We start from the raw sequence: 72,089 nt of genomic DNA, 5'->3' as shown, positions 1-72,089 counted from the left end.
AAAGAACAGAAAACAATAATACACACCAGTGGGGCCTGAACGTGCGCGGCTCAACCCCAAATGTTTTATAAAGCGCCCCAGATATAAAAATAAGGGTAGGCCTAAGGGAGTGTTCTTTATTTATCAGAGGAGAGGGGTGGCTGTTTTCTTTTTTTGTTTGTTTTTTGTTGTTGTTTTTTTTAACTTTCCAAAAGCAACAAATATTTTTCCTTGAGCCTCCCTGAGTGACTTGGGGAAAATGCAATAAACATCCGTCCCTCATGATCTGTACAAGGACAGTGGGATATTTGAAAATCAAATTATAATTTTGACATGTTAAATTCTTACAGTTTCTTTTAATCTTTTTCTTTTAATTACCATTTTTTAAAAAACAAAATCCAACCAACAAAAATGTTTAAAGAAAAAAAATTCTACAAGAATAAAAAAAGTTCAAAACAAATTACCAGAATTTTAAAGAAAAAGAAATTGCCAATATTTTTTTAAAAGTCACCAAAAAACGTAAAAGAATTAAAGATTCACCAAAAATGTTCACAGAAAAAAAAATCGCCAAAGTTTTAAAGAAAAAAAGTTGCACTTTAAAACAAATCACCATTTTAAAAGAGAGGAAAAATCGCTTCAAATTTTAAAGAAAACATTGTCATGTTTTCCTTAAATAAATACAAAACTATGTAAAGCTGGCTGGCCCTCACCACTGCTTAAAGAGTTATGTGACATGCTTTCCACTTTTTGCACCAGCCATTCCCCTTACATTAATTTAAAAAAAAAGTCCCTTATAATGATAGAAAAAACTTTGATTTGGCAACTTAAAACAAAAACATACTATTTTTTCAACTGTAGTCATTAATTTTTAATAATAGTAGTAGTTTTAACAGTTGGTAAGTATTCAGTTTCTACTCAGTACTTATTAGTAACAACAACAATTATTTTTAACATCACAATACATAATTTAAAAAAAAAAGGTCGTTCAGGATAAATAAGGTGCCAAAGTGCATAAAAAAGCATGAAAATAGAGCTTGTTTGTCAAAAAGGAAAATCTCCCCTCGGACTCCCCTACAGAGCTCCCAATTACCTTAAATCCAACAAACACCCCAATAAACATTTTCCAAGTGAAGATTTTTGTTCTGTCGTTGAGTCATTTTATGGTTCTGTGTTTTTTGGTTTTTTTTTAAACTCGTCTCTATCAAGAGTGCCAATGATTTGAGGGCACTTCAGCAAGTCAAGGCAATCAGAGCAGACGAATAACATTACAGCTGTTGGATGAAATTTCACTGGTGAAAAGTATCTGTGGTGCATAAACCCCTGGCTATTCTTCCCAGAGTGTACACCATCCGAGCATATGAATAACAGTTTTTGCTGTTTTTTTTAATGGACGCAGACCTGATAAAATATGCTGTATGTTTGCATTTTCGAGTTGAATCGGGATGAAGGGAGCTCAGCTGTATTGTCCTCCATTACCAGCATCAAAGGACTGCAGGCCTATGGGGAATCATGAACAGATAAAAAGAATAGAGGAAATACATGTGCTGGAAGATGAAGTGTCACTTTCGTTTCTCTCCCGGTTTATTGGGCAGATGAAACATCAGTATTCAGCGGGCAGAGAGAAACATACTTTGAATGTCTCAAGAACAGTTAAGACTGTGCGACAGAGAGAACAAAATGAGCAGGAATATACGGGATGGTTTTTCAGCACGAAAATGGCTGTTTCTGCACTGTATGTTATTCTGCACGTGGAGCTGCTACTTCACTGCAGGTCTCGAGGTCAACTGGATGTTTTTAACTAGATGTTCGACGTGATGCAGCTATGGGCTATACAATGTTAGGATGTCTTCGAAAGCCATTACGGGCCGAAACACACTCACAAAAACTCACTTTACTGGCAGGAAAAAAGGAGACAGAGAGCCCACAGCAGGTTTGTAGATAATAAATAGAAAATCACATATTGTTTTGGCTCTGGGAAGAAGAGACTCAGGACTGAGTGTATCAGAAACGATGACAAAGAGTATAAAGTTTCACTAAAATATAAATGACACCACACACACTGTTCTTGTTGGGCAAAGTAAATTTTTTATCAACATGCGCTGATAATTCCCAGTATATAAAGAGGATGATTTACATTTCTAAGTCGAAGAAAAACAGCTATAATATGAAGGCCATTACTTTTTTCTCTTTTTTTGTTTTTGGTTTTTATGTCTTTCTTTAACTTTCCATTCAGGCTATTCTCGTTAACTGTTAATATATTTTTCTATGAAAGATAATGCACCAAAATTCCTACTTATCCCATGTAATAATTAGCCAGTATTTAGTGCATAACCCAAGTTTTTCGAAGGAGAGAAAGTGGTCCGGTAGGGGGTTTGATGGGTCTCACAAGACTTTCCCAAACTCATTTTGTGGGTCACATTTCTTTTCCTAAATTACAGTAACTTTACTATAACTTAACGGTTAGGAAGTAACTAGATTCGTGGGACGCTTTTTTGATGGATATCAGACAAACTTCGGTGTGTTCATTTTCGTAGGACATCATACGACCCATTACATGACTGGAACAACATGTCCTCACAGTTTAATTTATTTTAGATAATTAAATTATTTAGTTACCTCTTTTAAATAAATAAATAAATAAATGAATAAAAGCATGAGGATATGTTGTTCCAGTTGTGTTTCTGATGTATTCAGCTTTGTAAATCTAATAATCATTGGGCGAAGTGTTATATGTTTTAGCCTCAAATTGCAATTTTCCTAAAAACTTAAACCCATGTGTCCTGGTGTAGGTTCCTGCTTGATGTCATTGCTACATTTAAACCCATTTAAGGCTGTGAACGCCACATTAGTTCGGTTTCGAAAGTCACAAAATAACAAAAAAAATTATTAATGGAGTCGGCAGTGGAAAAGCAACTTTCTCCCTGTGTGCTGTGAGGTGAAATTACTGTTTCTGTCAGTGGAGTCTGGTGGCTTTGAAGAGGGCACAGATTTCACGCTGTAATGGTTGATGGGAGTTTTCTTTTGAAAGGAATGCAGATGGACCTGCCACTTTAAGTATTTTTGTCTCAGAGATGTGTCTTTGTCCATGGGCAGTGCATGCATGGACTGCACGTGTTTTCTTCCACCCCAGTCGCTGCAGTGTTTGTTCTTTTAACATTCGATTGTGTTGTTAATGTGCTAACTGGCTTATTAGTGTCAACGCAGTCTTCCAGTTTCCTTTTCTCATAAAGAATACAGACTACTTTCGGCTGCCGGTACAGAGTTTTTTGCAACAGTCTGCTTCATTGCTGCTAGTTGATCCTTTAGATCCCTTAAATCACACACTCAAATCATGTGACATGAGGTTAGATTTTCCCAAGGTCCATCTCAAACCATGCACACACAAGTAAGAAATCTAAAATTTAAATTTCATTAAATGATACCATGTTTATGTTAGCATCCCTAGGCTTCCATACACCATTAATATTAATAGCAAACATATCTCGAAACATTTAGATTTCTGCTGCAGGGGACAAGAAGCAGTAAACAGCTTTAAAATGAAACTGTTTTCATGATAGTTTTTATTGCAGCCTTAAACAGCAACATTTGAATAACTGCTGTTTCTCAAATGACAGGCTATACCCTCTTTACTTGGATGCAGTCTGGCGATGTAAATTCTTATGCTGATGGCTTGTCAGCTACAGGGCTTGAAGATGGGACTATTTTATTTATGTAAAAGAGTGTGGGCGTACAGTCCACTCTTCTGCAGTAATACTGCTGATTTGAAGGCCAAGGAAGAATAGGCACGAAGAAGATGTGACAGCCAACGAGCCAGCAAGGAAGTGCCTGTTTGACAAGTGTGTGATTTAAATGTTTCACAGTCGACAAGACGCACGATTTGTCAATGATGCAAAAAAAAATTAAAGTTTCCTGTTAGACGACTGTAAAAGATTGAAGCAATTATTTTATGGTCCCCACCTTTGCTGACACAGGCACATGGAAAAATACATCCTTATAAAATCATCTCTGCGTTGACTCGGCTGAATCAGCAAAGAAAATCAGTCATTTTTCCTCAGATGTGGAAATGTCTCATATCTATGTGTCTCCTATAGACTGATTTACTTCAGATTATTCCGGCTGTATCCTGTGGAAATGGAGGAGGACTTTCAGCTGGAAACGACATAATTTAGGTGAGTTTTTTTTGTTAAAGCACAGATAGATTTAATACTCCAGTGTCCCCTGGTGCTTATTAAATCAGGTCAGTTTGAGATAATGGATCTTTAAAATTCTACAAGCAGCTCTAGTAATCTCTTCCTGCTCTCCTCCCGCTGGACTCTGTTCCCTCACACCATATTTATTACAGGATGATACAAGTTTGGGGAGAGGGGGAATGAGAGAAAGAGCGTGTGAAAGAGATTTCCAATAGATAACGTGTTCATAATATTAACTAAGAGCCCTAAGAAAAGGAGCCGCAGGTGCCAAAAGTGCTGATGATTTTAAAAAGCAGCAGAGAGCAAAGATTAGGGAAAGAATTGCGATTGCAGTTCACACCGAGTCGACGCAGTCAATAGCTCCTTACCGGGGTGAGGCACGAAACGGGAAAGTAAGGTAACTACATTGGAGTCAACTTTCTTCTTTGAGATCCGTGCAAAGTTGTTAAATCTATAGCTGTCACATCTGATGTCAGTATTGATTTATGAGGATGGCACAAAACGACTGGCAGCTTCAAGGGATCTCACTGTTTAGCTATGCAAAGCTTGCTTTTAATCCCACAGCAGGTTTAGGCGCTTCCTGCTTTGTGTGCAGTCCTGGCTCGGCACGGCAGAGTAGCATAATGTGTAATGATTGGAGTATTGAACTACACATGACTAGAAATAACAAGAAAGAAAGTTTCTGTCTCTAAAGGAGCTTCTCCAGGGTTGCATTTTCCCACTCGGAGGCGGGAATGAAATATGTTTTAGCAAGCAGCAAATCAGGAGCATATTTGTTGTTCAAATTAGGTGCTTTTGAGGGAGCATATTTGTGCTGAAGCTAAATGGAAAATAAATAAAAGGAGGTAGCTGCGAGCCACAATTGGACAGGACAGAGATAATATGTACTTCAGGGGAAAATGTTTTGCAGCGTGGCATAATGAGACCCATGGATGGATTACTGAACGGGCCTGCAGGGGCCCGAAGTATCAGGGACCCCCTTTCACCTGCAAAATGTCACTCAAATCAACATCTGACCAGAGACAGACTCAAAATGACCACAAAGAGACACAAAGGACCAAAAATACAAAAACACACCTTGCAGAGACAAAATTACTACAACGAGACACAGAGAGACCACAAAGAGTCACAAAAAGACCTAAAAGTACATAAAATATACTCAGTGTTTCTTTGAGGACATTTTGTGTACTATTTGGTCCTTTTGTGTTTCTCTAAAATATCCAAAAATGACCTCAAAGGAATACAAAGAGATCCAAAAATACACAGAATTGCATCGAAGAGACACAAAATTAGCTCAAAGAGGCACAAAAGGACAAAAATAATATACACATTATGTCAGAGGCACAGAAGGACTGCAAAAAGACCAAAAACACACAAAATTACCACAAAGAGACTTAAAACAGCTACAAAGAAACACAGAGACCACAAAGAGACACACAATTACATGAAAGAGACACAAAACAACTACAGAGATAAACATAAAGAACACAAAAAGACGTTCAATAACTAAAAGGAGACACAACAAAGACCAAAAAATAAGTTTACTGCAGACACACACGCACACAAACAAAAAACTAAAAGAGACACAAACTGACCAAAGGTTACACAAAATGACCACAAACAGACATAAAATTACCTCAAAGAGACTTGAACAAACTACAGAGAAGCACAGAAAAACTACAGAGACATAAAATTACATCAAAGAAACACAAAACAACTACAAAGAGACGCACAAAAAGACCAAAAAATAGACAGAATTACCTCAAAGAGACACAAAACAACTTAAAATAGACTCAGAGACACAAAATGACCAAGAGAAACAGAAAGACCATAAAATGCACAAACTTATTCCAAAGAGACACAAAAAACTACGAAGAGACACACAATAACTAAACAGAGACAAAAAAATACACAAAATTACTTAAGACACAAAAAGACCAAAAAAATATATACATTTGCATTTACTACAAAGAGACAGAAAAAAATAAGAGGCAAAGAGACACGTAAAGGCCAAAAGATGCTCAAAATTATCTCAAATAGACACAAAAAAGTACGAAGAGACACAATAACTAAACAGAGACAAAAAAATACACAAAATTACTTAAGACACAAAAAGACCAAAAAAATATATACATTTGCATTTACTACAAAGAGACAGGAAAAAAATAAGAGGCAAAGAGACACGTAAAGGCCAAAAGATGCTCAAAATTATCTCAAATAGACAAAAAACGACTGCAAAGAGACACAAAAGACCAAAAAAATACAAAATATCTCTTTAGAGAGACACAAATTTTGCCAAAAAATACTCAAACTTTCCGAAAAGATACTGCTACTAAATCACACAAATACAAGTCAAGTTGCAAATTTGACTCTTTGAAGGTCATTTCTCCCCGTGCTGTCACACGTCGTCCTGAACTCTATCATCTCTCAAATGGCCACAAGCTATTTTTTTCTCGACACGCTTCCCTTAATGCATCTGCCCTGCCCATGATGGTCTTATCACAGCTTTAGCATCTGCCTTCTACGTCGGTTTCTCTCCGTCTGTCATTCGAAACTTCAGGCCTGGGAGTGAAAAAAGCTCAGTCATTGGAGAGATGGGCCTACAGGCCAACATTATGTGCAGCAGTGTGTGATGTAAACACCCACTTCTACCCGGCAGCATAATTTTACCTTCAAGAAAGAAAGCGCTCGGCTCTTGTTATGAAAGTCGGCAGATGAGGCCTTCACATATTAACACTCGCCGCTACGAACAGTGTTTTTTTTCTCGCTCTTTTGTTCCCTGACAGCCTTGTGTGCTCAGATGGACATGGTGATGGCTACCCTGCTGGGTTGATTATGACTCTGTGCACTTTCTGTATATTCTTCATATTTCAGAAACACTTTAATCTCTTCGAGCAACCTCAAATCTTGTCACATCTTTTCTTTTTTTTTTTCTTTTTTCGGTGAATTCAGTTCAGCTCTGTGTGGGAGTCTGAAGTCAGTGAAAGTTTGTTACTTGAGTTTCACATTAATATCCGTGAAACTCACTGCACCATTACACAGAGATGATAAGTGAATTTTAGAGCAGTTTGTGGTGCTGTTTAGTTGTACTGTGTTATACGAACAGGTGTTTCTATTATTTTGTCTATCCCTGGTAGATAAATCATTAGAAACAAAAAAACTATCATTTCAGCAAAGGGGCTTTTTGGCGCATTTTTGGCACTTTTCATTCTTCATTTTTTGATAATTTTGGCTATGTTCCTGCATATGGCATACATTTTGGCAAGATTGTGTATTTTTGTTTAATCGTAGAATTTCCAGCTCAGCTCGTACATTAACACAAATCTGTCAAAACAGTCTTTGTGCCGTCAGTCCCCCTACTCTACTGTGATTGGACAGCTGGTGACAGTGACAAACAGCATTTTACCCGAAGTTAAATGTCATTCAACTCTCATTTTTGATCTGAAAAAGCATTCATATTAACCGAAGACATTCAGTGTCGGATTTATTTTTATGGATTTATTTTACTCAGTCTCCATTAAGAAAGTGCAGTTCAAGGTTAGGTCACGTTATGTTGTTTACGGCATTGTTCCCAGACGTAAGTCCTATAGTGTCCAGTTCATCAGATTTTTCTCATCAGTCCTGCTCAACACTGAGTGGCAGCATGGTTTGGCATACTCAGGTCAGCTGAGTTACAGTGTGCAGTTTATTTGCAGTTAATATTACAGTAAACATCACATTTATTTTTCACTCTGCATTTCACTTACCTGAACACAGAGTTTTACTTGCCCTGGGAAAGTGTTAAAAAATTGCACTCAGTGGATTTAGTTAATCTGGAGATAATATTCAGATTTTTTTTCCCCATCAACTAATCAGTAGGTTGAAAAGTAGGTTGAAATTGCCCCACGAGCCAACAAAACTCTGCCTTATGACATAAATTATCTCCTAGATGAGATAGGATACTACAGTTCATCTGCTCATACTGCCTACATTATTTTGATACAAAGCTGGCTGAAAATCAGAAAGCTATCCCTTTAAAGCAATAATTTTCTAAGAGCTTAATAAATCCATTGTTGTTACTCCATATTTTGTAGATTTGATGGTGTAAAAGTTGTTTTGTGTGTGTTAGGAGACGCTCCAAATATGTTGGAGCCCCATTTCTATGTAAAATTTGCTTGTTCCATAGCTTGTGTAGCGGTAACGCTCCTCATACGTTTCGCTGTGAAGACAGATAGGCGGCCTGTGTTCAGTACAAACGGCCTCCTCATTCATCGTCTGTGTGACTTCTGTAACCCCGCCCTCCTCTTAGCTCCTCTCCGCACACCTGTAAGTCATTGGTGTCAAGCCTCGCGCTGCTGAAGTGCCTGTTTGTATTTTACCTCAACAACCCGATGAAAGCTTCCGGCTGAAAATTTAATATATTCAGGAGTCTGAGTGCCTCGTATTTTTTCCTCTTTGCCATTGCTGTAGACCTTGACTCTCAAAGAGCATTTTTGTTCATTGAGTGCAATTTTTAAAAAGAAAACACTTTCACTTGTTGGTTATGAATGTTTTTGTTTGTTTTGTTTTTTTTTTATCTTTCATATTTTTTCATCCACAAATGCATCCATTCATTTCTTTACAATTTGGAAATCAACTCGCAGAGATGTTGAGATGTATAATCAATCAGTGAAATTAATATACGCCCTCATCCGGTAACGTTATTATTGTGCGGTCACGCACTTAGGAGTGAAAATTGATTTGAAAATCTGTGCTGTGTCACAACAACAACAGTACCTTGTAAAAACATTATAGCAGGCAGGATTTCCACTACAATGGATTACCTGTTATTGAAGAAAGAAAGATTCAAGGCTCTGCATCTGATTTTCACACCGTACAGAAATGCAAAGCCAACCACTGCGGGGGGAAAAAATCACAAATCCATACACCATGGATTGTTGTGGAAAGTGCTCAGCAGTAATGCAAAGTACATCTGACTAGTGCTGAATTGGCTAAATAATACAAAAACAACCGGTCTGACTCCCAGCTTTTCAAGTACTGACGTTTGGTCCGAGGCCTTCAGCGTCAAATACCGACAAACAGAGGTGCCCTTCAGTGGCGGTATGAGACACAACAGGCATTTCTATTTTTTGAAGCTCTGTGCAATTGTACAGAGAGCGAGGGAGTCCGCCGAGGGTGGACGAGTCAAACAAACTCAGGCCTTTCACCCTGAAAAGCCCTGTTTGTCTCCTGTGTGAAACCAAAAGTCTGTTGACTTATTTTAACAATTATGCAGCATGTGCACACAATGTGTAGCAGGCTTCACTTGTTACGCATGTCACGCAACTAGTAATCTAACCACCTAAACCGAAAGAATCAGTTTTTATTTATTTATTTTACCAGTGTTCTAAGTTTATTTTGAAAGCCACCGTATGCCTTTAACAAGAAGAAACATTTCCTGTCAATGCGAAAAGTAATATTGATAAGGCACAAAGCATGTGTGAGAAGGGCTGGGTACCATTTGTCATTTTTCTTCGATACTGGTGCCGAAACTATACTTTTAAAATGGTGCCTTAATGGTGTCTGAAGCAATACTTTTTTTTTCAAAATAATACACAAAGTGTGAGTCAACAACATAAAACAACATTTTTTTATTGAAAAGGGAAGTATTTTCTCCCGCCATGATTCTCCCCCTCCTCTTATACAGACTTTCTTCGGCAGACATAAACGCCACGATAGAGAGGGCTTGATTCATGTTTGTTTACATTTTTCTCTTAGCACTACAGAGGTGTGGATGCACGCTGATGGCGTTTTGTTCTTGATGCCGATGGACGTAGGTCGGAGTCTGTGTTTCAGTTGTTGTCATTGTGCAGTCTGCGTACATCAAACTTGATGTCATACCCAAGTTTATTAAGACCCATGTTGCACTGTGTAGCTGCACTAAATTTATAAGTTTGCTAAAATCTCACAGTCTTCAGGAGGCTCCAAGTAAGACTCGTCAGGTTCAAAGGGAAGGCTAACTTTGCCTGTTAAGTTCGGGACTGACGTGATTCACTTTAATCAGCAGGTGACAGCTAAAACACATAATCTTGTCTTGAGTCTTGAAGAGTTGTAGCATTTATTCAGTGACAGTTAACCTAAAATGTTCACTGCACTGCTGTGTTTAACTTTACGCTCTCTCCTCTCGTCTCTGCAGCCTCACTGTCACTTGTCACCATCACACACATTTCGGCTGCACACTTGCTACACACACAATCTGGCACTGTAATGAGGCACAGAAATCAGCGTGATTCGGTCCAGTAGGGACTAGTCGTATAGGAAATCTCAGTTCCCGGTCCCAGTGATGAGCATAAAATGACACGCTGTCCCTGACTGTCCGAAACTGATGTCGCAGGGGTTCCTGGAGCCTCATAATTTGGCGTGTGGGGCCACTGACCATGAATTGGTATACGGTGAGTTTAAAGTGAGAAACACTGATGTGGTCCTTCACATTAACAAAGTCAGATTTTACTTTACAGAGACAGTAACCCACACATGCTCAAAAGGCCGCAAGATAAAATAACATAAAATGTACAGTAAAGTGCCTGTAGGATTAATATTTACATACCTCACAGGGGACAAAGGACCAGTGTATTTTAAAAAGCCGTAAACCTCAGCTCAAGAGAAAGAAAACAGTAAAATTCATACCACGCCCTGCAATGATTAAGTAAGTGATTCCTTTGATTCACTCTGTTTTTGCAGCGCAGCCACAGTGCTTTAAAATAGATACATTATTAATAGACCATAACAATAAAAGGCAAAATACAACAACTCATAAGTACCGGAGAGCCACTCTCAGAACAGTAAAGCACAGCGAAACGAGCAGATCATTTAAAGTCAGAAACATGGTGGGAATAACAGCAGGCTGGCAAGAGATAAAAAAAACAAAGACAGGAATACAATCATGAATAATCAATATGATAAACTTAGAAAGAAAAGAGAAATAGGACATTACCTTTGAGGATGTAGCATTAACACCATCACCGCTGCTTTCACTACCTGCACGGACTTTAGGCTGACACAGCGATATCTGAAAACTAACTTAAACACAAAATCTTTACTTCATTTTCATCTGTTGTCTTGGTGGACAGCTTTTTCACAGCGTGAGCCCCTTCACTCTCAAACAGGACTGTGCCGAGTACCCCGCAGTGCCGGATGAGATTCGCACTGCTCAGTAACAAATTGATGAATGAAGGTATAAAGGTGTGATCACTTTGCTACCTGTCTTGTATCCACAAAGCTGCAGCATGAAGTCCAACAGACCTGGCTCCTGAAATTTCATGAAATGAGCACAGTGTTGTAAAATTCAAATACATGCCCCGTACATGAAAAGTGAGAAGAATACAGTTTCCCATCACCAAAGGATTATGTGAGGACAGGAAGAGGAAAATCAGTGGCTTGAAACTGAAGTGATGGACAGAAGAGGAACATTGTGTCGATGGAATAGAGGCAGAAGTCAAACTAAAAAGTTCTCGACTTACTGTGAGTAAAACTGGCAAAAAAAGTTGTCTTAAAGGAGCGGTGAGAATTGAAGCTCGCAACCAGCCCCCAACTCCCAGTTAGGATTCGTTCAGTCTTTTACTGTTAAGGAGGATTTTTTATTGGGTGCTGAATTAACAGCAGAGGTCTCTTCTTTCAAAAACAAATGCACCAGATGATTAAAATCACTTAAAACACTGAAAAAAGCAGCTTTACGTTACAAATCAGCAAGGGCGTAGGTTTTAATACAACACGGGGGGGACATATGTGAAATGGAGGGTTTGGAGTCCTCCAACAGGAAATTTTGAGTCCCAAATAGTTGGTTTCCGGCATTCTGGAGAATTTTTATGCATCATTTTTTGTACTGAGTGAGGCTGTCTTAACCTCTGCACCGCTTTCTTCTCCTCCTCTGTTGAGCAGGGCGGAGAAACACCATGCGTTATATTTGAAGGCAAAACGTGAGGCACTCACTCTGAGCTGCGTACACAGAATATAGTTCAAAAAAATAAATAGACAGGCGTTTTCGTTTATGGTGTGTGGTGTTTTGCAGTGGGCGGGGCTCAGTTGTTGATCTTACACATGCACACTCACGCACACGCACACGCACACACACGGGAGCAGCAGATGTGGAGGAGAGTTGACAAAAGTTGCATCCCCCATTGCTATGCATAAAAGAAAAACACCTGTGTGACAGTTGACATGAAACAAAGGATTTGATCTTAGAAGGGGACATAATACTCCATAAGCTAGCTGATCCCAATCAGTCGAAAAATGCCTTGATCGGCCCTGTGTATAACGTTTGAGATTGGACTGGGACCTTCCTGATTTGTTTCTAAATACTGCAAGATGTTCTCCATTCAGTCAGGGCAGATAGCGTACAGTGGCTTTATCTGAACTCTTTGTTTTCTGGCGTGTTGGGCAGACAGTGTTCAAATCTACACAATTTGCAACATCCAGTTAAGATCCAAAAGTCTCCAAAAATACCAGTTATGATCATTTTAGAAATACGCGTACAAACTGCGCCAAAGTGTTCATTCGATGAGACAATGCAGCCATAAAAACAAGAAGTGGTGGGTTTAAATACCTTGCTTCAAAATATATCAATGATTTTTTTTTTTTTTTAAACTTAAATCTACTGTTGGGGAAATACAAGGAGAAAACTGGATGCTTAATGTCACACAGTCAGATGTTAATGTTTCCTTGTGTTGTGATATTTTTGTCTCTTAACATACTGTACACACTCATGTCACCACTGTGACCTGTTAGTTTCTGCCCTCTGAGAAAGATGCATTCTCCTCTTTGTTCGCCTCAGTCGAGCAGAGAAGACAACATCTCCTGTGCACATTTTGCACGCCAGCGTGAAGAAACACAGGCTTTCCATCTTAAATCTATATCGAGCTCTTTGTGTGCTTTGCTAACCCGGCCGCTGGTACACTGCTGTCAACACAGAGCCTGCTCCTGCTGGATTGTGCACGCTTTCTCTGATATCCAAGACTCTGTATTTCCATAGCAACCAGAGCATCAAATTTGGTTTGCAGAGATCAACATGAAAACAACGTAAGAAAAAGAAACAAACACAACATATGTACTGTGTGTCAGCTGGGCTTACGGGAAGAGAAGACTTAAGAAATGTGCCTCCAGAAGACTGTTCGTCATTGTGGGGTTTATTTTAAATCAGCTAGAGGAATCTGTAGTCAGTGTGCAGAGCTTTATGTTGTGTTTTTATACTTTTAAAGTCACAATTACACAACGACCATGTCTGTTTAACACTCTCAGCTTATTTTACATAAATTAGCCATCTACGGTATTGAAACCTCATTAATATAATTGCGACTCTAATAAAAACTAAATGTAATTTAAAAATACGGGCCTGTTCATTGGCTTTGTTTGCAAACATTATTGGGCCTTTAAGTGCATCAGAAAGCATTATTAAGTTAAAAGTCAAAGTTGCCTGGTGTTTGTCCTATATAAAGTACTCTCGTAATAAACAAAGTTACCTTAAAGGAATACTTTGAATACTTTCTTTTCATCAAAATATTTGTATCCTTAAAGCTTGACAGACTTTTTCATGAAACATTAACAAATTGTTTTTATCTATGTTAAACACATTTTCATTCCCAACTAATCGAGGTTGGGTCAGTGGCCCTATAGCACAGAGATGTCAAACTCAAGGCCCGCGGGCCAAACCCAGCCCGCAGTGTAATTATATTTGGCCCACGAGATAATATCAAATGTCTATTAGAGCTGGCCCGACAGTACACAGCGCACGCACCTCTAATAGTACAAATCCCTGAATGCCCTCCTCCTCTGTTGACATTCATTAGCAACCTCATGCTGTCAGTCACCTTGGGCAAATTTAAGCTATCCCTCCCAAAAAATGGCCAAACAAAAGGTGGACTTTGAAAACAGGAGCTTTCTAGACAGGTGGGAGGCAGAGTATCTGTTCACGAATATGAAGGACAGACCTGGTTGGATTTTCATTGAAGAAAATTAGTATTATTTTTTGGTTGTTTTGTTGTTGGCCTGTGAAAAAAGGTTTTCATTGAAAATGAACTCGAAAGGCTACAGAGCATACAATTTTTATTTATTTAAAGAAAAATAAGGAACGAATGCCACTGATGTCTTTTATTTGTAGTTTAATTTCTCTCGTGTTTATAATATTAATAAGCTTTGTTTGATCCAGATTCAATGTTTGAGCAAAATGTTTGTTTCCATATGAGTTTATCATTATATATCTGGAGAGAAGGGAAAACATGCTCAATTGTAGTCAGTTTTTCAATAAATATTGAGTCTGGCCCGCGACTTTGTCCCAGTTTTTAATTTTGGACCACTGTGTGTTTGAGTTTGACACCCCTGCTCTAGCATCAGTTTTGGCACTCAGGGACGACTTCTCAGTTTCTGCTCATTACATTCATTGTGTCCTCCAAAACAAACTTCTGTTTTCATAGGAAAAACACACTTTCCACTAGGACTGGACCTGAATATTTGGCTTTTCAGACTTTCGTTAATTGGATAGGTATTTGGTTTTCAGTTTAGGGATTCAACTATTCTTCTTTTTCTTCTTCTTCTTCTTTTTTTTGTTGCAGAAATCCAAAAATCCATCTCAAATATTAGATTAGTTGGAGTTAGTATGCTTTGCTTCTGATTCACAGGGCTTTGTCAGATTATAATGAGTAGTTTGTAGGTCTATAATAATTTGCCCATGATTATAAGAAATGTCAAAAGCTTTTTAATGTCAGAAAAAGTGTGTAGAGGTCTTTAAACCCAACACCTCGGGAGTTTGAGTCGGTCCACTCGGCCCCACTCTCTCTGTCATGATCCTGCTGCTGTGCCTGCCACACACACAACGACAGAAATGATCATTTTACCCAACGCTTGTCAACGGGTTCATTGACTGAGTCCAGCCATTTTGGTGTAACAGAACGCAAACATGGGACTGAATATCAAAAGAACAAACAGATTTGACGTCGAGCTCATGATGTGTGCCCCATAAAGACTGAGTCTGGGCCCGGGTCCGGGTCCGGGTCTGGGCCCGGGTCTGATTCCAACTCATATTCCTTTCCAGCTATACTATTAATAAAAGGCAAATATGCTCAAAAAAATCATCTTAAAACATAAGTCATCTGCCTTTTGGGATCACACGAGACACGAAGACACTTGGATTGAAAGTTTGTGTTTGAACCATCCACTTTATCTCCGACCAAACCCGCTGCAGACTTCTTAGCGCTTTACACTACAGCAGTTGCTCAGAGCATCAACAAACGTTGCTGCTTGTTGCATTAAAGGTTGCTTCAGTATGTCGGTATCTGACGCTGGACGCCACTGACCGAGTGTCATTATCGGCGAGTTCGAAGTGAGACTGCCGCCGTGTTTGTTGGCCTGCGGTGTTTTTCCTCCTTACCTTTACTGGTGCATATCATGAAAGCACGGACATAAAAATGTTTCATGTTTATTTTTTAAAGTTCCAACAAAAATGCACGTGTTGAAAGTACTTAGCATATGATAGTTACACTTGTATTCAAATGCATGAGCTGTGTGAGTGGCTGTAACTGGATATTTTGAAATAGGCATAATTTAGGTGTCGTTAATGAGGACCCTGATTACTTCAGTCAGAAAATATTGAAAGTATTGCCTTTCTTTTTAAAAATTCTCTGTTCCCCTTGGTGGCGTGCAAGAAAAGCAAAGTTTTCAGCACAATATATGGTGAACGATCGATGTACAAATGGGTGTTTTGTGGGCGAAATGTCCTTTAAATAGCTGCCCTAACTGATATCCCATTAGTTTACACTTTCCAGCAATCTTTTGACTCTGTCCTGCCCCACATATCTGCTTTTTAAAGCAGATACATCAAACAGAGAGGCAGACTGGCTGTCTAAAATAAGACGTTATTGTGACTTTTGCATTTCTGCTCCTCCGGCTGCACTTGCTGTTGCATTTTTGACAAGGAATCGTTTTATAATTGTTGTGAGATAGATTTCGGCCATGTCAGTACCAGCAAACATGCTCTGCTTACATCAACTTAAATTGGTCTGTCTGGGATGAATTGTATGAAGCTCCAGAAGGGACATGAGGTTGTGTTTTTACCAAAAATCCTGTTGACAAGTCGGGGAAAACACTTGTGCTATCTGCAGCCCTCCTGGCATTAAGCTACAGTCTTATTTATTTATTTATTTATTTTTTACACAGGAAAGAGACAGTGCATCAGGACAAATAATTACAAATTTCCTCTGAGACCTGGCTGTATGTGGATATGAATTTATACATCTTGTTTATCTGGTGAAAAGGTCTGAAAGCACATACAGTATATATATAAAGAATTCTCTACAGTTCAATAAAAAAAAGATAATCAAACAAAATTTGTAGCACGATTCATGTCATATCTATCAGATTTGGATGTCTGGCAAACATTTTCAGGATTCATCTTGAGGACCATAATAAAAAAAGAAAGTATAATGCATTTAATTTTCAAACCAATAATACATTTATTTATTTAAAATAAATAATCGCTTAGATTTGATATGAAATTTGTGCTCTGAAGGTGTATGCACACATGCCCATTGTACTTTTGTCATATTTTCCTTTTAATTAAAGGTTCAATGTAGGGCTGGGCGATATGGAAAAAAGTCTTATCACAATCATTTTAGCATACATTTTTATACTTTATTGCATTTGAGTTAATTTTTGATATGTTTACATTTGATATATTGCATGTTGACACACATGGATACAGTACCATATGTTTGGTGTTTTTTATCATCTCATTTAATACATGTATCTATTGTCAAATTTGAATTCTCTTCTTGAAAATGATCCCTCGCTGTACTTTTTTTCCACTGCTGCGACACAAACGACCTGTTAAATAAACACGTAATTAAAGCTGATTTAAGAGCTCAGTCAGGTACAGTAGCTCTCACACAGCTGTATGAATGTCATATTAAGGACGTGTTTTTCAAGTCAAAATGGCAATTAGCAGGACTCATTTTGGTCCTATTTTGAATATTTTCGTTCAAACCGGTACACTGTCCTGAGGGTGTGCCACAAATAATTCATAAGTATTCATGAGCGATTAATACAGGCGCTCTGAAGCTCCTCTAAGCGCCATAAATTACAGTTAAACAGCAGATTTAAGGTAAGTTGTCACCGGAGTTTGTCCCTGATTATGCTGATTGTTTGTAGCGTGCTGTTGAACCTCTCACAGTGTGCTGATGTGTTGACATCGGCCACACGCAGCTCACTGACAGACGTAGTGTTGAGTACATATACTGAGTGTTTACATACCCTCAGTGCTGCCTGCACAGCCGGCACTTCAGAGCTATTTCTGACAGCTAACGTGTAGACACTGCAGGTCTGTGTGTGATGAATGTCGTGGTACAAGGATGTTCAGTTTCAGCTGACTGGAAAGTCATGGCTATAGATCCTATTTCATAAAGAGAAACAAATATATATACAGACGGCATGTTGGTAGTGGTTTGCACTGTCGCCTTTCAGCGTAGGATTGCAGTTCTGGGTTGCCCGCTGGCTGATAGGGGCTTTGGTCTGGAGTTTGCATATATATGTATGTGTGTATATATATGTGTGTGCGTGTGCATGTATATATCATACAATCATAATTTGCCTCCAAAAAAAACACTATAATGGGGGAAAAAATGGTAGAAACCTCAGGAGGAGCGACTGAGGAGAGATCCCACTTTCAGGATGGACAGACGCACAATAGATGTCATAAAACACAAATAAATCACAGTAGATGACAAAACGATATATAGGAAAGAGAGAGAGAAGGGTAATTGTAACAATGACATAACATTTAACAATAATTTTAATAATATTAATGAAAGGCTGTAATATTATGTGCAAATATTGTAGTTTATGTATGCGGCATAACAGTCATATGTGTATATTAATAGTGAAGGCATGACATATAACAAATGCAGCAGAAGTTGGCCCCATGTTGCCAAAAAATTGATATTGCTTTCAGAAAAGCAAAAGAATGAGCTAAAAAGAAAAACAAAAAGAGGTTGTGATTTATATAAAAGTTATTGGGAGAAGCTGGGGAAGACCGACAGCTATCAAACTCCACTGTCTCTCAGCAGCTCACTTAGAAGTGAGCAAATAACACACTTTGTTCACACAGTGTAATTAATGCCTAAAGCTTTTCTACCAGCCTTTGGTTTTTACGCTGCGAATTATCAAAAGTAGCCTTGTTCATCGGTCTTTCTGTTGAGTATCACAAGCAACCAGGTTTTAATTTAGTTCAGCTGAGAGGCATGTAATTAATTCGCCATAAGCAGTAATGAGTTGCATTGTAATGTAGCATGTAATTACATCCTGTCTCAGGAAAAATTGCTCTGGTGTTTGCCTGTGTGTCTAGATATACCTGTCTTAAGTCTTTTTAGATTCGGCCTCTTCAGTCCCCACTTTGAAGTCTTTCAAAGACATTTTGGTCCCCTTCTTTTGGTACACGAATACAGTGCAAAGAAAAAGTGGCAAACAAGGTGAGATTGGTTTGATGGCGGCGAGAGAAAGGGGAGACGGAGAACCATCCTCTGCACTGCAGACCCCAAATAACTGAGTGTCCTTGGTGCACTCGGCTGTGGCAGATTTTAATCAGCTCCTCGTCTCAGCCGCAGCATGATACGCACCACGGGAGCAGTGGGACCCAGAGACACACACGGCTGACATCCAGGATCTCTTAATGGCACTGAAAGGGGCTAATAATGCAGGACATCAATTATCAATAGATCCGTGGTGTGAACACTGATTGTTAACCGTGTGGCACCTCAAACCACACGAGCTCCTCAATAACAGAGTGTATTTATTTCCTCTCATGCAGGGCGAGAGTTACACAGGAAGTGATTTCACGACCACCTGTAGTCGGAGCTGTAATCACGTTTGTCACGCGCTTTATCTGTGAAATTTGTGCTCTGCGGCCCCGATACAGCCGGGTGACTTTCAAAATAAAACTATCAAACGCTAATTAGCCGCATCTGCTCACGTGCCGTGCCGACTGCCGGGGATTTGCGGCCACGCTGCGAGACACGACGCCCGTCTCGTGGTGTCAGTGTAGTTGCTGCAGTGGCTGCTTTGCAATCAGCTCAGCGTCGTCTGTGCGGGCCTTTGCCACACAGGACGAGCTTTCAGCATTCAAATGATAAATGGAGGCTGGCTGCTGCCTGTCTCAGACATTTCTGCTCGGGAGTATCAGCAAAGGAATCACAAAGCGTCCTGGGTCGTGAACGTGGTTAAAGCTGAGCTGATCAGTTATTGGACACGAGGGGTCAGAAAAGCATTAAACCAGCAGACAGTGCGAGCGCCTAGGCTGGGGCGGTATGTAATATTTCATACCTTCATGCCTCCCTGAAACTTCACAGGGGTATACGGTATATGACGGTTTAAGTGCACAGCGTTAATCCCCCCCGAAGCCTCCCAGACGGTGAGTGTGCTACTTACTTTCAGCTTTTCAGATTAATAAATAGACAAAAAAAACTCACAAAATGTTAGGAAAAATAATATTATCACACTTATTTTCCTTATTAAATACAGAAATACAGTTGTACACTTTCTAAATTCAGCTTTCTCTCAGTCATGGAAGACCAGTGCTGGACAAAGTATTCAGATCTAATACCACAGTGTGAAAATACTCTGTTACAAGTGAAAGTAATAGATTACTTCAATCACAGAACAGTTTTTACAAGCACAGCTGCGACAATATGTTGATTAATCAATCAGTTAATATACAGAAGACAAGGTAATTAACTATAAATTAACTATTTTTTTAATTATTTGTTAGGTTTTTAGGTAGTTTTTTTTTATAATTTTGAGGTTTGCGGGGTGATTTTTCCTTTTTTTATAAGTTTGAGTTTTTCTGTTTGTTTTTTTATCATTTTGAGTTTTAAGGGTGTGTGCGTTGGGTACTTTAACCTTCAGTACATGAAGTACATGTGTCTGATTTTACTTACTTTTACTTAATTTATAAACTCTTCATATGTTTTTAAACATATCTAAATGTTTAACTTTCCTCACCAGCTTGTTGTTAGAGGGTTTCTAAGAGCTTTTTTTGCTGTAAACGGAGCTCCGCAGGCCTGGCTACAAAATTAAAACACCATGACATCATTATTAAAACACATTATATATTACTACATTATAATTCAATTAGATTTCCATGTTAGTACATTTCCATATTAATAGAGACAATCACTAAGGGTCATTACTTAGTCATATTATACATTATTAACCATACCATATATGCATCATTTACATTTATAGACTTGCTGACTCTGTTTTTTTAAGTAGAAGGGAACAACCGCGTGCTGTTGGTACTATTTTTGTCATGCGTATCCCCGTGCTGCATCTCTTTTGTGGGGAGGTTTATGGTGTTGCAGAGCAAAGATGAAGGGTGTGACACAGCGAATATAAAATCCTCCTCCCTTTTGGACTCTTCGGATCTCATTCCCGTAAAGATCGGCACAAACAGTTTGATCTGATCAGGAGTGAATCGGCGTCCAAGCTCGCCAAAGTTGAGCTTCTTTGCCTCTATGAGCAAATCCACTGACGGTAGCAATATCAACGCAATGAACTGATTTTATTTCAAAACATAAGGTAACGCTGGTTCCACGTGAAGTCGGAAGGTCGTATTTTGCATTTTGATGCCGCGCGTTTATGCAAAAGGTTGATAGCTGTTTCCAGTTTATTTATATTCTATACATTTCCAGCTTTATTTGAAACTAAGAAAGAAAGTTTTGTGGTGTTTAGAAAAGTTTGTAAGCACATATTCACATCGATCCTTTGAAACCTGGATGGACATCAGATTCACGCTAAGTTAAGACGCCTTCCAGGGGCTGTTTAACCCTTTAAAACCTTAGTCCTTTCCCCTGAAAACATGGGGGTAAGTTAATAAGTTAAAAAAAGATAACAAATGGCCTGAAATTTTGTGTTAAATTGTTTACATTATTGATTTTATATACTATATTATATACTTATATACTAAAACTAATAAATAATAATTATCATTGTTGTTGTTGTAGTTATTATTATTATTATTAATTATATTTACATTTATGTTCTGGAAAAAATATATACTTTTTTTCAGATAATTTTCTTGTAAGTTCTTTATTTTTTTCTGATTTTTGGGCCACATCACCTTCTCCCCATGATTTTGCAAAAAGAAAAATAAATAGATAAATCAATCCAATTTGCTCTGGCTCTAGAGGGCTGTACTATCTATGGCCCACTTATGCACAGGTTAGTTATGATCAATAAAGTTTACGCTCAGTAAAGTCACTAGTATTGTCTCCTCCGCATATTGTTTTTGCAGCCTTTCTTTGTAAATATTTTCCATTTCATTGAATTAATAATGTCTCTTTTCAGAGAGACTATGATTTTTTTTGATTCCCTCAAATAAAAACCATCAAAACAAAGACGCTGTGAGTCTCCCAGATGATTCCCACTGGCAGCCGCTCGGCCAGACACATAATTGGACGCTCTGAGGACGGCGGCCTCTTTGCGTGACGCCGTGCATTGTTGTAAATTGTTGGGCGAGAGCTCTTGTGAGAAGCACAATGTATTCTTTTAATGACTGAGCTCTGTGGCTGATTGCTCTGGTGTGAGCGCAGACATCCTGGATGATAATGGCGATAATGAGCTGAGGAGCATGCGGAGACTCGGCTCGGCACACACTTCACCGCAGCGGTCTGGCATATGGCAAGAGATTTCCATGCCTCCTCAACATTTGCTGACCTTGATTTGAGCCTGCCTGCTTCCCATACATAATTAGTACCTGTTAATTTCTGCATTCCTCCCTGGTCGTTTCAACTCAGGTGCCAAGAGGGAAGTGTTTCACCTCCCCTGTTTGGCTGATGAGTGGTGAAGTCAACCGGCGGTGTTGCTGACCGGCTAGCGGGCTGGTGGCTGTCCCGCTGACTCACTTAGCTGATCGATAGCTAATTCCCTTAAATAATCAAGGGGCCTCTGCAACGGGAATGTGTTGGGAGGTGTGATAATTGATTACTTTTGCTCTACATTTTCCCCAGCGGGTTCAGTCTGCACGATAGTCTGCCGCATTTTTCATTGAGCTGTTCACGAGATGCTGAGCTTTGCGACTTCCATGCATCACATTTGGTTAGGGCCAACACAAAGATATAATTCTGCTAAGACGTTTATTCTTATTCTGCAGATCCGCTGAGCCAACCTTCAGGTCCCCTTTAACCCCAATACAGAAACGCAGATGTTTGTTTTCTGCATTTATGTCATTATGCACAAAGAAATGTGTCCTCTGACTAGTTTCTATGAAGGTTTGATCAACGTGCTCGGTCACACGTCCCCAAATCCTGCAGGCTGAATATGTTAACCCCTTGAAACCTGGAGCAACATCACTTTTCATGTGCTACTTTCAGGTTTCTTTCAAAAGTATTTAAAACTTAAAACCCTGAGCAATTTGCCGCATTTTTTGTTTGTTTGTTTGTTTTTATAGGAGGGAAGGGCCATAATCAACTTGGCAAGAAATGTCTAAAAAAAATAAATAAATTTGTAGACTTAGAAGTTTATTTTTAAAAGACTAGAGCAAATGTCTAGGGAAAAAAGCAATAAAGTTAAGTAACTATATTTATTAACTATCATAATTAAATATATAAAATTATGTTACGACATTATTATGATTTTTAAGCACTTTTTGTGTGTTGTTTTTTTTAAACTAAATTTATGGTATTGTACTTGTATTTATTTATTCATTTATTTATTTATATTACTCATTTTCATTTGACTTTGGGTCATTTCCTTTTTTTCTTGTGTTGCTTTCAGTTCCCTTTACAAGTATTTAAAACTTAAAACCCTGAGCAAAGTGGTTTAATTTCTTTAAAAAAAAAAAGGAAAAAAGGCAAATAGCTACTTGACAAGAAATGTTAAGCAAATTGTAAGTTTGTAGACTTAATAACATATTCAAAATTATGTTGAAAATGTTTTCTAATGTTTCAGCACTTTTTGAAGTCATTATTTGTATTTACTAATTACTAATTTTCAGGTAAATTTATTGTATTTTTGTAAACTGTTTTTGGTAATTTTGGGTCATTTCATTTCTGTCTTGTGCTGCTTTCAGATACCTTTCACAAGAATTTAAAACTTTAAGCCCTGAGTAAATTGGTGCAATTGAAAATAAAATTGGGAAAAATGCACTAAGCAACATGGCAAGAAAAGTTTGACAAAATTGCAAGAAATTTGTAGATTTAGATAATTATTTTTAAAGCTAGGGAAAATCGCCAGTGAAAACTATATTTCTAATCATCATTATTACATATTTCAAATTATTTTACAAAATTGTTATATATTTTAGCACTTTTTTGAGGTTATTTGTGTGCTGCTGTTTTTTTTTACCCTTTTTCAATTAATTTTTAGCCAATTTCCTTGTATTTTTAATTAATTTCTTGATAATTTTGGTGTCCTTTTTTCCTTTGTTGCTCATTACCTTCTTCCCATTTTTGTGAAAGAAATCAAGCCAGGTTATTTATGTTTCAAAGGATTTAAAAGGTCTGACAGCTTTCTTTGGGAAATAGACTGTAATAAAATGATTATATATGGGAGATGTTGTTCAAAAACCCATTAAAAAATCCATAAATTCAACGTATCAAAATGCACAACAGTGAGCTAATATTGCAACTTGATCCTATTTAACCTAAAATGAAGCTCTGCTTTTATTTTCCCCACAACACAGCTCATTAATCAAGATCATTTTTTCATTTATTTTGCAGAGAAACTAATTGTGCTTAAAGTTACTTAAAAGATTAAAAAACACATTTTTTTTTAGCTGCTCAGATGCAGATCTCAGCTGTGCTGCTGGGAAGAGGAGCAAAGATGAAGAGGACCAGAGGCAAATTTTTTGCCTGCCTTGCAGTTCTCATGCCTCAGATCTTCTGTGTGTCAGCCTGTGTGTGTGTGTGTGTGTGTGTGTGTGTGTGTGTGTGTGTGTGTGTGTGTGTGAGTGTGTGTGTGAGTGTGTGTGTGTGTGTGTGTGTGTGTGTGTGTGAGTGTGTGCATCCATGCTAGGAGGGCAGGAGTCGAGGAGGAAGAGCGGAGAAATATCATTTTACTCTTGAGGAGGCACTTTATCTTGTTTTATTCCGTATGCCGTTGCTTGTTTATCTGCCAAAACCACAAACATTGTCAGGAGGACGACACATTAAAGAAAAAGAAAAGTGCAAAAGCACTGAGCCAGCAGCAAGTCAACGCAATTGACAACCGCAATCTCACGAGTGAACTCACATTGATTCATTTCAAGGTGTAAATTAGTTGGTTTGGACACGTTTTCAGTAGAGGGGGATGCCTGCAGTAAGCGAGAAGGTTGCTTTTACTTCCTGTTTAATGCGTATTTGCACTCAGTGGTGGGTGTAAACACCACTGAGTAATCAATCAGTAATGCATTCAGTGATATTATACAGATATTAGCCTCGTTCATGCATCCGTCAGCACTGACGGATTTTATTAAAAAAAAGAAAACAATCTTACTTCAAGGTACATTTAGTCGCTCATCTTGTGTTTTTGATCAAATCACATAATTTTCTTTTTTTTTTTTTTTCAAATTTCTCCTTAAACAGCGTCTCCTGACTCACATCCCTCTCCAGCTTTATACAGATATAATGCTAAATTGTAACACACACACACACACACACATATATACATATAGCTATTTAATCCTTTGAAACCTAAGCAAATTGGCTTGAGTCCCCTAAAAAAAACGTGAAGAAGACAATGAGCAGTGAAAGATGAAATGACCCAAAAATTAATAAGAAATGCACAAAAACACAAGAAAATGACCTGAAAACTAGTAAAAAAAAATTAAAATAAATTTAAAAAAGAGAGAGAAACAGAGGAAAAGTATATCCAACAACACACAAACAAGGAAATATCCTTAAAAAAATTCTAATAATTTTGTAACATAATTTTAAATATGTAATTATGATTATAAGAAATATAGTTGTTTCCTAGCTATTTTTCTTTCTATAGAGTTTCTCAAAAACATCTACAAAGTGGACGTCATTTGCTTTTTCCAAGGTCAAGAATAAAAATTTGTAATGAATATTAATGATCTTTTTGCCATTATCTGCAGAATGAGGTGTAATTTATTGCTTATTTAGATTAAGGCTGTAGCTGGACTTTTTTAAAAATATTATTATCAGTTTGCAGTTTAGGACGCTGGACATGAACAGGTTGTGACTGACTCTTCTCACTGTAGTTTGACTTACTTCCTCTGAGGCCGTTTTGCAGCATTTAAGCTGGAAAGACTCCAAAACAGCAGGTTTACCTCCATTTAAATACGCAGAGCTGCAGCTGTCGACTGGTTACCACTCTGCCTGTAAAAACTTTCCCTTAAAATCCACCCATCTGAATCTTGAATTATTTCAGTTGCCTTTGTTCTTTAGCATTTTATTTGTCATCTTGCTGATCCTACATATCAATATATTCTTTAACAGTCTAATTTTTTATGTTGCAAAGTCAATAAACAAATGTTGCCATAGTGTTTGTACGGTCATGGAAACCCTGAAAAAGTCATGGAATTTGCAATTTCCAGGCCTGGAAAAGTCAAGTATTTCACAAACCAGTATAATAACACATGATGTGTCAATTCCTGTTTTTACAATTTCTGGCTGTGATAAATGGTGTAATTTTGGCAAGTTTTTAACATGAGTTTGGAAGGCATATATTCTTCAAAAATCAACAAAACATTAAGAAAAATAATTCCAGGAGCCCCAAATTTTTTTAAGAAAAAAAAAAGGGGGGGGCAAATTTATTAAAGAAAACATTCTTCTGAAGGTAATTTTTTTCTTTAAAATTCACAAAAAAATTAATGAAAAAAAATTGCCAAAATGTTTTGTTTTTTTGAAATGGCCTTAATTTTTTACACACGGGTTTGGAAGGTATGTTTTCTTGAAAAATCAGCAGTAAAATACATGTAAAATACTATCAGTTAAAGCTGTTTGCCCCTCCCCTAAATGCAAAAAAAAAAAAACAAAGGTCCCTCACCAATACTTAAAACATTATTTAACAGGCCTCCCCCTGTTTGCACCCCCCCTCCCCTCTGATAAATAACAAACAGTCCCTATAAGTTATATTTTTATATTCAGCTCTAATTGTTTTGAATTCATTATTGCTTTTAAATAATACACACTTTAAGAAACTATTATATAGCAATGAAAAATAACCGATAACGAGTATTGATGGTCGTTTCAGCAAATGTTTGGTCTTTAAAATTTGCCTCAAAGTCGTGGAAATGTAATGGTAAAATGTGTATTAACCTTTTTGCCACAATGATCAGTTCATGTTCAGATCATCAGTAAGCATCTCTGTCATTAACTTTATTCAAAGTACAAATAGTGACAATGACGAACACTGATGGTGGATCCATCACAGCTGAAGCCAACATCATCCACCGAGCCACCACCCTGATCGATCCTGCTGTTTTTACGTCAGACCACCTGTTCCCTCGAATTTATCTCACATAATCCTCCGCAAACACTCTTATGACTTCCTCCAGATTGTTGTTGGCTTGATTTGAAAGTAAGATTCTCAGCAATAATGATGTAAATATTGAACATTTAAACCCACACGACAAACATCTGTGTGCAAAACACTTGGATTATGCTGCACAAGCTGTTCAGAGGAACCTGATAGACAGTATTCTGCCTTTTTCCCTGCAAGAGCTGCAAATAGACGGCTCTGTTGAGCAGCACGGGAGGAGGCTGTGCTGGAACTGCGGGAGTTAAATTAGGTAGCTTTCATTTTGGAGTCACGCTTCATTTGTACGGACCAGTGTCAATAAGCAGCTGGTTAAACTTGGATTAACTGATTTTTTTTGGGCCACATGGGGGCAACGGGAATAAGGTATAGACACAGCAGTGACGTATGACAGCCAGAGGACGATGTTGTATGTTAATGCGAAACAATGATAATATGCATCTGCACCTTTAAACTGCATCATATCAGAGTTTCTTAACCCTTTGATACCTGAGCAAATTGGCTTGATTTCTTTCAAAAAAAAAAACATGGAAAGAAGGCAGTTAGCAATGAGAAATGACACAAATATAGGCAAGATATTAGTAAAATGTAAAAAAAAAAAAAAAAGGTGGAAATTAACACAAAAAAAAAATTTATCTAGGAAAGGAAATAACCTGAAAAAGTGCCAAATTATAAGAAAAATAATGAATAGAAATTTTCTTTTTTTTCCTTAACCTAATTTAATATATATAATGACATCATTTTAAATATAACTTCTGGACATTTTCCTCTAATTTTTAATATAATTTTCTATTAAGTTTCTCACTATATATAAGCTAATTTTAAGGCAATTTTCTTGTTACCGCTTAATAATTTCTTGCAATACATTTTATGCCACCTTGCTGACTGCCTGTTTTCGAGAGAAATCAAACCAGTCTTCTCAGGTTTTAAAGGTTTAAAAGCTTGTGAAAGGTGTCAAAGCGCAGCACAAAAGAAGTGATAACTTCTTTTGGCTTTAAAGGGTTAAGTGATGTAGTTTCTGAGCGGACCCTGTCCTCTGGAGGTGGAGGGGATGGTGGGTTGTATGAAACCTCGGCACGATGCCTGGCGAGCTGCAGAGCACTGTTGGACACCGTTGCGTGCTGCAGGGTTGTTTTGTCTTTTTGTTGTCTCTGCGGCGTCTCTCCATGTGCCGTCCTCCCGTCCTCCTCAGCGTGCACAGAGAATCACACAAATCTGCTCATCGGAAACATGCAGGTAAAAGAGACTGCAGAGGCGACCGGTCAGGCGACAGTGGGCTCATTGTTAGCCTGTGGGTTGTGTGTTGGGTCGTTAACCTTTTCTTGTGTGGAGCGTGGACGGACTGAACCTAAAGGGCACCGGCCCACGGGTCCAAAGTGTCAGGAGCTCCCTGGGCTTCACCTGCAAAATGTCACTCAAATTAATCGTACCAGCTAGGAAGAGACCCAAAATTACCACAAAGAGGAACTGCAAAGAGACAAAATAACTACAAAAACAGGCAAAACAACCACAAGTGGGCAAACGACGACTAAAAAGAGACACAAAATAACCAAAAAGACAAACAGTGACCTGAACAAGACACATAACAACCACAAGAAGACACAAAATCATCTCAAAGAGACCCAAATGAAAAAAAACAACCACAAGGTCAAGGAGACACACAGTGAAAAAAGACACAAAACAGCTAAATAGCACACAAAATGACACCGAAATGACTACAAAGCAACACAAACCAACAAAAATAGACACAAAATGACCTCAATAAGACACAAAGTCATCTCAAAGAAACCCCAAATGAAAAACAACCGCAAGGTTAAGGAGACACAAAATGGCTACAAAGAGACAGAAAAGTGAGACATCCACGATAAGACGATAAAATTATTTCTAAGAGACCCAAATTCAAACAAGTGCAATGTCAAAGACACACAAAGTGACTACAAAGAGTCACAAAACAACCAAAAACATAAAAAGTGACCTCAATAAGACACAAAATTATTGTGTTATTTTTTCAAAATCCTGACAGAAAAACAAACAAACAAAAAAAAAACAAGATAAACAATACACAAATTGACTTCAAAAAGACGCAAAACAACAAAAAAGAAAGAAAATTACCCCGAACACTCATGTCAGTCGTGGCCACACGACTAAATAAGGCTTGGGAATGAAATAATTTTGGAAAAGTTAGGTGAGTTTTTGTTTTAGCTGCTTGAAAAAATGGACAAATATTAATTGATTTTGTTTTATTTTAATAAATTACACAATAAAATCACAGAAATGGATAAAATCTTCTCTGGAGTTCACACGGTCCCGACAACTCAAACAAAGCACGTCGTCGTCTCAGCGGTTAGATCTGGTCCCTGCTGGGGGGGACTCAGTCCACATGAGCTCGTGTCCTCGTGGGGACACTCACACTTCAACAGCAACCGTGAACGAGCCGAGCGATCCGGTCTGCAACAAGCTGGCGTCCGCCCCGATCACCGAGTCTGAAACCTGCTTCAGCGTAGCCTTTGACCTTGTTAAAATTACATCGTGTAGCCCAACGTGTCCTCGGAGCAGGTAAAACGAGCGTAATTACGTTCACACATACCAAAGAGAAGCCCAATTTCTCCCTATTATCGTCTCTTTCTATGCCTGATTGATTAGAAGGGTTTGATGAAAGCATTAAGTCATTATCTTTGGCTGCGAGGCTTTATTACGGAGCTTCGTACTGGATTGAAAGTGCACTTATCACCGTACCATTTATGCCGGAGTTGGCTCTCTCTTGCTCTTCTTCTAGAACAACCGTCGGTGTATTTTTAATTTTTTTTTTTTATAATAGGTCCATTCTTGGCCCGCTCTCTGTCATATCTTTGAAATTATACTCGTCCAAAGTCTGGTTATTGCTGCATTCACAGGATGTCTCCCATTATCTGTTTGCCTTGAGTCTTTTTCGAGTTGGATAAAAGGGTCTTATAGTTGGACCTCGCCACAAAATTGCTTCAAAGTGCCGGATCGACACGTGTCACTTTGAGAATTTAAAAACCTTAAAGAGAGCCTTGAGGAAGATTCCTTTTTAAGGTGTTATGTGTTATTTGTGTTATGCTGTTGTTGTGGTCTGCCTGGGTATTTAACCCTTTGAGACCTGAGCAAATTGGATTAATGTCTATCAAAAACATAAGAAAAAGGCAATGAGCAACTTCGAAATAAATGACCCAAAAATAAGCCAAAAAAAAGAGAAAATTGCATGAAAATTAATTAAAAATTAATAAAAATAAATATAAAAAGAAATTTTAAAAAAGTCAACTAAAAGAAAATAAAAATTTAAAAAAAGGAAACATCCTCAAAAAATTATAAACTACTACTACTACTTATAATAAGAATAATTATTATTATTTTATTTTATTTTTTATTGTTAATAATAATATTAATATTTCTGTTAAATAATTTTAAATATGTGATTCTGATTCTAATATAATACAATACAATTATATAAAATAGTCACTTATTGTTGCTTTTGTATGTAATGATATAAACTGACAAAACGTTCATACATTAACACGTCTGTAAACATCATTTCTGTCTCGTCACGTCAGACAGACTTTCATGGCTATTTCACAATTTCATCAATGCCCATCTTTTGTTATTGTTCTGGTTTAGAAAATTATAAACTGTGCATGTAAAACTTAAATATGATCACAGATGAGCTTTTAATTTTGTCTCTTAATTCTGTTTCCATTGTCACTGAAACACTTACAAAATGTTCTTCACCTGTTTATTATTTTATTTATCAACATTATTTTGATTATAATATCTCAGATTTGTGAACGTGATGCTGTTTGGCAAATTTTGTCATGTTCTAACAATATATAACAAGTTAAACCACCGCTAACTAAATAATTTCATCACCTTTAACTTACAAGCAAAAATCAGCCTTAAAACTTTAAAGAAATAATTATTTGGCTTTTTTGTTAGATAATTATCAATACTGATCAATATCAGTTCAGTTCAGTTAATAATAATAATAATAATAATAATTAATATTAGCAAAAGTAGACCTTCTAAATAGTAACTAATAAATAACCTAAAAACCTATATTAAATAAAACAGTTAAAAACCAAACAGCATGTCAAAGAATAATACATCATTTATTATATCCTGAAAACACGATATTGTCCAGTCCTAATGTGAGCTGTTGTAAAAGACTGTCCTTAGTCCTCAATGTTATTGTGGGTTTTTTTACCGAGCTTTAACGCTATTTATTCATGTTTGATACAGCATGTAGCCATCAGTTACGACTCAGTATTTTGTGGGATTTAGGTTTAATGTATTTATATTCTGTGTCAGTGTATATTTGCACAATCATGTAAATAAAAGTTTAATGCGAGTGGAGTTTGGTGAAATAAAGGCTAAGTGAAAGTCAAACTTTTCTGAACCCGGCCGCCGTGCCTGGAGGCCGAGCTGTACGTTGTCCAAAAAAAGGTATCGTGCTCTGAATATCTGCTGTGTTCCCCGCGTTTTTACAGGTGTCTTAGTTTGCATAACTGATAGCAAAACCCCGGCCCGCTTTACCCGCAGCTCTTCATTATTCATCGCCTGTCTATGCAAATATCACTCCCCTGTCTCACCGGTATATTTGGAAGCCTTTCGTGTTTGTTTATCTTTCCCACAACGGGCTCCGTCAGAGGAGAGCGCTGACCTTTCAGATCCACCCCAGTGACCCAACAGCAGTGTGGAGAGATCACTGACAGACAATAGGCTGTCAGACACACGGGTAATGTATCCGCTGCAGAGAGAGAGCGACCCGTGCAACCAGACAGTGACAGAGGGAGAATGTTAACCTGCTGTTTGGCCTCATTTCACACTCTTTCTGCCATATCCCATTGAGTTAGCTGTTAAATACACCCCAGGAAGCTCTTTAATGTCACAACATTGGGAGCTGCGGGTGTACGCTTAAAATGCAAAACAATACCTTCAACCACACACACACACACACACTGTATGTTGGTTTTTAGCACAGTTTTGGGAATATTATACTCGCTTAGTTAAATCCCCGTTGGCCTGCCCTAAACTTAGTTTGCCCAATTAAGACAGAATCCATCTCGATCATTTTGAACACACCTGCGCTGTTTTGTGCCTCAAAAGAAAACCGTTTCCCCCTGAGAAGTATTAACCCTGGTCTGTAAATGTGCAGTCATTATCCCGCTTTCTCTTTTCCTACGGTCTCCTGAACCCTTTTTTTAAATTAGCGTGTGTGCTGGTTTTTAGAAATAATGAATAGACTGCGCTCGCATTGCCAGACGAACAAACAGTGTAAACAGCAGACAAGTATGCCTTTCTGTTTTTTTTGTTGTTATTTTTCTGAAGTGTTACGTTTCTGATAATGTTAATAATAATGATAATAGTAATAATAATAATAATGATGATGATGATGATGATGATGATGATGATGATGATGATGATAATAACAATAATTTAAACAGTCATGTACCAGAGATAAATACATTAAAGAAAAATAAACAAAAAAAAATTAATAAATAATGTGAAGGAAGAAAAATGCCGTTTTCAAGCATTTACATGATTTGATTGGCATTTTGATCATAAAGAAGTGTGCGATATTACATCATAATTTGCACTGGAGATCCAGCAGTAACAGACATGGATGCAAACAACAAATGCATTAAAACACACGTTAAAACAATGAGTGATTGCTTTTATAGCAATAAAGACAAAAAGAAAAAAATATGAAAACGACACAAGAACAAAACAAACAAAATAACAGCACTGATAATATGTAGGCTGAAGCCCTTTTTACAGTTTTTTCTTTCTTATTTTGTCTCCTGTCAGCTCTCTTTAAATTTGTGCAGTGCAAAGAAAGTAACAGAAATTCAGCAGATATACATTATATCGTTCTACCGTCTACCCCCCAAAAAAAACAAACAACAAACAGACAAACAATAAACAATAAAAATAAAGTCCCAAACACACTTCATGTACCCTCTGCTGTTCACACTTTTCAGTTTTATATTTGTTATTTAAATATATATATATCTTACTTAATCAGTCTCTTATAAAGTTGATTATTCCCTTTTTTATGTCCTTGTAAGTAATCAGGCCAATTTGCTCAGGTTTTAAAGGGTTAAACGAATCGAAGTGATGTCGAGTCTCTCAGTTATTCTGTCATTTATTTTATTTTTTGTGCTTATTTCATTTAAATCACACTGTCAACTGACATACAGATATTTAACAATGCACATCCCACACGCTGTATTATTATCACACTTTCCAGTTTCACTGTTAAGCATTGTTGTGATTTTACATTAATAAAATATTTGTCGGGTTAGGATTCCCGTCTGTTATGTACCAAACAAAGCAGCAGGCTTTACATACATGCAGTTAACCCTTTGAAACCAGAGTAAAATTACTTTTCATGAGCTGCTTTCAGACGCCTTTTACAAGCATTTAAACCTTTGAACTTTTTTTTTTCCAAAAACATGGGGAAAAGGCAATGGGCAACTTGGTAGGAAAAAGGTTCCACAAATGGGAGAAATTAATAGATTTTAAATTTTAAAAAAAAATTGAAGAAAAAAGTTATTAAAAATATATATTTATTATCATAATTACATATAAATAATAATGTGTCAGAATTATTTTAACTTTTAAGCACCTTTTCCAGGTTATTTTCTTTTCCTTTTTTCAATTTTCAGGTAATTTTCTGGTTCTTTTTCACTAATTTCTTGCTAATATTTGGGTCATTTCTTCTTGTGTTGCTCATTGCCTTCTCCCCATGTTTTTTGGGGTTTTTTTGTAAGAAATCAAGCCAATTTGCTCAAATTTCAAAGGGTCAACTGGTTAAACTAAAATTTGAGGGAAATATGAGAAAAATGTGGAATAGTAAGTTGTATATTATACCTGCACCTGCCGCAGACAAGACTCGAGCTGACAGCAGATGTTTTAATTATTCAGTGGTTTCAGGGAAAAAAAAAAAAAAACAACTTAATTTTGATATTTAAAATTCACATGCCGGTCTCCCTCTGTGTCATAAATCCACCAGATGAAGACATAAAGTCGTCCGTATTTCCTGAGTGAGCCAGGCGCTGTCGCTGTTCAGGTGTCTTAAATGTGTTGTCAAACTGGAGTTCAAGCTGTTGCTTCTTTTCACCAGAATTTGTGTCCGTGTGCAGTTTGGGCAGGTTTGGCAACAGAGGCTCAAACAGCAGCTGCACATCAGCCTCCATATGCTGCCGCCTGCCGCCTGCCGCCACCCCGCCTCAGTTTTTTTGGTAAATCTGGGGAATTTTAGGTCTTTAAGATGGTGCCGAGATTTATTCTGAAACTCTCTCCATCATTCGTTGTTCATTAGGTTCAATGCGGCTTATCAATGAGTAAAAAAGGAGCAAACTGAAACCGATCGCTTTGATCCGCAGTCCTGTCAGAAACTATTTACAGTCTGAAAATAACGTCGCTGCTTTAAGAGGCTTTAGAGTCAAACTGAAATTTAAATTCTCCTCATTTTCTTTCGTGTAAGGAAATATCAAGTCTGATGCTGCGATTGTGCGTATTTTCAAAATGGGATAACACAGTTTTTGGATGTTTGTGGAGCTTGAGCTCCCAGGGGGGCGTTTCCCACGGCAACAGCTGACTGACAGCTGATGGCTGGTGTTGCTAGGAGACGTGCTGTCAATTTCCATGCTGCATTTCTGAGTGGAGCACATCATACACTTCAAACTTTAATACAAGACATCATTTCCTTTTTTAACAAGCGGTAGTGTTTGACATTTGGGAAAAACAGCAGGGTGACTTGCTGTGGTAGAAATTTGCTGGACATGAAGGAAAAGTGTGATTTGTGCTGTGTCATGGTTTGGTAATTTGAGAGTCTGCTTTATTTTACCAGTAATTTTCCAAGACTTTTCCATGACTTTGACTCACTTTTTAAAGACCTACATTCTCTAAAATAACCCTCAGTCCTCACTGCCGGTTCTTTTTTATTGATTATGATAAGCGTGAACTGAAAACATTGAGAACAGTTCACAAAACATGGAATACAATATTGCATATGTAAAAGAAAAATCAAAGAAAATTACTCTATAATAGCCTTTTTGAATATATATTATATATTTAAAAAATCAGAACAGGATAAGAACTGAATATTTAAATATATTTGGACCATTTGTAAGGAAGTTTAACAATTTTAAAGGAAAAAATTGGGGGGATTTTTTTGTAAATTAGTCAGTTTGTCTTTCTGGGGTTTTTTGTTTTGTTTTGTTTTTGTGATTTTTGAAAAGAAAATTTTTGATTTTTTTTTTTTTAAATCACCAGAATTATACCATTTATTATAGCCACAAACTGTAAAACAAAAACAAAAAAAACAAAAAAATAAATAAAATATATATATGTATGTGTGTGTGTGTGTGTGTGTGTGTATATATATATATACATATATATATATATATACAGTATATAATTTAAACTTTTTTTTTTACTGATTTTTAGGTATCAGGTTTTCTTGTAGTGTGTCATACATTGACACAGTAGGTCATTTCCTTTTTTCCCCATGCTTTCAAAGGAAATCATGGATTTTCGAAGGTTTTTTTACTTGTAAAGGCATCTGAACGCAGCACAAAAAACTGGCATCTTTACAGGTTTCAAAGGTTTAACTGGCCAAACGTTTATAATGCAACATCCTATTATATAGTTATAGTCCATCTTTATTTAAGTCCTAAATTTCAGCACATGTTCATGAAAACCACCTGATTCCAGCACAGCTCTCTGTTGACCGTGAAACAGCTGCAGAGGCTCATCTGATAAACAGACAGAGATTCGGTTTATTACAACAGGCGAGGCTTATAGGTTAAACTCATTTCCAGCCAGTTAGCCTGAAGAAAATGAATTCGGATTTAGCCAATAATAAATTTGACATAGCCTCAGTTTAGATAGCGATCGTTTAATTTCATTCGAATTAATTTGGCTCAGCTGGAAGTGTAAATTAACCTGCCTCTACCCCCCCGACGAGATATGTACATTCTTTAGCGAGGGCTCGGCGTCAGTTAATTGATTTCAGCACCCTGCCAAACAATCACAACCTAAAGTGTTGTGCTTAATTAAAACAGGCACAATCTCCCCACCGAGCAACTTTTGGTGAAAGAAATCCGAGCTTGTCCAAATATGTTCCAGAGACTGAAAAACGTGTGTTTACGTGCACGCTTTTGTTTCTGTCTCGGGAGGACATGCAGTTTATTATCAAATCACAAAACAAAGAGGACTTTATTTGGGGTTTGGTTGTTTATTAAGGCATCATTATTAAATTCCATTACATTTCACAAGCAGCGGAAACAGACGCAGAAGCCTCCCATTATCCATCTGTCCTGCATTGTTTCCGCAGCAATCACTGCGAGTCTTCAATTCCTCTCAGTCAGACAAAATGCTCCTCGCGCTGATTGATGTCTGAAATTAGAGCGAGGAAGGAAGCAGACCTGCCGTGACTGCCGCCGAAGCATCTGACTAAAAATAAAATCACAAATCTCCCGGTCATTGTTGGCTGTTTGGGCTGAGACGAAGCTCACAATAATCACAATCAGGGCACATGTCGATCGAGTTTGGGCTTCACTTAAGTAACGATCAGGGTTCTCACGGTCATGCAAAACCTGGAAAAGTGTCACAATTATGTTTTCCAGACCTGGAGAAGTCATGGAATCAGTAAAAACATTGAAAGTTTTGTAGAAGTCATGGATTTTTGATTTTTGTGTGTATTGATACAGTAAACCTGCATGGCTGTTCGTCCCAGTGTGTTCTCACAGAAGTTTGTATGATATCCCGATAATTATATTCTGCTGCTTTGCTCCGACACGTTCTCATCATCGCACGGTGACGCTCTGTCCGTGAACGTCTGCGTCTCCTTGTAACGTTTTAGGTAATCTTTTGTGTCAGCTGTTTACGCTCCGGGATGCTGTTGGTGATGTCAGTAAATGCACGTGGTGGGATGAAGCAGCACGGTCCTCATGTTATCACAACAGCACGGACGTCACGAAGGATGTGATCAGGCAACAAAGTCACGGATGGTTTAGTTTAGACGAAAGTCCACCTCCACACCCACCCGCCCTGTAAGCACATAGCTCCTAATATCACGTGGTTACCGGCGGCGTTGCTGAACGAGCGACCGGTTCTGTTCAGCTACGTTAAGTGACGCCGCTCATGTGCGTTACATGTGGACGCCACCGATTCTGTCCAAGCGCGTTCCCATCTGCCGCCATCCAGCTGCGTTCTGGGTGGATGCAGAAAGTGTCTTTTTGGCATCATCGAGTGGACGTCAAAGAGCAAAACAGGATGTTGAATTTACGTCATCAAGGTGGTGTTACCACGCTAAGCAATTCATTAGTGCCCGACATAAAATGTTACGCCCTTAATGTAAAGTTACGTAGTTATATTAAGTTCGAAGGTTAGGTTTAGGCATGATGAGGACATACATTAAAATGTCTTAAAGTTTGTCCAGAGTTCAAATGGTTGAGAGCGCAGGTCTTTGGACAAAGCCCATCATCTTCCTCCTCATCAGACCACTCGCAACTGCTTTCTTGTTCACTCACGTCATTGGTCATGTGATTGCAGCTTTCCAAAATATGTGGGTTTTTGCACAAATCACTGGCTCGTGATTATGTGGGATATGTGTGAATTTGGGTGCGTTGAATTTGTAGGAAAACATACAAACAGTCTATGAGAACTGCCTGACCCTCTGTGTGATATAACGGTAAATGTCTTTTCTGTGGCTGCTGTGATGGGCATCGATGTGTGACGTTTGGTTTACGTCACAAACAGTTTTCTCCTCATGTTTTGTCTCTCCCTTCATGTACACCAGCTATCTGAAATTTTGATTATCTGATATGAAATAAAATGAATATGAAATATGAAATATCCGGCTAGTGGGAATATGAAAAAATAGTCCTTAAGCTACGGAAAAGTTTTTAAATTTTGTCCTTGAAAATGTGTGGATACTTGAATGATGAGTCAAAGGGTCCAGAGTGCTACAAGGTGTATTTTCTTAAGACATATAGTTATAAAGTGTACTTTTTCATGTATTTAACATAGAAAATGAAACATTTAGACGTGAACTATTATGAAATATTGCTAGATTTTGTTGCACAAAGGCACTAGACGCACATAAAGGACCAGAGAGTGGAGTTAACCCCTGCCTTGTCCCTCCTTGCTGAACCACATTCAGTCAAAAAAAAAGAGACTTTTCTTGCTGAAGGTTGTCCCTCAAAGTTAAAGTAAACTCGAGAAGAATAACAATGAAATAAAATATAATGCTTTAAAATAAAATAAAAAAATCAGTTATGTTCTAATTTCGCTCTAAGTATGCAGCAGCTAAGCGGCTCTCCGACGTGCACACTGTCGCTACGAGAAACTCAAATCTCTGTTTGGACACCTGCAGGTCAGAAGATTTAAGGAGTGTATTATGATGATATAGTCGTCGCTGCTACTGAGTAATGCTAAGACCAAATACACGACTCCCCATCCTGAATACCAAAATCTCAGTCTATGAATAACAAAACAGCACCTCCTCCTACCGCCTCCCTCGCCGGTGCAGAAAAAAAACTCTTTGGTTTGACGGTTCAATTCTCAGACTCTGGCTGTGTTGTGGAATATCTGAAAGCGCCGCTCAAATTTAACTTTTTATTGTCTGACTTACGCCAAGACAGCAGGTGATTGTTGATATGGACAATGTTATTGTTCGGCATGGCTTCTGGATTCTGTTGCCTCGACGGGGCAGCTGTGTCATCTGCTGTTTGGGCTGCACAACAACAGCACTTTTTTTTTTTTTTCTGTTTTTCTACAAATGTTTTGCATCAGCAGGAGCCGCTTTCTGGTTTTCTTTCGCTGATCTGATTATATGCTAATTGTTTTGCTCGTCTTCAACAGCATTTTGTGGCTCCTGTTCACACAAAAATAATTAAAACTTATTAATGTTTAGCACCCGTCATTGGCTGCTTTTTCTTTCATATAATTTGATCCCCTTTGGCAGCGTACATGAATGGCTGACAGTTCATTTTGGCTGTTGCAGTGAAGTTCAGATAGATCGCTTTCAGTGATTCCCTCCTTTACAAAGCAATAAATCTACTCAACACAAAGCATAATCTGAATACAGACACACCTCCACGAGCTCCTCTCCGTCCGCAAGTGTCACCTTCACACAGTCTTATTTACAAAACTCCACATCGCAGGTCGTCTATCAGCTGGCAGACTTTCTTTCTTTCAAGGGAGTTCATGACTTTGGTCTCGGGGGTCTTTTCAGTTTCTGTGGCGTCCTGGAAAGTTGCTCATCTGGATGTTGTCCCCTTGGAGTCCAGGGTTGTAATAGGCCGAACCGCCGATTCCAAAGTTCAAGTCCAAAGGGTCGCCGTTGTCTAATCTGAGAACTAGAAATTAGTCAAGTGAACATTAAATATTTGTTTAACTGGACTCTTCATTTCTGAAGCTGCATTATGATATTATGCTGAAAAGTAGCCTGTATTTCCTCTGTTAACCGTCAGGAGCTGCTGTGATGTCACACACGCTCGTATCGCTCTGCGCAAAAAAAATGCACAGAATCAAGCTTTAAAAAATATTATACATGAATATTATTTACGTCTTTCATTGACTTATTATTTAAACCAACACCAGTCATAGTTCTAAACAGCAAATATTTATTAATTTTCTGAAATTTTAACCCTTTAAATGCCAGATTTCTGTCATGAAACCACTATGTTTTTAGATGGGGAAAAAAATCACAAAAAATGCAAAATAGGATTTTTTTTGGCAACAATAGTGGTTGTGTTAGTGAACCTGGCCAAAATACATGTATTTTCTCCACATGCCACATATGGTTCAAAATTATATCTAAATGACGTCATTAGGTGGAAAATAGTAAAGTTTTATATTTCAAGGAAAAAGCCCCGAATGACACCAAGAAATAATACAATGCATGTTTTTACGCTTTGATGGCTTTTGGATCAAAAATTGCAGCTTGAATGAATTTTAATGGTGTATTTTTTGCATTTAACAGAATGAATGTAACATTTTTGTTTTTTTGTGTATTTTAGACATATTGTTGGAGTTGAATTGGAAATTCCAAAATAAAACAAAAACACACCGTCTTGCCAAAATGTATGCCATATGCATGAACAAAGCCAAAATTATATATACATAAAAAAAAACGAAAGAATGTAAAATGCGCCAAAAAGTCCCTAAGGGTTAATATTGTCTCTGTTAATTAAGCCATGTTTTATGTTTTAGGTGTAATTGCAGAGTGTTAAAGACACAGTGACGCACCAATACAAATGCTTACAAATGAGCCTGGCACAAGAATTAATCAGCTTTTACATGGGAAGATTTAAGTTTTTGCTGTCTGTGGAAGGACGTTTTTGACTTGCGACCACCTTGGAGTGAAGGAAAAATCTTCCTGAAAACACTTTTATTACTGTTATACTCCGATGCTTGTAGCAATTGCAGGTTGTTGTTTTTTGGTTGTAATGTTCTTGTTTCCTCAGATAAACTGGCCAAATAACAGTGCAACATTATATTGAGTCTATTCAGGGTAAAACATTTTATTACAGTGAAATGCCCTTAACCAACGTTCAAAGAAAGCAGTCATACAAGGCTATCGTCGTTCCTGTTCAGTCATTATTTTTTCACTCCCAATATATGGAGCTTTTTTGGGAAATGCAGGAAATCAAGACACCTCGCAAATAAAGGTAAACAAGGCAGATTGAGGTGGTAGCACTGAAGGAGTGAGAGCTTAACTACCAAATAACTGCAGCACAGAGATAGAGGTGCTCAGTTTCCTGGGATGATGTTGCAAATATTATTGTAAATATCGTCACTAAAGTGTGAGGAGTTAATATGGGCCCCTTCCTCTCATTTATTTTCCCATTAAAGTGTATTTTGTGGAGTTTTTTCTTATCCAAATTGATGGTCTGAGAATAGAAAGTGTTGCGTGTCTGAGAACAGTTCATTGTTTTAAAAGTCCCATGTGAAGAGAGTCGAATCGCAATCCCAAACTTTGAGTTTCGAGTCCTAAAAAAGTCATAATGCGACTCTTCAGAATGCCATTTTAACAACAGAATAATAATATTTCACATTTGACTCGAGGACTCGAGGCTCAGGATGAAACACGTCTCTGTTTAGTTTGGAAAAGCCTGATTTATGAGGCTGTGTGTCTGTCTGTGCTTTTTGAAAGGCACATTTTAGATGCATTTTTGTTTCCTCACCACCACAGTAGTTTTTTTTTTTTTTTTTAATTATTATTATTATAATTGTTAATTTTTACGTAAACTAAATTATCTTTGTTATCATATTTTCCAGCTGCTGCTCAGTGACCTAACATTAGTTCTTCTTTGTTTTCTCCTTTTATTTGATTAGATGCTGTCGGGTCGACTTAAACCGAGTGGATCAACAAAAGTCCAAATCACGAGTCGCTGGTGTTTCCAAGGTGAGTCTTTTTTGACTTTGTTGAGTCCAAGTCATGTAACTCGAGTCCACACCTGTGTTGTGTGTTGTACAGATTGTAAAATTTAGGGCAAATTTGGGTTATAAATGAATCTGACTTGTGAACTGCAGGTTGTATTGTAGCTTAAAAGACTACCGAGATGATGAGCCTGACAACGTTTTTAGGATGCAGTCTGACTCAGCTGGTAAATTCAAACACGTTTAAATATGTCAGCTGACTTGGTACCTCGCCTGAAATCTGAAATAAATATCTGGATGCTGTAACAGAAGAAAAAAAAAGAAAATATGCAGGTTAATTTCAGTCAGAGAGATTAAATATGAGGGCGTGTTGATGAAACCGTGACAAGAAAATGCTGCCTTCAACTGTCAGAGTACATGATCCTATTTTGCATGGTAAGCTTACCTTAGTGTGTGTGTGTGTGTGTGTGTGTGTGTGCGTGTGTGTGTGTGTGTGAGTGAGAGAGAGAGAAATAGTTTGACATTATGAGAAATACTCTTATTTACGGGGCACCTTAACCCTTTGAAACCTGGACTGCCGTCAGTTTTCTTGTTGCCTTCAGGTGCCTTTCACATTTGTCCTTATTTTGTTAGAGTCCATTGATTTTTGGGATGCACGTTTTCTTATTTTCGCTCTTCTCTTAGGGAAGAGAAAATTTTAGGAGTGGTCCAAAGCACTCATACCAAGATAAGAGAAAAAATATCATTTTCACAGGTCACAAATTGTTGTCCAACACAAGGAAAAATAAGTTTTATATCCGAGAAACATTTTTTAAAAATGCACTAATATCATTTAATCAAATTTAGTTTAGGTATTAGAGTTTTTATAATGATTGGATTATTAAATTTCAGGGCTGAACAGATACTATTATATTCAGTCTTTTGATCCCAATGACTGTAATTTCAGTTACTGTGCGTCCCTCTGATCAGTGCTCAATATAACTAAGTACATTTACTCAAGTACTGTACTAAAGTACACATCTGAGGTTACTTGAGTATTTTAATCTCATGTTACTTTCTTCTTCTACTCCACCTCACTTCAGAGGGAGATATTGTACTTTTTACTCCGCTTCTTTTACTAGGTAACTACTTTACAAACTAAGATTGTTTGTGCACAAACTAAATAAATGAAAATATACAAGTGCAGCTGAAACAATTAGTGTAAAAAAACATTTCATAGTTCCAGCTTCTCATATATACTGTATTTATGAGGACTTGCCTCTTTTTGTTTTAATTATTTTAATCATTTTGATTTATTTAATTTATTTAAACCTTTTTGCATGCATGCGTACTTCTACACTTAATACTTCATTATTTTTCCTTGAAATCACGTTTACTTTAAGTTTATTTAACAATAGGACTTCATCAATCTTCTTACAGCATTTTTTTGCGTAATCTCTCCAGTCGTGTTCATGTGCCAGAGTCTTTGCACACGGCACAAAACCTGCCCTTATATGGTGTCCAGGGGGCGTTACCTGTGCTAGCAGGTGACAAATTTGGCTGGTTATAAGTGTTTGGTGCATCTGGAGTTGAACTATTTTTTCATAGCAGAAAATTAAGAGAAAAAATAAGGACAATTTAAGAGAGTGTTGCTGCATGAGGCCCATTGTTTCCCAAAACTGTTGAACTAGTGTTCAGTGTAGTGTTTGCAGTCTGCTGCTCACCTAACGGGGGATTTTTTGAAATTAGAAAATGGATTAATTTGGCATCCTTAGTGAAATCCTGGTCGAGCAATCACAGATAACTGCTTAATTTTAAACATCCCGTGGTAGATTTCCCTGTAAAATGCTGAGGTTTACTGCATGGGTGTGTGGGGACATACCTGGGTCTGAGGGATACTCCTCCTGCAGTTTTCTGTGAGAGAAACCTTTCCGGTGTTTCTTCTTCAGGATGAGGTAAGCCACCAGCCCCACGCAGGCCACCGCCACCGCCGTCCCCAGCACGGCCCCCCACGCTCCCTTCCTTTTGCTCTTGTGTGAATCTGTCGCCCAACCTTCAGTAGAAGAACGAGGGGTCAGTGGAGTGGGAGAGAGTCACAAATAACACGTCAACGAGAAAATTATTAATATCAACTGCTGTCTGCGAGGGTTAATTGTCAAACAATTATAGCTGAAATGTGCTTCTGAAATGGTGTTTCCAGTGGCAGCGCGCTGCACAAATACACATCGCAATTAGTCCACCGTACAGATTTGTTTAATTTACGCTGCGATAATTAACGCAATTAACACGCCGAAATCATGATAATTTCTTGAATACATTTGAATATTTAGAGACGGCAGGCTGTGCTCGACAGCTAAATAAGGTGAAATGTGACTTTAGTTCTCATTATATTAGATCACTTTTTTTCTGCGCGGATCACTTGTATGTCATGTTCCCGTGTAAATATAGCATAGAGCGGCTCGTTAGCGTCACATGTTAACATCTGTGCTCTCATATTGTGACAGTACAGGTGGGAAAAGTGTCACGTAGATGCTTTTATTAACGAAACAGACCTATTCTAGTAGTTAAATTTACTGCGGTAGCTTTTTCTGCATGTATGCAGGGCACCAGCAGTAGGACTGAAAGGCAGTCTCTGAAAGTGACAGAGTTGTTTTCAGTGTCCTTTGACAAAGAAATACTATATTTGTATTTTATCAGGACTCACATAAATAATTCAGCGGCTCCGTTTATCTACAAATGGCTCAATTTACCCACTTGCTAGGATCAATTTACCCCTAACCTGGGGCAACCCGAACCAAAAGACCAATTTTGTCATGCAGTGTATTTCAATTCTTGTTTCCTTTTAGCTGCATGTTTTCACTTCATTTCAGGCGACGGTAAAATAGTGTGAGTGGAATTATTAGTTTTAGGCATGACTTGTTTGTTCTCACCAGGAAAACTGTTCTGTAAGTTATGTTAACTTTAGTTTTTGGGGGTTTTTTGTTCTCATGGACGTTTGATATGCCTGTTCAAGGCGGGAATATCACACCATTATTCTGCCTCTCTGTTCTTTAGAAAAGGTATGATTGCAGGATGGGGGAACAGAGTTTTCTGGCCTTTAAACCAGAAGCGGAAGAAGCAACAGTGCCAAATCAATGTCTGTGTAAAAGGGACAGCCGGCAGGACGGGACCGTGGATGGGATGGGTGCAATGGGAGATTTAAAAAGCAGCAAGTAGCAGTTAGCAGCTAACTCAAAGAAGAAGCAAAGCAGCTGAAATTACCTGAAAACAATAATATTCAGGAGCTCCATAAAACAGGGTGATTTACATGTCATGTCATTGTTATTGTTTATAAAGTGCTGAAGATGTGAATGCTTCTTTTGATTCCGGGATGCCGGCATGCTATCTAAAATAACTATGTGGAGCAGCTTGTTGCCACCATTGTTTAGTTATTTTCAAAAATGCAAAGACAGCATTAAGACGGGACTTCGTAGCGGTCCCAAAGCACAATCTCTGTGTATCAAGGGCTATAAACTCTGCAGAAAAAGTGAAATGAATGCAAATTTAACTGTAGTGCTCTACTCTAAGGGGCTGTTTACACAGCAACAGTTCTTGTGTGAAACTGGTTCGGCTTTTCATTGACAGAACAATGGCGTTTCAGGGGTTTGGAGACCACAGTCTCTCTTGCTCTTGCCTCTTCTCTTGCTGTGTAAACTGGCAATGCGCAAATCCTGTGAGAACAGTGACGTCACGGCCGCACTTCGCAAATGCATGTGGTGTTCTTCTGTGGCGTGTCATTGGAAAGTTACACCGCCACCAACTGGCCTGGCATGCATACTACAATGCTTTTGGTTGTTGTGGATCGCGTACACAGGGATCGTTCTTACAATGTGAAAAAACAAAGGAAGAACTTTTCCATTTTTAGTAGGGCCATTCTTGTCAAAATGTTGCCTAAATCACTTCCCATGTAGATGTGAGGGTTTTTTTCTATGCCACACCACGTGCCTCTCTTGCCTAAACCTAACCATCCGTGACTTTGTTGCTGATCCCAAACTACTGTGACAGTCCTTGCTGGTTGCCATGTGCTCATGTTGAGTAAACATTGACCGTGCAGCGACATCCCACCATGTACATTTAAGAATGAGTTACATTGGGGGATTTGAGGGTTTATGGGCATATGTGCCAACCAATTGTAAAATTAAGAGTTGTAATTGTTTCTGCATTTTGAGGGGTCAAAACAATGTTGACATTTTATTCCTTCTGAATATTGACTTAAAACTTGTTTGGTCATAATTGAGTTAAGTTGCTTGTGGTTTCATCATTTTTTGCAAATATTGCATTTTAACACAGACACTGTGATGAGGCTGAAATTGGCCCAAAGACTTCAATTTAATTTAGAAAACATTTTTGGACGATCAAACACATTTATTGAGAGCTGAAACGTTAACGTTTCCGGCGCTGCCCGTTAGTTTGTAACATTATTTGTCACAATATTGTCATAATATTTTCCATGAAAAAAATGTTGTCACAATGACATAAATATTGTAATTATGCAAGAGCAGTACAGAAAACTAACCCCAAGCAGCAAAATATGACGGGTAGGGATGAGATTACTTTGTTTTTCAGCGCAGGGCTGTAAACTCTTCGTCCTGTTGTATTTTGATTAAACATGACTGTGATTCTGCTTGCACTCGGTCGTCTGTGCTTTTGTGCAGGTTTGGTGCACACTGTGTGTGTCATATAGAGCGTTTTTTTCCGTGTTGCCGCCAGTTTCACAACTGTTTTCCGAGTTTATTGCCATCATCTGTTAGTGTTATGTCCTGCTGTCACATCTGTCCGTGCAATGTGAGTTTTATTTTAGTCCCAACCTCACGCCAGCTCTCCAAAGGCCTTTTTTATTCCTTTTGTCCCAGTGTCGGTCGTGAGCTCAACCACATACTATATCCTGCAGCAAAAAGTTGCTTTTCGAGTAGATGGATCGATAGTTTGCACCGGTGTGTACGACCAGCAGCCTTTTCCTTTTCCTGTCTCCCTGATCTCCTGGTCGACACCAAAGACTAGTCTCACGCCCCTGCACAGAGGCAGCACGGCTATCTTTGACCTCAGTCTCTGACCAACTCTTTCAGGTTTTTCTGTCACTAAAACAGGGGTTCATTGTCCTGTTAAAAAGGTGGTTGTAATGGACCTGTTCACTCATAGGGGCCACATCGATAGCACCTGAAACCCAACCTTTTCCTTTGAATGAAGGGGCGTTTGTCCTCTGCCAGTGGGAAAATAGATGCAGGAAAATGTGGGTCAGGGAAAGGGCGTAAAAAAAGCAACAGTTATATATGCTCTTGAGCAATGGGCATAGTGTTACTGTAAAAGTGACCTGCTTGAAGTATTTCACCGACACAAAGAAGGTTACATAAAACTAGGCAGCAGTCAGTAGAGAGAATTTTGAACTGGTGCTCCATGACCAGAAAAAACTGAGAAAAATTGACGCTTTTGCTTGAGAGGGAGAAAACCTACAACTCCCATAATGCACCGTGCTGCACCAGATCTGCTGGTCTGTACATGTACATTTGAAACTGGCAGCTGGCAAGAAACATTCTCGTATTCCAGTTAAACAGTAAGCTAAAACATGTTTATAAAATCATTTGAGGTAAGAAATATGCAATTCAGCAACAGCAATTTGTTTTTTGTTTTTTTTTATCAGCACTGCTTAGTTTTACTGTTTGATCGTAGATCCTTATTTCAGCCACCATATTCGCTGCAGAGGAAGCAGTATGGCACCCACTTCCTGTTCACAAATACTCTCTATTACAGCTAAATACGGCATTAAAATATGCATCTGAAAACATTTAAGGCCTGAAATAGGCAGCGGAGTAATGTAATCCAGATTTGTTTTGGGTGGTATGTAATATTTAATACCTTCATACCTTCCTGAAATTTCACCAGGAGTATATCGTATATGATGGTATATGCTGCTTACTATTAGCTTTTCAGACTAATAAATATACAACATAACACCCAAAATGTTTAGAAGAGTAATATTCTCACACCTATATCCCTTATTAAACAGAGAAATACAACTGTATACCTTTTGAATTCAACTTTCGCTCTTATGATGCTAAATTGCCTCGTTAGCTCATTATAAAACACGGTTCATTCAAGCTCAACAGAAACAATATAAAACTCACTAGTAAGTCCACTGTTCCAACAATCACCAGCTCTGGTTTGGTTAAAATAAATCCTTAATTCAACAAGTTCGATTTTTAAAAAACGTTTAAAAAACGTTACAACTGGGAGCTGTTATTCCCCACATCTCTCTCTCTCTGTGTTGCCGGCTGCCGGCTGTTTACAGTCCTGTAACTTCTCCCTCCGCCACTAGGTGTCACTGTGTCTTTCAGCTCAGCTGCCTGTTCCACCAGTAGGGACCTCAGACTGAGCTCTGGTGGTGCATGCTGTGCACTACCTACAATACAGTTTATAGAAAGAGGACCCCCTGTATTGAAAGGCATGCCTTCAGGATTTATAAATACCCTTGTATATTGTAATGCCACGAAACCGCCCAACCCCAGATATATATAATAGACGATAAGTGCTGCATAGTTTTTCGGTAAGGTTGGATTTCAGTCCGAGTTTAACAGACAGATAACGGGGCAGGTCTGTTTCTTGGTCTGCTTTTATATTATTTGTGTCTGCTGTGGAGTTCAACATGAAATGCAGCAGTAAAGCCTGTATTTTGAGCAACAGCCCCAAGAGCTAGCGTTTTTGCATCATTTGGCGCAGTTTCACCGTGAGGGGAGGAGGGATACCTCGGCTTTGGATAGTTCATCTACACATACTGTCCACATTGTTTTGATATGAAGCTGTCTCTTTTTAATCTTTTCTGTGAAAAAAAACATGAAATTAATCAAGTCTTTGTCTTCTTTGTGCATCGAGCTCTTTGATTGGCTCATAAATTCTGCAGGAAACAGTAACGTCACCATTAAAACAGCAAATAACTGTCGCAGTGGAGCCCTCGGAAATGAAATGATTTGGTTTCGGCTTTGTTGGTTTTCTGTGGTATCTGACTCCGAAAGTGACATCACGCTGCCATGAAGACACACAAAGCAGTTATTCTGGACACAGAAATGTGCACCAGATACTGTGACACCTGAAACTGCAGCAGTACCTCTTTCTGAGCTGCTCCCTGAGGCTGCGTCTTTGTCTGTCTTGTTGGCCTTCTCGGGTGTGATCGGAGCAGTCGTGGTGGCAGGGCTCGTCTCTGTGGTCTCAGATGGGAGCGCCGCTGTAGATGAAGACGTGGTGGGTGTCTCCCTCACCTCTGGCTTGCTGGTAGATTTTGTCCCCATCGTTAACTCCTTCTCTTCGTCTGATTTCGTTGTGGATTCTTGTGTGGCGTAGCTCTCTGGAGCCGCCGTCTGCAGATCGGTGCGATTGGCGTGATCTGTAAGGCTGGTGGAGTTTTCTGCGCTCAGATGAGTTGTTGAGTTTGGAGGAGTCGCCGTCGAATTATGAAACTCCTCCTCGACTTCTGTCATGTTGGTCTGGCTCGTGTTTGCAGGATTGGTAGTTGCAGCAGGTGGAGAATCGGTGGCGTTTCGCAATTCAGGTTGCTTGCTTGAAACATTAGTTTGAGGCGTGTTGGTAGTGACAGCAGGCATATCATCTATGTTTTCATATTCATCCTTCCTGTCGCTGGCCACATTCTTCTCCTCCTCATTATCCACTGCCATGGAGCCAGATGCTATCCCACTGCTGAAATCATTACTTGACTCAGTCGTATCAGCTCCCGGGTCATAAAAAATCTCCTCCGCAGGTGGACTTACAGCCAGGTTTTTGAGTCGGTCACGGAGCCAAGCTCTATCAATTGTCTTCCCCGTAGAGTCGGTGGTTGTGTACTGGAGTGATGCCAGGTGAAAGGCTTGGACAAGCAGAAGGAGGCCTGCTGTGGTTTTTAAAAACAGTCCCATTTCCCCTTTGGTTTCTCTCTGAAACACAAAACAGTTCAAAAAACATTACTTTATGGCAGTGATACTCAACTTACAGCCCTCAGGCCAAATCTGGCCTCTGATAGGGTGCTGGGTGGCCCCCCAGTTACTTTCTAATTCACAATAAAAATAAAGTGATTCACAACGGGGAATGCTTTGTGCTTTTAGTATACATAAGGTGCCAGAGTGAATGAAACAGCATCAAAATAATGTTTTTTTAAATGTCAGTGGAGGATTCCCTGCACCCCCCAAAAGAGGTCCTAGCTGAGTCCCTAATGGCCTAAAATCCAGAAATGTCCTAAAATCCTGTCGATATCATATCATCGTAGAAATGTTCTAAAATCCAAGAGATGTCTTAAAATTTTATGTCCTCAAATCTAAGAAATGTGGTAAAATCCCAGAAACTTCCTTAATCCTAAAAATGTCCTAAAGTCCAAGAAATGTCCTAATATCCAATACACACCCTAAAATCCCATGTCCTCAAATCTGAGAAATGTGGTAAAATCGAAGAAATGTCCTCAAATCCTACAAATGTCTTAAAAATCCTAGAAACATCCTAAAATCCCAAAACATCTCATCGAAACATCTCTAAAATGTCCCACAATCCTCGAAACGTCTTAAAATCCTTGAAATGTCCTTAAAAAATCCGATAAATGTCCTAAAATCTGAGCGATGTCCTAAAATCCTATGTCCTCAAATCTGAGAAAAGTGGTAAAATCCTGCAAATGTCTTAAAATCTTAGAAACATCGCGAACTCCTAGAAATATCCCTTTTAAAAAAAGTCAGTTTGCTTTATTTTCCCTCCTTTATTCTGTGTTTTCTTTTTCGAACCCCATTTTGCTTCCTTGGGGAAAGACGCGTGTACAGCGTGTTGGTGCAGCAGCATAATCAGTCCCTCACCCGGCTGTAGAAAGAGGACTTTTGCGGTTGTTTACCTTCCTTCACTGTAGTTTCTCTTCTCGTGTGCTGAGCTGAACTACAGAAACACCTGATTTAATGCACAAACAGGATCTGACGTCGATTCTGTGCTGCTCTGACGCCTTTCACAAGCAATTAAACCTTTACAATCTGAGCAAATTGGTTTGATTTCTCTTGATCATGGGAGAATAGGCAATAGGCAACTTGGCAGAAATGTCCCATGAATTTCAGTAGATTTATTTTATTTTTTTGAAAAGCTAGGGGAAATTGTTCAGAGAACTATGTTTATCATAGGCAAATATTTAAAAAATATTTCACAGGATTATTCTAATTTTTAAGTAGTTCAGGTCATTTCCTTTTTTTAACTCCTGTTTTTATTTTTTGTGTTTGTTTTGTTTTTTGCAAATTTTTATGTAATTTTCTTTATTTTTTGTAACTAATTTCATGCTGATTTCTGAGTCATTTCTTCCCACTCTTCCTATGTTTTCGAAAAAAATCAAGTCAATTTGGGTTTTAAAGTGCTAACTTAAAATAGAAACTGAAAGGCAAGAAAAAGTTTTTCTGCTCTTTCTTCCTGTTCACCACCTGTGCAGGATGAACACCATCCGAGAGCAGCCACAGGTGTTAAACTTGTGCTCATCACAGCCCTCAAACTCTCGCTGACCGCACACAAAGACTGTGTGCAACAAGAAATCTCCGGTTGTTCCCATTTTCCAGAGCCACACAATCACCTGCTTGAGCGGCTCAGGTCAGCTGCACTGACACAAGTCATAATGAAAATCCTTCAGCAACTAATCCGGTCCCGCCTCCCGTCATTCACGGAGCGGCGCCGTCGACGGAGCCCTGAACACGAAGCCACAACACGACGTCCCCCGGCTGCTACATCTGGACGTTGTCGGTGAATTTCAGCGCAGTCATCCCTGCATTGTTACACAGCGCGCCACCGCGGTTCAACACGGTCCCAACACAATCTCCTGTGAGATCTTCCCGACAGGGTGAATTTACACAGGTGCCCTGTGAGCTATGTGTTCTCCCCTCGGCTCCACTCCGCTACACAAATGACTGCAGCTCCAGTTATTCCCTACAGGGCACTCTCACTGCGAGTCACTTTGTTGATCGGTCGCTTTGTTCTGAGCTGACTCTTGTTATCGGCAGAGCAACAGGCTGCGTGCACACTGTGTTATATTGTGGCCTGCAGCAGCCGAGGTTTAACATGCAAATCTGGGGATTTCTGGTTTTACCTGTCAGAACATTTTTTAACAAGTCAATGAGGGTGCACCTACCTGAGAAATCAATTCAAAAAAGCTCATTTTCTTTTACACTTTTTGACACTAATTGGTTGTTCATCTAACTATGCGTTAAAAGTTTTTTAAAAATTCAGTGTTTTAAATACAAGTTGTGATTTTTGAAAAGTAACTTCTCACGTTGGCATGCGTTACATTTGTACATTTAATTAAAAGCTCAGATTACATGTATGTGAGCTGTTTTTGAAGGAGAGCTCTGCGCATTTTCAACAGTGTTTGTAGCTTCAAAAGCAGGTGTTTTTTAACGTGTCCCGTGGTACTTGTAACGACCAAAGTGGGTGTTTTTATGACAATTTGGGACATGTTCAGTGGAGTTTGTAGCTACAAAAGCAGGTGTTTTTAATGATTTATGGACATTTCTAACTATGTTTCTTATGCCAGTTTTTTATTTTGAGTTTGAGTTATTTCCACGTACGTTTTTTTTTTTTAATGACAATCCACTGTATTTTAAGTCAGGTTTCTAGCGATCGAAGCAGTTTTTTTGATGATAGTTTGGGACATTTCCAGTGGTGTTTGTAGCTATAAAAGCGGGAGTTTTTTAATGAGAGTTTGGACATTTCCAGCCATGTTTGTACCAACAAATGCTGTTTTTAATCACCGTTCGGGACAAGTGAGACTGCATTTGTAGCAACATAAGCAGGTGTTTTTTAATGAACATTTCTAACTGTGTTTGCAGCAACAAAGCAGATGATTTCGGACAGTTGGAAACATGTCCGCCTGTATTTTTAGTGACAAAAGGGGGTATTTTTAATGTGAGTTCAGTACATGTCCAACTGTGTTTGTAGTGTCAAAAGAAAGTGTTTTTTTAACGTCAATTCTGGACATTTGTAGTCCCGTTTGTGGTGACAAAAAAGTGTGTGTTAGTGTGTGTTTTAAAAACAGTTTGGGACCTTTCCAGTGGTTTTTGTAGCAGCCAAACTGAGTGTTTTTCTTGAAACATATAATGCCAACATTTATTCTGGCAATTGGGTTCAAAAACATGCAGTCGTATTTACGGTCAGTGAGCAGTGAGGCAGAAAAATCCTCAGCGGTCACTTTCTCAACAAGTTTTTTTAATCGTCCACAGATCAGCCATGTTTCTGTGTTTTTTCTGCTCTGTGGGAAATAGATGGAAAACCTGTGGGTTGTTGATGGAGCAGCTGCTGTGTGAACGCAGGATCCATCAAAGGCTCAAGTTTGCTCATAATACGACACTTAGAGCACACGATTGAAGAAGATAGCTCAATTCAGCAAAAGACAAAATCACGATTTAGAGCTCGTAGGACTGTGTGACTGCAGTGAAAATAATTAACTGGACTAAACTTCTTTTGCACCTAGAGAGTAACGTTTGTGAACCCGAATGAAAATGGCTATTTAGTATCTTCATTGGTCACCTGCCAAGTTGCAAACACACAAAGAAGAGTTTCGACGTGTTTTCAGTGAGAGACGTCGAATCACAGGAATTTAAACTATTGCGTTGGCGGCTCATGATGAGCAGCGGCTAAAGATGCCACTTTTTGGAGACTTGAAACTGAATTCAGAAGTTTAAATCGGTCCAGTTTTGGATTCTTTTGCTGTGTTTTGGTCTCAATTGCAGCAATAAAGCATACTGAGTTTGCTACAGTTCTGATTTAGCAGCAAAGGCTCATGGGTATTGAAGTATTTAAAGCCATCTGCCGACAAAGCTGAAATAATAAAAACTCTGTAACATCACTAAAACTTTTTTTAATTATTATCCAGAAGACTCCCATATTTCTCAGCTGCAGAGCTCTGAGGACATCATCAAAACAAAACTAATTTCTATACATTATTAAGTTTAAGTGTTACCGCTGCTGGTGCAGTGTGAAGTTATGAGCATTACGTTATATTTTCTGCCTTTATCTTGACTGTACAGTCAATTTAAGGCAAAAACTCCCCCAAAAACTAATCTGTAATGCATGAATGAATCATATTAATTTTTACTTTTTGCTATCAGTTGTATGATTCTTAACACATATTGCATTCTGCGAGGGATAATAAGTGTAATTACATGCAGACGGTTGAGAATCAGGTGTTAATGAGACGAGTTAAAGCAGAACCAGAATAACAGGCAGCTCTGCAGAGCTTTGTTGGGACAGTCTGGGACAGCAGTGTTCGCAGTGACAAAAAAAAAGTGTTTTTTAGCAAGAGTTTGGGAAATTTCCTGCTGCATTTGGAGCAACAAAAGCATTTCAAACTGTGTTTGTTGTGACAGTGAATGTGTTTTTAATGAGATTTCAGGATGTTTAGTGGTGTTTGTAGCAACATATGCAGGTGTTTTTAACAATAGTTTGGGATAAGTCTGGCTGTGTTTGTAGCAACAAAAGTTGGTTTTTTAACCCTTTGAAACCTGGGAAAATTGACCTGATTTCTGTTAAAAACATGGGAAGAAAGCACCAAGTAATTTAAGAAGAAATGACCCAGAAATGAGCACGAAATTAGTAAGAAATTACAAGAAAATTACCTGAAAAGTAGCCAAACAACACAGAAATTACTTAGGGGAAAAAAGCTTAAAAATGATGATAATTATATAAAATAATTTTGGTAACTACAAATTTGGAAATTTTTCCCTATTTTTTTTTTTTTTTTTTTTTTAATTTTCCAAATATGTTAATTTCTTGCCCTGTTGCTCATTGCCTTTTTTCCCTTTTTATTCTTTATTTTTTAACGAAACCAATCTGCTCAGGGCTCACACGTTAAAATACTTGTGAAAGGCGTTTGAGAGCAGCACAAAAAAAGTGATGTCGATCCAGGTTTCAAAGGGTTAATGAGATCTGAGGACGTGCAGCTGTGTTTGAAGCGACGCTGCACACGGCTGAGAATCAGGTGTAAATGAGACGAGTTAAAGTGGAACAAAAATAACAGGCAGCTGAGCGGAGCTTTGTTTTGATCAGATGCTAAAGCGTGACTTTGAATTTGATCTTAAAAACGTTGCAGGTTACTTGTATCGATGTTTATCTGCCACAGACATGTTACAACTATCACCTGTTTGTAAGGACTCTGTGGGCGATTTCAAACCAGTGATTCCTGTTTTGCTCAAAGTGTCACACCCTGTCTGCAATCAAAATAGCCTCCCGTCCATCATAACTTCACACAACTCTCCACCTCTTTTTAGAAATTACAGCAGCAATCTGCGCTCCCCGCTGAGAGGCTCTTTAGCCGTCAGCGTCTTACTAAAGCGTCTCTGCGCCGCGTTGGTCGATGTTTACCTCTGACCCTTCGCTCTCGGAGAAGCCAACTGCTGAGAGCGTTCCCGCTCTGCCGCTCTGTCAGAGTCTGTAGGAGCTTTCACCTCGACGGCTCCGTCAGCTGTGACTTCACAGAGTCCAGACCCACATAAACACACACACGCAGGCGAATACACATCCTGTAAACACCCTGACCTCCGTCAGCCCGCACACAGACTGTGTGACTGACAATGATGCTGCAAAATTTGTTTAAAGTTCACCTGTGATATTATCACCCACGCTGTAATTTATGGCACATTTATGCTGAACATCAACAACCTCAAAGTCTGTGTCAGACAAAATAACCCAGCAGGGATTAAAAGTGTCCCTTTAGTTACTGTACATTATATTTTTTGGTTGTTAGTTACTTAAGTCAACATACTGGTTTATGTGTTACAGAATACTGTGGAAACAGCAATAATTACACGTTTTTATTTTTGACTTACAGAGTTAATTTGTATATTTACATTCAGAAATTATTCCTTGGTCACTAATGGCACTTGAAGTATTATTCATATACTTTCAGGTGTACCTTTAAGTTGCTGTTTTATGTCCCCTTGGCGTCAGGTTAGAGTATAAGTAACTTTAGTTCGTACCACTGTTTTTCGGGGACAGGCAGTATTGGGACAGGCTCAGGTTGACATGTGCTCTGAATGTCCGCTGATGTATTTTGGTGTGAATAAAAGAAGATAAAGAGAAATTGTAGCTCGATTATTACCCCACGATCCAGAGGGACTGACGAGCGCTCCCGAACAAGAGAGCAGAGTTGAAAACGTAACTGAATACTAAAACTCAAATACCATAAAATCTGAGGTACTTGTACTCAGTGTTGCAGAGTAGAGGACTAAATGTGCGTAAATAAGTAGTTTAACTAAATTTTGTTGTAGCTTACAATACAATATTATCACAAAACTAGAATGTTAGTGTGATTTTAGACATTTTAAGAGGACTGCGATAACATCTGTTTCAGTATACTGAGATTTCAGCTCCAAATTACACTGTAAAAAGTAATTTGTTTTAGCTTAAAAAAATAGTGTCTGATCTGCTTTGAAATTTTTAAGTTGACTGAATTTGAGAAAAGTTGAGGTGATTTTGTAATGATTCAAATTCAAATTCAGCCAGCTTATTAATTTAAGGCAGCCCAAACACTAACTTTTTTTCTCTTTTTACAGTGTATGTCTCCAAAGTAAAGCAATGTCACCAGCGAGGATTTTATCAAACTAGATAAAGTTTTAAAGATAAAGTTTATCACTTAAATCATTAGGAAAAAAAGTTTCAGGAATCAAGTCATGATTTTATGAGAATAAAGTTGTAATTTTATGAGAAAAAAAGTCAGAAATTTTAACTTTATTCACTTAAAATTACAACTTTATTCTGGAAATATTACAAATTTATTTTCATAAAATTACAACTTTTGTCTTGTAAAACTACGACTTTATTCTTGTAATATTACAAGTTTCTTTTTCTCATAATTAAGACTTTATTCTCAAAGTCTCAAAAATAAAAAAAAGTTTTTCTAAAACCCTAAAACTCTGACATATTTTTATAGCTACAAAGTGCATCTAGTGGACTGAAAAAGCAATTGATCCTTTTAGTCGAGTTGGCGACCAAAAGTTAAGCTTGTATTTGAAGTATTACTAATTCAGGTTACTGCTGTTTGTGTATTGATGGAACTTGCCAATAAAAATCCAAACATTGCAATACTATGCTGTACTAATTTTTTTAAAATGACCTCCACCTAGATTAATGATAAAAAGATATAATAATATAACTTTCTGAGTAACTTTTCTTACATTTATATACTTTTGCCTGAAGTTTTTTTTCTAATCCATGACTTTTAAAGTCATTTTTAAACTGAAGTAATTGATCTAAATACTTCTTTCCTCGTTTATCCCAAGTATACGAGTCACTGCAGCACAGGGTTCGTATAAAACTTAGTGACACTTGTGAAACTGCATCTTGCATACTCACGTCTTCAGGTTATGTAAGGTCCTAAAGCATTTGTGTGACTTGATGTTGTGTTTTGAAACCCGCCGACAAACTGATTTTACTCTCACAGTGAAAATAAAAGCATTTCTGTGTCTGGTGCTGCAGTTTTACTTTCGTAAAAGAGGAAACAAGAGGAAAAATTGCCAGGTTTAACCAAAATATAAGTAATTCATGTTACATACACAGTATTAATACATACACACAGGAATTAATGTAAAAGAAGTCTTTATGCTGTAATATTCTCAGAGAGAAAGGTTATTTGAAATTTTTAAAAATGCAACAGCAACTCAAATCTCATTAAACATATCTACGCAAAACATCCACCCCGTCACACATAACAGGAGAAAATTAAAGAAGACAAAATCAAATCCCTCCTCAGTAAATCCTTACCTTATTCTCGGGCTATATCAGATGAGAACAGGTGCACAGGCAACTAAATCTCTTCACTGAGCTGCCAACGTGTGAGAGTGAATCAGCAGTCGGCCCGCAGAGACGAGGAGGGAGGAGGGCCCAACAGAGCTGCATTCAGGGAACAACCTGCTCAACCTGCTCCTACACCTGCCAGCAGCGGCAACACGCCCTGAACAGCATCCAGTTGCACGCTGGGAAAAGGCCACACAGGGTGGGATGGGACTGAATCAGTGGACAAGAGAAGTGGGGAAGAGGGGTTGCGGGATTAATTTGTAACCGTCTCATTTCATGTTCCCATCTAAATAAGTTGATTATATTCATTTCGGGTTGCCAGGTTGCCGGGTTGCCAGGTTAGATCTGTGAATTCCCCCGGTGGGCGGAGCCTCTGGCCGCGGGTCCTCTGAGCCCTTTATTATTCTCTCTCTCTCTCTCTCTCAACGAGGCGCTGGAAACGGCTGCTGTCGTCATGGCAACAGAAAGGAGGCTGGCGAGCTCGGGTTTCATCCACGCCTTTGTCTCTTGGTCTATATCAGGCTACAGAGTGACGTGTGACTTTGTGAACTCACACAGGTAGTGTGCGTCAAGTGAGCCGGGATTTGTTTGGGGGTTTTTTTTGGTCTCATTCCTGAGTGAACTGAGTCATGCAGAGGCTGGATTCATCCGAGCGGACAGTCGAGGTGGATGAAGTGGCTCTCAAAGCCGGTGCTGCTTTGGGGAGTCAAGAACAAGGAGCGCTTGTTCTTGTTTTGTTCACAAACCTGAAGTTAAAATTCCTCAAAGTGGATAATTAACGTAAAAAGAAACATACTGACATACTCAACATACCTACAGTAGATGTGAGAACTGACTTTTTTTAAAAAGTTTAACGCAAAAACATAAACAATGACTTTGTTATAGTGAAGCAGTGGCACCTCTGAAGTCTATATTACAGTATTTTAGGGGCTGTAGAACACTGGTAAAATAAACTAATTGTTTTAACTTTAAAAAAAGAAAAGAAAACAAATTAAGCTAAGTCAGTTTAGGAAAGCACTTGAAAAACACTAACTTTTTAAGTTAAAACAATAAAAAAATTAAATAAATAATAATAATGATGATAATAATAATATTAATAGTTTTTTTTAATGAGACCAAACTATAATTTTAAATAACATAACATAAATGATAATTTAAAAAATATATTTAAAAAAAAAAAAAATTCCCTAGCTTTTTTCTTCTTTTTTTTTCCGAGGCAGTTTTCCCAAGATGTTTTGAAATCATTTTCTAAATCTGGTAATTTCTCATCAACTGGCTTATTGCCAATTTCCCCATGTTTTTGAAAGAAATCAAACTAATTTGCGCAGGGTTCAAAGGTCTAAATAATTGTGAAAGGCGTCTAAAAGCATTGCAAGCAAAGTGATGTTGCTCCCACAGCTGCTATTTTGGTTAACCCAAAAATAGCAGCTGTGTTTAAATTTAACAAAAAAAAAAAAGGAAGAGTGGGTCGTCCTCTAATCACAGGGTTGGTGGTTCAATTCCCTCCCATGTTGTGCCCCCCTAAGGTGCCCTTTCGTAAATCCCAAAATGCTTTTATCAAGCACATTTAATAAAGCACTGTAAAATTTGGTCCATTTACAATCATTCTCTTCAAAACAAAAGAAAAAGAAAGAAAGAAATAGGCAAAGTGGACTTCAGACCTGTTTTACATATTATCATCCACTCATAGAAAACATTCACATTCATGTCCAGGCAGACATGTGCTTTGTTATTATAACCAAATGACATTTATTTCGAATAGTGCAGTGAATGCGTCATTGTTTGCAGGTCAGCCATAGACGAGCTTTAACAGAGGCTCAGTGTCCCGAGCACACCGAGTCGCTCTCAGACAGCTTGTCGTTGGCACCTCATGTGGCCTGCCAGTGTTTGAAGCTAATGGGATCATGTAGCCTCATCAGGGACGTGAATAATAGAAATGTCTAAATCTCGAACAGACGATAAACAGTCCTCAGACTTCAGCGCAAAACAAAAGTGTGCAGACGCCATGAAAAAGTAAAAAGATTCGGCACTTTAGAACCTGGTAAATACGTTATGAAGAGCTGCATAACAGCGACACATTTGTGACACGAGTTTTGTGTCAGCTTAGATAGAAGTGTGAAAAGTAGTTTGGTCTTTGTTTTCGGCAATAACAGGGTGCAGTGACAGCGAGGAACTGAATCTGTAAAGCTCAAGTCATAACAAGGTGTCATTTGAGGTCATTATTGAGATGACAGTGATGGTGCGAAACAGAGCATGCAGACAATAATACATCCATTTTCCTTTGAAGACCACTCTTACTTGACCTCAGTGGAAAACATCATGGGGTAAAAAAGAGATGTAAACAAAAACCAGCACAGAGAATATCTGAATAAATGGGACTAGACATCATTAGTGTGTGAGGTCGCTCAGAAAAACTCCGGGCAAAATCAGATTGTATATATCAGAAAGTGAAAGGAAAAGTGAATGTTAAACTAAGATGAGGGTGTTATATAAGAAAAAACTGCATTATTGCCGTATTTTCTGTCATATATAATAATATAATGTCGTTCATATTATGATGCTCGTATTAAATGTGGCCAAATTTCCAAATAATGAGGAAAACGATGTAAAAGTGAACAAAAAACTGCCCTGAAAACTTTATGTGGTCATCTGCTCTTGGCATGCTACTGCAAGTGTTTACATCATGTACAATGCTACATGTAGCTTCATGCTAACATCAGGAAAACATATTCTTGGTTGCCGATGTTATTTTCTTCCAAATTTCGGATCATACTCCTACTGGAACATGTTCGGTTGTATTTTAAAAGCTGTCATTTGGGATTTTTAATGAGATAAAGTGCCACTATACATAGTCATTCCCCAAATGCTACTTCACTGCTACATGTAACAACATGCTAACGGAGCAGGGAGTTTCGTGTTGAAACGTGCTGCTTCAAAGCTTTTATTGGTGGTTTTTCGCAGAAAGGAAGTGCTGCTACACACAGTAATTGACTGGCTGCAAATACACTGCTACGTGGAGCTACATGCTAACTTCAGGGTAATTTTAGGTGCTGAATTTCTCCATAGTTTTAGATCATATTCCAGTTGCAACATGTCGGTTTTACTGGTAATTTTTCAAGTTAGACAGTGTCACCATTCACTAGATGTGTGTATATATATTTTTGGTTTTGGTTTTACCTACTTTTGATTTGGTAGTCTAGTCATCGATGTGAATTAATTAAAAAACATCTCTCCACGCCACTTATAGATATTTTACTGAAAATATAATTTAATATAATTAATATTCAATTGCTAACTTACATTATAAAAGGTCTATATCCATTGTAGACAGAAGCACAAAACTTAAGGATACTTCCTTGAAACACATGACGTCAACGGCTCACTAAAATTAATTAGAAGTACGTGATTTTTAGTCAGTTAAAACCTGAAACAAAAGATACAGTTAGTTTTTACTTATTTAAATAATTCTGTCAAAGCTGTGGCTCTTTATAATAAGTCCTTACAATGGAGTAAAATGTAAAAATAAATTATCTTCACCATTGAATTAATTCCTAACATCATCAGCATGCTGATATAACTTTTTGTTGGTTCAGTAATTTAATTTTTACAAAACGCTTGATCTTAAACAAAAAGCATTGAATCCGCTGTCTTTTCTTAAAGGATGGAGTCTTTTCGCCGATAAAGTGAAAGAAGCAGCGAAGCTCTTTTTCTCCATCTGGAGGATTTAAGCAGCTCTTATCTCGACTGCCACATACTGTAGATACATATAGGTAAATACATTCGGTTAGGAGCCGGCTCATTAAAGAAAAGACCTGCAGAGTGAATAATGAGAGTGCGGAGGATTTGCAGTTTATTCATTCATATGTAATGCTCATTCGTGCACATGCACTCCTGACAGAGATTTCACTCATTCATCCGTGCATACATGTTTCTGAATACATCCTGGTGCTGTTGAAAAGCAAAATGCAGTTTGTATGGTCACACTTGCTGCATAGCTCATACGCTGACGGCAGCAGTACACAGAGTGCATGAGGTGAAACTTAAACAGTCGATGTGCAGAAAACAGGCAATCCATGAAATCACGATGTGGAGAGTTTCGTACATTGTAGCTCCTTTTTAAAGGAGCGGTGTGTAGGATTGATTGGCATCGAGCAGCAAGGATTGCAGGTTGCAACCAGCTGAAACTTCTGTAGCACATTTTTTTGCAGAGGTCTCTTCCTCTCCAAAAACAAACAGAGCAACTGATTTAAACCAGTAAAAGCACTGAATATGTCACAACCTGCCAAGCTCCCTCAGTTCATGTGTCCTGCGTTTTGCGTTTTATTTTGGTAATCACTGTCTCGTCTGTCAAGTTTCCCTCCTTTGTGATTACTTGATCCGCCCCAAAGTGTTTCACCTGTGTCTCCTTGTCTCCCCTGTATTTAAGTCTTTTGTCTTTTTTCTTACCTTTATATGAGTGTTTCAGGGATTCTTGTGACTTTGTCTTTGACCAGTTTTGCCGTTTGCTTTGGAAACCTTTGCCCATATGACTGATTACCGGAGTTTCAGCCTGAGCCTGATTAAAAACTCTGAACTTTTATCCGAGTCTATAAGTCTGCTTTGTAGGTCCGTCTCCAGGTTGTGCTTGATAGAATAAAGCAGTTTCACAATACAAATCAGTGTTTCTCTGATGCTGTTTGGCCATCTGGGGCTGTTAGCCCACCTGCTAATTCAGCTTACTGGGAGCTAAATTATCTTCTCCAAACAAACAGGCCAGGTGATTTAAAAAAAAACAGACAAAATAAAGTTGAAGTTGAAAAACTGTGTTTGTCCTACACTGTTCAGCTTGTTGCAGAGTGGCTGCTAAACTAAGGAGGCTGACTCGAAAATGCAACATATTCTCATCCTTGGTCATTTCCTTTCACAGCTACATGTGATTCATTAGATGTCCTCATGCGTTTGTTGTTGACGCTTCAGGACGGCATATCAATTTCTGCCTGTTACACGCATTGTGTCTTTTCCAAAATACAAATACAATTCACAGGAAATGTACAGTTTCTGCTCATTAGATGCATACAGTCTTCTAACACTTAATTTATGTTTCTTTCCTTGTGCAAAAAAAATAAAAATAAAACGCTGACGCTGTCCAGCAACATACCGTACAGCAACGACAGCTTCTGTCCAGCTGTGTTACAAACTGACGCTGTCCACTGGCGTGTCATACTGCTGCATACTGGCATTGGTGTGCTACTCCAAGTGGCAGTATTCTGCACATAAACGGGTTGGAAATTGTGAAAAAGCAAAATCACCGATGGTCCTATGTAGAGCCAGAAACATAGTAAGCAACATAGAAGACTCCATAGGCAAGAAGCTGCTCCCTATATCGATATAAACGGTGCATTATAAGGGATGAAAACACAACAATTCTTATTCTTGGGTGATTATACACTGAAGAAAACCTACTTATCATATTATATATAATTTCTGCCAATATATCCCCGTGACACCAACACACTGAACCTTTAAATAAAGCACTAAAATCACCAAAATATGAGGTTTCCACTCATTAACAGTAATTTAAAGTTGATATTTTACATTATGCATGATAATTTAGCAATATTGCTTTGTTTTTCTGGTATCTTGTGTATTATTTTCAGCACTTTTAGGACAAAATAAGCATTGATATGTGACATGGGGGCTTATTTACGGATCTGCGGTCACTGTGGCCTCACCAGAGAGAGTCACTTTGGGAAATGACTGTGAGAGGGAACATGTAACAGCCAAAATACCCTAATGGGTGTGCACAGTGAATGAAGCATCCTTTGAGCTATTATGGTATTTAATTCAGGGAGAAGGGCCTCAGTGTGAATGTCTGTCTGTCAAAAAAATTCTAATTCTAAAAGATATTTTCATAAAACACACTTTTACAAGCATTTTACAGCTGTTTTAGTTTATTTTTTAGTTATGAACTCCACAATTAAAGTTTAATGTGTAGATTTGAAAAAGTTTGTTTTTATTAAGTTCTCCGAAATGAAGCACACGGATGCTGCGGATAAACATTAGATTTGATGAGTGTTTTCCCTGTATGCTAAAGATTCTGTGGCTCAGTCTGAACAGAAACACTTTGCAAATCTTTGGAGAGGCATAATGAAAAACTCAAACTGCGCTTGCTCTCGCTTATTTCCTCCGTTGATCATAAAAAGTGTATAATTTCCAGCAAGTCAAATCCTGTGTGGTTTTCCTCCAGAGGTTTTAATGGTTTTTTTGAGTCAGTGAGAATGAAATTTAGCAGTAAATTGCCTCTAGAAGACACATTCATCTGCGGTAACAACATGCAATCACTCTCAAGGTGTTCTCTATTTCATAACATGCTTGTGACATTTGAATAACAGCCGCCTGGCTCGTCCCCTGAATGCTGATTCACTCTGCTTTCATGGGACGCTCGGTACGGAAACACTGTGTCAATTTAGATTTAAAAACAAGAAGAGAGTCCCCACAGTTATAACTAAAGAACATGGCTGCAGGTTAGCCATGAAAATAAATGTTGTAAAGCTGTTTTTCAGACGGAGCCAGGTTGTGGCTTTATATATTCCTGTGCTTTGAGCGTGCTTTAAGCGCTGTGCTTGATTACCAACTGTTACGTTACTGCGAGTTCACAAAAAGCCTTAATGATGCCCTCCTAAAACCCACAAAGAGCATGTGATTTGTGTGTGTGTGTGTGTGTGTGTGAGAGAGAGAGAGAGAGAGAGGGTGTATTTCGGCAGGTCTGTGGAGGATACTTCACTGTCAGAGTTGAATTATCTTCTTTAGGTTTGTGTCTGGCAGAAACCAGTGAGACCCAGAAGGCAGAAGAGGAAGCTGAACGACTCTGACTTGAAGTCTTTTAGGTTTAACCCTTAGATGAACACTCTGAATGTTTCTATTTTTATACCGCTGCCTGGTATTTTATCCAACCTGAGGAATATGGGTTATTTTCATCTTAAAGGGACAGTTCACCGTGAAATCAAAAGCTACACATTTTTCCTCTCACCTGTGTTTCTGTTTATCAGATTGTTTTGGCGTGAGTTGAAGTGTGGGGACACACTGGCTGTAGAGTTGTCTGCCTTTTCTCCAAAAAAGAAAACAGCCAGGACTGCCTGTGGAGCAGGGCTGCGTGTGCGTGTCCAAAAATGACTTTGACGAGTGGTGTGACTCCGAGCCTTGAGTGGAAAGGTTGAAAATATTTTAACTTTAATATTCACCCATAAACTGCCAGAAAAACACGCCAAACTGCAGCGAGTGAGGAGCACCTGACAGGCGCACTGTCCCATTGCAAAACAATTGTTTTGCTGGCAACGCTTCTTTAGCGACATGTCTCGCTGTGCTCAGCCCGTTTCAGGCCATTTGGAAATTATCAAACACAGCAGTTTTTGCTTTTGGCGTGAAATCCCAAAGGCAAAAAGTCAACTTTGCAGTCACATGATAGGCTGCTGGGCGTCAGCTAAGAGTGTGGAAGAACAGAACAAGTCAAGGTGTTATGATATGCCGCCGGATGGTATCAAGTTGAAACGATGCCGGTAATTACATGATACAAGGAGCACAAAAGTCCCCGTAGGTGAGGTGAACGAGTCCAACAAACCCCGGACTGTCATGCATGAGTCTGGTGTTCGCTTCTTATCTGAATGGGGTTTTTTTCTACAGCTTACCATGTGCCTCATTTGCTTAATCCTCACCATGCGTGCCAGCATGTGCTTTTGCTGACATCCGAGCTTTAGTTTGCCATGTGCTTTTGTTGCCTAAACATAATCACGTGTAGCATGAGCGGCGATATGTGACGACTCAGGATGAAAACGTGTTGAATATCTCACACTGAACGACACTGGCACGTACGTTCTGTATCAGTTTTTGCCAACTTTATTCAACCCAATGACTTTTCTTTTTATTGCAAATATTTAAAAAAATATATATTATAGGTCTTCTGTAGGCCTATTTACAAACTTTTTTGCACATTTTCCCAAAATGTAATCTGACATATTTGGTATCTTTAGAAAATGTGACTGTGATCTCTGTGATAAAGCTCTACGGGTTTGAAAATGTTTGGTTGCAGCCAAAAATGCTGCTTTTGAGAACAGCCTGCAGTATTATAGTGTCACTCTCCAACCAGTCAGACAGGTGTACAAGGGAACAAAGTCGTCCACAGGCTTTCAAATTTAAGCTAAAATCTGGATTGGTACACTTTACCCACAGACTCTACATCTGTTACTGTTTGTTCATGCATTTTAATTTTGTTTTTGACTATCCCTGAAAAGCTCCGTTGACACAGCGTGAAACATCCTGATGAAATCCTCAGAAATTGGTCTCACAGCAGGAGTTCAGTGTTTGTTCGCTGGTCAGTTTGCTCAGCAGGTCAGCGAGGTCTAAAGGATGTTAAGAAATGCACTCCAAAATAGTGTGAAATGCCATTATTCTACTTTGCTACATACTGAATCCATAACAGCGTCACAGCCTTCATAAGAGGCGCGCTCAAAATACATTATCAGCGGCTCGTCACCTTTTCTTTATGAACAATCAATAACGGTTTCTGACTATCTTTAACATCACAGAGGCAGCTCACAAACTCTTTGATTTTCAAGATCTCAATAAAAGATATTTATGTTTTATTAGTGTCACTGGAAAGTGAAGTATGCTGTATGTGTGCAAAAAGACAGAAAAGTCATATTTATCATTCAGTGCATTCCTTAGACTTGATTTTTTAAAAACCAGGAATAAGGCAACGAGCAACAAAAAAAGGAATTACCTAAAAATTGGTAAGGAGTTAAAAACGTACATAGAAATTACCTTTTTTGTTTTGATAAAACGGCAAGTAATACAAAAAAGAAAGTAAAACTACAAAAGAGCACTTGAAAATAATTATTTAAGATGATTTTAAATATGTAACTATGATCATTAGTAATATCATTTTTCTGTTTTGTTTTGTTTTTTGTCCTTTTCCCCCTTTATTTTTATTTTTTTAGTAATTTCCAAAATCTAATTGAGTGCAATTTGTGGAACATTTCTTACCAAGTTGTGAATTGCCTTTTTTTTTTACCCATATTTATTTTAAAGAAACGCACTAATGTAAGGATTATAAGGTTTAAATATTTATGAAAGGCGTCTGAAAGGAGCTCAAGAAAAGTGATGTTGCTCCAGGTTTCAAAGGGTTAAGATAATCAGGTTTGGATGCCTTAATGGCTGTTATACAAACTCGGTCGCTGTGACACAGAAACATCTTCCTCCTTTCAAAATCATTTTCCGTAATGTCTAAAATATCTTTTATGGCATCAGAAGAACGTTTCAGCAAAAGCCTTTCAGCAAAACATAATCATTTCTTCAAATTACAGCGCTGATGACGGTATGTTTTTCACCTTTTTTTCTTTTTCTTGTGAAGTCTTGTGTCCGTGGCCAGGTGCACACCTCAGGTGGCACAAGAATAATCTGGTTTATTAATGGACGCAGAAAGACTCGGTTACAGGGTGTCGAAGGTGCATGTAAACAGCTTGACTGGAGTGCGGCCAATAGAAAGGTTATTCTCTGCGTGGAGCCGGAGGACACGTTTATATGACCTCTAATTACTCAAGATAATGATACAACCGAACAGTTTCGTTCTATTGAGTTCATCATCGAAGCTGCATTAAATGTTTGTTTGATTTTATCACCATAGAGTGCAAAAAAAACTTTACAACATCATCACCTTATAAAATACTGTGGCTAATATGTTAACGGCTTTGTAGATGCAGAGCAACATTAGTATTTATTTGGAGTTGTTTTTTGAGTCACCTAAAAAAAAAGTCTAATTTCTGTAATAGCTCTGGTTTGGTCTCCAACAACTCCTCCATACTCGACTTTTCTCACGGGCTAGTTACTAACTGTAGGCGGCTTTCCATTAACCCTCAAACTGCGCAAATTGAAATTGCGAAATATAAAATGCACGTCAATTTTGAAAAAACTCCCATTTATGGCAAAAACGTTTTTAAGCTTGCATGAGGTGGTGTTTCAGGCGATTCGAACAAAGTCATATTTGGCAAAACTGCACTGGAAACACTTTTTTGTCTTTTCTACGTCACATGATGCTATGGCTATGTGCTTGTCAGTAGGAAGTGGCTCCCTCATGATGCAGCAGGAGCTACAAGAGCTGTTATTGCATCACATAACTCTGAGAAAGTTGATCGGATCATCTGGAAGTTTTGAATCCACAATTCCTCTGTGAAATCATAAGTATTCACCTCCCAGAAATCCCTCATATGTGGCCGCTCCCACGTAGAAGGGGCATGTCTTTCCATTATTGCTCATATAACACACCTATAGAGACTGGAGTGTTATCATGAGAGGAGAAGTTACATAACATCACTCAGTGTAAACGCACTCTTGGCAATTGTGTTTTATCATTTTTTCGAAAATATTTCTTGTGTTTTGCGTAAATCTGTAATGGAAACCGGCCTAGTGTCTGCTACCTGGTGCTGGGCAGGTAGCACAAAGTGAGTTTATTATAAGCTTTTGGAAATGGGTGGAACAGCTGCCTGCTGGGTAATTGGTTAATTAGGGGATTCGATTGAAGTAAATGTGCTGTAAAACTACAAGGACTGCTCATGAAGCTTCATAGACGGGGGAGGGTTTCTTTCCTAAATGTCTTCGGAAGCGTGTGTCTTTTACCACCTGGAAAACTCAAGGCTGGGCGCTGGATGCTTCTCTTGTGTCTAATCTGAGGCAAATTGGGCCTGACATTTATAAGCGACCATAACCAGCAAAGTATCATGTCATTGGCATTGTTTGTGACCATTAATTTGCAATTACAGTAGCACAGATTATTATGGCATGGACTGAAATAGTAGATTTGTCGGTGAAACATTCATTCTGTGAATCATACTAACAAAAATAGGTTTTAGGATTAGTAATGCTGTTTAAGGCCAATTTATTTATTTATTTTTTGTTTATTTCTTTATTTAAAGGGGACCATGTACAGTTTAAAACATACATATTATCTTTTGATGCACCGTATCAGATTATACCTTTAGAGCTAATTCGCATCTGCAAAAAAAGGCACACACAAGACAAATAATACACACAATAACACACACAAGACCGACAATACAACATAAAACTACACAAAAAGTGCATTGCTTACAAAACACAGATAAAAAGCTACACACAATAGCGCCCCGCCTTGGTTTTGTGACATCAGATCATTTTTTCTTCTTTTTAGGTGGTTGAAATGAAAATCAGTCATCTAAAACATTTGTTGGTTTTTGGTTGAGTTGAGTGTTGAAGACATTTAGAGAACAATTACAAAATGGGACGTAAGCTCTACAGGATGTTTTTTTTTCTTCCCTTTGGCAATGATCATGTTTTGTTTTCCCAGATGTCATGCCAATTTTTAGACAATATTCTCTCAAATAGTTAAAAACAAACAGTGCATATAGCTGCTGTAAAAAGGAAAAGTTTCTCAGAGAGAGCGTTCCCCTGGACCGCCCCTGTGTTTGGGCTGAGCCCCGAATATTTGCAAAGTCTCACCACTGTTCACACAGCTGCAGGATGTGGTGATAATTGTCTGTGGATTCGTCACAACCTCTTTTATGCAGATCCACGGTGGATATAAAACATATTGACATCTGTGTGATGCCAGCTGAGTGAGCACAGAAGTTTCAGTTTATTTGAATACGTAAACTCTGATTCCCGTCACTTTGTGGTTGAATGTGTCATAAGGAAGTTTGGACACACAAACACGTCACGTCACATCTTGTGTTGTTCCTAGCAGCTACTTTGGATGACGAACGTCGCTGATGTGATCAAAGCCGTGCAGGAGAGTATATCTACATGTATTACCGAGAGAACAAATACCAGAGCGATGACTGAATACTGCAACGTGTTTGTCTGCTAATACTGTCTGACACACAAGACACTCCCTCAGCTGATATTTGCGTCATCTCGAGTGCTGAGTGACAGTGGCTAAAAAAAACCCATCAGTATTATCATGTGCTGTTTGTTTATCCTTTATTTTCCTCTGGGACAAACAGACAACAGCAAACATAATGGCTTTGAATTATTGTGCCAACCAGCAGTTCGTATATCTGCAGAATTTCTCCCAAACAGCAGTTTTTCTCTGACTGACGGCGGCAAACACTTTTTGAACCGTAATTCAAAAAGAGGAATTATCAAGAAGAAGAGATCCAGGACAGTTAAAAGATACTTTCAAAGTTATAGAGTTGTCACCATCCGACTGTCTAAAGCGAAGAGCTGAAAGTGGGTTCAGTCACTTTTATGGTTTTGATGTGACATAAGAAAGGCTAAAATATCAGGATATAGCGACGAATCACAGGCACAAGCAGCTTTCAGATGATTTACATGCGACAAATGAAAAGTATGTTTTCTTTGAGGGTCGAGTCTGCAGGTTTTAGTTCACATAGAAACTCTTCTATATTTATCTTACTTCATCTGCTCAGTGATAACTGACTAATTCACCGTGTCTAAGCTCAAAAACTACGACATTTAGTGATTTATATTGTAAATCAGAGGTGAATACTAGTCAATGTGACAAGTCACGAGTAAATCTTGAGTCTTTGCACTCAAGTCCCGAGTCATGTCCCAAGTCCCAATAAACTTTGAGTTTAAAGCGATAAACAAGTAATGATGCGCTCTGGCTCTGGATGGGGCCATTTGTGGGCTTGTGTCAGCCACCATACAGCTGGTCACCCAAAAAGCCACCTTCCAGGTCCAACCACAACACGACTGGACGGCGTCAGATAACCATGTACTCAGACAGAACCCGTGGCGTTGTTATCATACGGCTTTCATGCGGGAGCCCAGAGTTCACCCCCATGTAGATGCGATTGTTTTTTTTCTAAACCATCATGTGCCTCTTTTGCCCAAACCTAAGAGTCGGTGACTTTGTTGCCTTATCCCGACGACCATCATGACGGACCGCGTTGGTTGCCATGCACTGTTGGGGCGGCTGTGGCACAGAGGTAGAGCGGGTCGTCCTTTAATCAGAAGGTCAGTGGTTTGAGCCCCAGCTCTTCCAGTCAACATATCAAAGTATCATTTGGCAAGATACTGATACACAAATTGCTCCCCATTGAGTGTGAGTGTTACTGAGTAGCAGGTGGCGCCTCGTACGGTAGCCTTGGCCAGCAGTATGTGAATGTGTGTGTGAACGGGTGAATGTGACATGTAGTTCCTCTAATGGTCACTTGAGGGTGGCTCCAAAACAGAGTCAGCCCCCACAGACCCCCGTGTTAAAATTACCAGCTTTACAGGAGAAATAAACGTGTTTACAGCCCTGTTCAAAGACGGATTTGGTCTCTAAAGTTCATTTAAACATTCACAACAACATGTTTTTTTAAAATAACTCAGCCGTTTGCATTTTATTTAGGCTTAAAGTTACACATATTTAAGGGCAGAGTTGCTGCTTGAGTGACAGGCTGTCTGCGAGGTGTCGCCACAGTCGGAGTCAGATCCGCCTCTCGCTCCTCCACAGTTCAGTCACATATGGTCATTTCTGAAAAAAACAAGATGGCAACAACAGAAATGCCAAATGTGAGGCTTCAGAGCAGAAGTCCACAAACTGATAGGCGATGTCACGATAGCTGTCTGCGTTATTTATACAGTCCATGTTGGTGAGCAGCAGCCGAAAAACACTTCACTGTTACCAGAAACTGCTTTTTTTCTTCTTCTTTTTTTTTTTTACTACTTTAAATCATCAGCTTTGTTTGTTTTGGAGAGAAAGAGACCTCTGTGGATAATCTGAAAATCTAAAAACCTGCTGAACACTGAAGTTTCAAGTTTTAGCTCGTTGCAATCTGCAATCTTCACAGCTAGCTGCCATTTATCCCCCTAAATCTTAAACACTTTAATACATAGCCTGTTGATTCTGTCTCTACTTCTTGTGTAGTTTATAATTACTGTATTATATGTGATGGCTGAATAAAAGCACTGCTGTGTGTATTACTGCTTAAACCTCCCAGTTTCATGAACAGGACCAAGTGATGCTTTCTAGATATTGAATGAATAAATAATTCACGATGAGAAGGGTTTAAAAAAAAAAAGCAATAAATAAACATACTTCTTTTACTTCTCTACTTATCATTTCATTTCATTTTTCAATCAGTGTAAAAACGCTTTGTTTTCTCTCATCAGTAGAGACCACCAAACAGCTTTAAATTTTTTATGTCATGAAGGAGCGTTTTGATTTCTAAAAGTAAAATTTTGCTTTTGAAAATGCAAAATACATTTTCATTATTGCGTGACAAACTGACATGTTCATAAACATGTCAGTTTGTCTTTGCTACAATTTATTTGCTTAAATATAATGTGAGGGACATGACAGATTTAAATACCGTCAGGATGGCACTTTTATTCCATTTTATTTTTAGATAAAATGTGTAATCTCGTTTTAAATGCTTAGTTAAATAAGCCATTCAAGGCACACAGCTGTCAAATAAATTATGACGCATTTTCCTGATGAACTGTCACAATAATAAATGACCCATGAATAATGCAGAGTGTTGTCTTTGCACCTCAAAGGATAAACTAATAAAGGTGGCTTAATTTTAAAAGACAGGAGACAGCGGGAACGGTTCAAGGGGAAAACAAAGTGCATCACAGCATACATTATTTTTCACCTTGTGTGTTTATTTTAGGTACTTATTTATTTATTTCTATCATTGTTTCCCCCTCCATATTGATCAGATCGTGCTGATTTTTCACTTTCTGCCACTAGATGTCAGCATCAACCAACACCTTCACCTGTGATCATTTGCTATAGATGCTTGATAATGATAGACCTGACCTTCTCAGTCGCACAATGGCTATGGACCAAAATCCTGACAGAAAAAAAAATAGGACAAATCTTTAGGAAGAGCAGCAGAGAGAGGGTGATTCCTCCAGGACACACGGTGCAGCAGTAGCAGATGAGGTGCAGAATACATACATACAAAGAACTGCAAAATTGCAGCTACTGGAAACACAGAATGACAGAAATATGATATATTGTGCAGAGCTGCAAAGGGAGCGAGGCTGAAATATTCTGCAGGCTACCACAGATGAGTCTGTGTATAAATAAAATGTAGAAGATTTTTGCAAAGTGACTGTAGAACTGAAGCAGGTGACGCAGCAATTTTGCATTTACAAATATTCCTTTGATAAATGTGGTTTTTCGCCCTCACTGTGTGTGTAGCTGAAGGCAATGCAGTGAGATAAACACACTTTTACTGGAAGCACTAAAAAATACTATTGAATGAAACACAGTGA

At 38.4% G+C, this 72,089-nt stretch overlaps 1 protein-coding gene across 2 annotated transcripts; it reads right to left on the bottom strand.

The window, feature by feature from the left end:
• Positions 1–35,881: 35,881 nt before the first annotated feature.
• Positions 35,882–57,206, bottom strand: LOC121946191 (uncharacterized). 2 transcript variants are annotated; one of them, XM_042490675.2, is made up of 4 exons: positions 56,817–57,206; positions 48,172–48,991; positions 42,916–43,086; positions 35,882–39,021 (listed from the first exon to the last, which is right to left on the bottom strand). In XM_042490675.2, the coding sequence occupies exons 2-4, from the start codon at positions 48,971–48,973 to the stop codon at positions 39,017–39,019; spliced, it is 978 nt and encodes a 325-aa protein (XP_042346609.2). In that variant the 5' UTR covers positions 48,974–48,991; positions 56,817–57,206; the 3' UTR covers positions 35,882–39,016. The 2 variants fall into 2 exon arrangements, with proteins under 2 accessions (XP_042346609.2, XP_042346601.2); XM_042490667.2 differs by having other exon boundaries at positions 35,882–39,028; positions 56,817–57,200.
• Positions 57,207–72,089: the final 14,883 nt, after the last annotated feature.

The sequence above is a fragment of the Plectropomus leopardus genome, chromosome 1 (assembly GCF_026936395.1).
Source record: "Plectropomus leopardus strain MGB_pleo_1.0 chromosome 1, ASM2693639v1, whole genome shotgun sequence".
NCBI lineage: Eukaryota > Metazoa > Chordata > Actinopteri > Perciformes > Serranidae > Plectropomus > Plectropomus leopardus.
The sequence above is the reverse complement of the archived record's forward strand: the minus strand, read 5'-3'. Positions and strand labels throughout refer to the sequence as shown.

Excerpts from the sequence above, each read along its gene's own strand:
- LOC121946191 (XM_042490667.2), bottom strand. The coding sequence starts at position 48,973 with ATGGGACTGTTTTTAAAAACCACAGCAGGCCTCCTTCTGCTTGTCCAA. Across the intron at positions 43,087-48,171 it reads AGGGAGCAGCTCAGAAAGAG|GTTGGGCGACAGATTCACAC; the intron begins GTACTGCTGCAG and ends CTTCTACTGAAG. Across the intron at positions 39,029-42,915 it reads GGAGTATCCCTCAGACCCAG|TTCTCAGATTAGACAACGGC; the intron begins GTATGTCCCCAC and ends ACTAATTTCTAG.